General features: G+C 34.5%; 4 protein-coding genes and 1 non-coding gene across 5 annotated transcripts; 1 reads left to right on the plus strand and 4 right to left on the minus strand.

The window, feature by feature from the left end:
- Nucleotides 1-4,690: 4,690 nt before the first annotated feature.
- On the minus strand, nucleotides 4,691-5,632 carry LOC141516914 (olfactory receptor 10AG1-like). Its single transcript, XM_074227871.1, has one exon. It carries the CDS (start codon nucleotides 5,630-5,632, stop codon nucleotides 4,691-4,693), a length of 942 nt encoding a protein of 313 aa, XP_074083972.1.
- A 14,787-nt stretch (nucleotides 5,633-20,419) lies between these two features.
- On the minus strand, nucleotides 20,420-46,543 carry LOC141519614 (olfactory receptor 5L1-like). The gene is made up of 4 exons (XM_074231806.1): nucleotides 45,622-46,543; nucleotides 37,492-37,537; nucleotides 34,360-34,420; nucleotides 20,420-20,617 (listed from the first exon to the last, which is right to left on the minus strand). The coding sequence occupies exons 1-4, from the start codon at nucleotides 46,541-46,543 to the stop codon at nucleotides 20,420-20,422; spliced, it is 1,227 nt and encodes a 408-aa protein (XP_074087907.1).
- Nucleotides 46,544-62,240: 15,697 nt separating this feature from the next.
- Nucleotides 62,241-63,176, minus strand: LOC141516915 (olfactory receptor 5I1-like). The gene has a single exon (XM_074227872.1). The coding sequence runs from the start codon at nucleotides 63,174-63,176 to the stop codon at nucleotides 62,241-62,243; it is 936 nt and encodes a 311-aa protein (XP_074083973.1).
- A 5,288-nt stretch (nucleotides 63,177-68,464) lies between these two features.
- LOC141516917 (olfactory receptor 5L2-like) lies at nucleotides 68,465-69,399 on the minus strand. Its single transcript, XM_074227873.1, is given in 3 exon segments — nucleotides 68,465-68,623; nucleotides 68,625-69,155; nucleotides 69,157-69,399. Coding segments are annotated over 3 exon segments (933 nt in total).
- A 2,533-nt stretch (nucleotides 69,400-71,932) lies between these two features.
- Nucleotides 71,933-72,059, plus strand: LOC141519762 (small nucleolar RNA SNORD22). The gene has a single exon (XR_012477404.1). It is a non-coding gene; the product is annotated as a small nucleolar RNA SNORD22 (small nucleolar RNA).
- Nucleotides 72,060-72,089: the final 30 nt, after the last annotated feature.

Below are 72,089 nucleotides of genomic sequence, written 5' to 3' on the forward strand. Positions count from 1 at the left end.
TATTATTTCTCTGTCTATGAAGTAATTTTATTCAATAGTTTGATAAGTATGGAACTGAATAAGAAACTTAATTTAGGTAGAATTGCAGTTTTATTATATTAGCTAAGACTACCCATGAGTAACTAACATTTTTCCAACTATTTAAATTGGATTTTATTTGTGTGAAAAGTGTTTTCTAATTTTGTTCATATATTTTCTGGGTTTTTCTTGGCAGATGGATTCCCAAGTATTTTATGTTATCTACAGTTACTTCAAATGGAATTTCTCTTTTCTTGTAGAGGGCCAGCCCCAGGGAGTGATATTCACATATCCTTGGTGATCTTCTTCATCAAAGACATGTATGGATTATTGCTCACTGTATGGATCCTGACCTAGGATAATCTGTGGCCCCAGGGGTGGTTGTAAATGGTTTCTTTGATAAGAGAAGTATGCATATTTCTAATAACAAATAATGTAAATTTACCCAGGAAATTGTAAAACTGAGTCTCCTTTAAGGGGTCATTCCTGAGATAAGTTTTTGCAATAAAAAGTCTGCATTTCCAAAAATAAAGTTGGTAGATTTTCACTTCCCAACCTTTTGTGTTTGGGTATGTTTTTCTACCCAACCTGAATCTTGGAAATTCATGTCCAGACCCACACCAGAGCTATGGCGCGCTATATTTTCTATTTCTTGTTGCTTTGCTCTGTTGGCCACACACACACACACACACACACACACACACACACACACACACATACACACACAAACATTCTGATGATTTATATAGGTTTATTTGATATCCTGATACTTTGCTGTAGTTTTTAATTATTTCGATTAATTTTTTAATTGGTTTTCTAGGGTTCTCTAAGTATACCATAATATCATCTGCAAAGAAAAATTTGTTTCCTCATTGCCTATTCGAATTCCTTCAATTTCTTTTTCTTCTCTTACTGCTAAAGCTAACATCTCTAATGCAATATTGAAAAATAGTGGTGATAACAGATACCCTTGTTTCACTCCTGACCTTACTGGGATTGCTTCTAGCTTATCTCCATTATATTTGATGTCTGCAGATGTTTTTAAATAGATACTGTTGAACATTTTAAAGAAAACTGTTTATTTTTATGTGCTCTAGTGTTTTTAAGAGAAATAGATGCTGCATTTTGTAAAAAGTTTTTTCAGCATCTCAAGATAATCATGATTTCTATTAGTTTTGTTATTTTTATGGCCAATAATGCTTATTGTTTTCCTAATATTGAACTAGTCCGCATTCCTCATATAAAATCTTTTCAATCATAATGCATTATCCTCATATTAATTTGTTATAATCTCTTGGCTAATATTTTAAATTCTTGCATCAACATTTATTAGAAAACATGGTCTATAATTTTTCCCCCCTCTGCTTTGGCTATCCTTGGTGTAGGTATCAGCACCATATTGGTATCAGAAAAGGAATTTGGCATAAGTCTCTATTCACATATTGTTTCAAATAATTTATACAGAATTGGAATTAATTGTTCTTTAAATGTTTTGTAGAATTCATTAGTAGTTCCACATGACCCTGGATATTTTTTTCCTAAGGAGTTCATTGAGGATTTATTAATTTTTTTTCTGAAATGGGTTATTTAAGTATTTTATTTCCTCTTCTATTAATCTGGGCAATTTATATTTTTGCAAAAATTTATCCATTTTAATTATATATTCTGATTTATGGCATTCACTTGGGCAAAATAGCTCTAAATTATTATTTTAATTTCTTCTTCATGGGTGATGAATTCACCCTTTTCATTTTTCATACTGGTAATTAGCTTTCTTCTTTCTCTTTATTTTTTTAATCAAATGAAATCAAAGGCTGTTTTAATTGTTTTTCCATAATAACAAATTTTATTTTTTATTAGTTCAGTGGTTTTTTACTTTAAATGTTATTAGTTTCTCCTCTGATTTTCTATACCTGTTATTTTTGATAATAGCTAGATCATTTGATTTAACATAGTATTCATACTTTTCCTTCCTTCCTATATTGAAACCCCCCCAAAATAACCTCTCAAAAGATAGACAATCTATGGTAATCTTTTATATTTGGTGGGTTTAGTTAGATATATTTTGAATATTATTGGATAAAGATTTTTTCATTGTTTACTATGATTGTCTTCATTAACATACCAGTTGCCCATTTGAAGCAATGTCTGAAAGATTTTACCTAAAATCTTAGTTTAAGTGGATAGTTTCCCATTTTTACTAAATATCGTGCAATAAACCTGATGACCTTCTGTGGCCTTAGTTGACTGCTTTAATCATACATACCTTATGAGTATTGTTCTCTTGTATTCTTTGTCTGTATCTACTCTTCTCATTGGCACTGTGTGACATGGACTATACCTCAGATGCTATTGTTCTTTTTTTTTTAGGTTTTTGCAAGGCACATGGGGTTAAGTGGCTTGCCCAAGGCCACACAGCTAGGTAATTATTAAGTGTCTGAGACCAGATTTGAACCCAGGGCTGGTGCTTTATCCACTATGCCACCTAGCCACCCCCCTGCTATTGTTCTTAATATACCATTTCATTATTTTTTTGTTTGTTTTGAACTAACTGCATTGTCTTTTTGACTAATAATGCCAGCCATCCTTTGCATTCTGAGCCATTTCCAGTTTTGTCCTGCCACTGGGCTTCAATGACTCCGGAAGAGATTAAGACTGATGACTGATAACAATGCAACTCTGTCATGTCAATCCTTTTCACCCATGAGTCAAGACATGATCTCATGATTTTAATAATTCTCTTTGAAAATGAAGGAAGAAACATTAAAACCAAATGGACTTGTATATGCATGAGTAAAAAGTATATGAACCTAAAGAATATCTTGAAATTTGCTTTTTTATTATGAAAATATTTTTCACATTATTCTTCAGAGTTCTTTCTTTGTTCAGGACCTTTTGAAACAGGTTTGATCATGTTCAAAAATATTCATAAACTTTTTTTTCTTATAAGAAAATAGGGGTGGCTAGGTGGTGCAGTGGATAGAGCATAGGCCTTGGAGTCAGGAGGAGCTGAGTTCAAATTTGACCTCAGACACTTAATAATTACCTGGCTGTATGGCCTTTGACAAGCCACTTAACCCCATTGCCTTGCAAAAAAAAATATAATAATTAACATTTATATAACTCTTAAAGTCTTGCACAAAATGCTTAATAAATAGTATTTCTTTTTTTCTTCACAATAAATGTTCTAGATAGGAGCCATTACCAATTTCATTTTATTGATGAGTAAACTGAAATTGACAAAGGGTGTAAATTGGTTATATTCTCATGAACATAAAGTATTTGAGGCCAGATCTGAACTTAGTTCTTCCTGATTCCTGATCTAGCATTCTATCCACTATACTCCCTAACTTCCACAATCAAACGAATATAAATTAAGTACCTCCTATATACCAATGCCGATATTAATTGATGGGGATATAGTCAAGAAGAAAAAAGACACTATCTGCCTTCAAGTTGCTTACCATCTAATGGGGAGAGACAACACATCCAAAGAAGTCAGGGGGGCAGCTAGGTGGTGCAGTGGATAGAGCATTGGTCCTGGAATCAGGAGCATCTGAGTTCAAATCTTGCCTCAGATACTTAATAATTACCTAGCTTGTGGCCTTGGACAAGCCACTTAACCCCATTGCCTTGCAAAAACCTAAATATAAAAAAGAAGTCAGGAAAGCAGGGGCAAAGTAAATTAAGGTAGCAACCAATGGATTGTCAATGCTATATTATGAGAACTTGGGGTAAAGAATGAAGAAATAGTATAATGAGGTCTGATTATGCTAGCTAGTGAAGGTTGAGTTCAAAAATAACATGAGAAATATCCCTTGAGGCAAGGAGGTAATTTATTTGTTCATGATTCTGCATCAAGTTCCAACCTGGTGTTAGTTAATGCTATTGACTTCTATGATGCCCAGGAGAAACAAATCTCCTTTAAAATAGCAGCCTGAGGCATAGGTCAGGATAGTCTCAACAGGAAGCAGAAACTGGTCATTTCAGATAGATTTGATCTCAGAAGGCCTCCAAGTAAAGAGAGGCCGAAGTCTAAGGACAATGCCTGGGGACTTGATCAAACTCCCTTGCTTCAGGGGTGAGGAGACCACAGTTTGTCTGGATGACAGAAAATATCATAATGGTGTCATGTGAGGATGAGGAAAAATAAGAGGAATTTTCAGTAAATGGTCTTTTATGTGAGAAAATAAAGAATGAGGAGGTAGTGGCAGAAGATCTACGATGACTTATCTCGTATACTTGCCTAGTATAATTGTATAGAATTACATGAAGGAACCTATTAATTAAGCAGTGAGAACCCTGTTAGCAGGAGCTGACATGACATATCCTTTGTATCTCTAATGTTTAATACAATGTCTAGCATTTACTTAATAAATATTTGCTAAATTGATGGCATTATACATGATCTTATTATAGATTGTTGAAACATTAGCCTTAGTAATTGTATAGGAAAGTATTAAAGTTGGTTGGAATTCACATTTTCATGATATGCAGACAGAGCGATGCCTCTAAAAATGGAAATAGAATATTTCATTATTAGAAATTATTAGCTGGAAATTATAGAAGTTTTCAATGAAATAAGAAAGACCCGAAAGTAGGTTTTTAATAGAAATCATGAGACAAATGAAAAAAATAGAATCGATTAAATTGAATTATTTGTTTCACAAGACTAGGTAGGTAGATGTTTTTTAATTGCTACAATGACATCCTTGTTCCTCAGACTATATATCAGGGGGTTGAACATAGGGGTCACCATATTGTAGAAAAGAGAAAGTACTTTATCTGTTCCTGCAAAATGGCTGGACTTGGGTCGCAAGTACATAATAATACCAGACCCAAAGAATAATGAAACTACTATGAGATGGGAAGAACAAGTGGAGAAGGCTTTCTGCCTTCCCTTGACTGATTGCAATTTCAAGATACTGCTGATGATTTTAATGTAGGACGTAAGAATCAACATAAAGGGAATCACAGCAAAGACAACAACACCAGCATAGACGGCAGATTGATTCATAGAGATGTCCCCACAGGCCACCTCCAATACTGGAGTGATGTCACAGAAAGCGTGATTGAGTTTGTTAGAACCACAGAAGGGAAGAGAGAAAATCTGATATGTCTGCCCTATCTGACCAGGAATTGCACCAATCCAAGAGGCAATTACCAAATAGACACAAACTCTGTGGTTCATAATAAGGGGGTAGTAGAGAGGCCTACAAATTGCCACATATCGGTCATATGCCATAACAGCCAAGAGAAAACACTCAGTGACTCCAAAACTCAGAAATAAACAAAGTTGTACAGCACAGTTCAGAAAGGAAATATTTCTATTCTTGGTACAGAGATCCATCAGCATTTTGGGGAGAGTGACTGATGTGTAACAAATTTCCAAAAATGAAAAGTTCCCAAGGAAAAAATACATTGGTGTTTGAAGAGCTGAATCAATCTTGGTTATGACAATGATCAGACCATTTCCTATAAGAATGCTCATGTAGATGATTAAGAAAATCCAAAAAAGAAACCCTTGTAGGTTGGGATAATCTGAAAATCCAAGGAGAATAAATCCCACTACTTTAGTAAAATTTGCTCCTGTCATTCCTTCTGTATATTTCATCTGTGGAAACAGTGAATAATCATTTAAACACTGACTTCAATTTCTTCTACTTTAAAGGTGTTCAACAAGACATGTTCGAAGCTATGTTTCCATTATAACATTCTATAATTAAAGTTAATAGATGTTTTCCCATTTTAAGATTCTCTATTTAAATGACACTTTAGGGACTAATATACGATTGTCCATTATCATATTTTTAAAAATTCTGAATGCAGTGGCTGAGAGGTTTACATTGGACAATGAAGTCCAGAAGAGCTAAAAGATTGTCCCCGCTTCAAGTGAAATGTCCTGACTAAATTGATCTAAATTTAGCAGTCAGGAAAAATTTATTAAGCACATACTCTGTATCAGACTCTGTGCTGGGACCTGGGGATATAAAGACAAAAAATGATTAAGTTCAGGTTCTCAGTCAGTATATCTTTTATCAGAAAGACAATATTTACATTTATGAATATGCAAAATAAATGAATTTATTGAGAATTGGTGGACACTAGGAAATGAGAAGGGTAGAACGATTGGGAAAGGTTTCCTGCAGAAATGGAGCCTGAATTAAACATTGAAAAAATTAAGGAATCCCAGGTGTTAACATTTTTAATGATAATTTTTACAGTATTAACAGTATGATTTACAATCTGGAAACTAGTACTAGGAAGATGAAAGCTTAATAAAAATTCATTTTGTAAAAGTAAAAATTCTTTCTAAATCTTATATTTCTAATTAAAAACTGGTCTCTAATTGAGAAATAAATTTGAATTTTGTCACTGTGTGTAAAAATTTCAATCTGCCATGGCAAAGACTGCTTTTCTCCATTTGAATATTACCTTGGCCTGGGTCAGTTTAAATGTCTGTTTAAAAAGGGAAAAAAAAAAACCCTAGTTTTTCTATTTGTAATTACTAGTTATAAATCTGAATATTGTATCTGTTGTAAAAAAGGTCAATCTGTCATATCAAAGAATGCTCTTCTCTATAACCTATTGAAGTAGCCTGTGTCAGTGGCTTTTAATAGCCCAAATCACAAGATAAGAGGCATCTTGAATCGGGAGACACAATTTCTAGGTTTGCTGTAAACATTCCCTCTCCTCTCATAACAACAGGAATTTGAAGCAAATATAACTTATGTGTGGATCATAATATATAAATATGTCAACTATATGACATCTCATTGGCTACTTAAATCAGTTTAATGGTCCTTTGTCCTTTCTGCAAAAATATGGCAAAATTTGTATCAAGGTTGACTCCTCTATGATGGCTTTCACCTATAGGCTTTATGATTAAAAAAAAGTTAGATTTCTGACTTAGCAGAGTACCCACCCACTCAAATTCAATTCGTGTGCTTGTTATGGCATCACCTCCCTAATGTCATGTTCTTCTTCGAGAATGAAAGAAAAACATTATGGTAAAACTTAGAGAATAAAACCTCCTGTATAATCTAACATTTTACTATTTCATTTTTAGCCCAAAATAATTAAGGTTGGCAGAAAACTTAATGTCATGCTGTCATGGTGTTTTAATGAGGTAAGGGTGAATCCCTTGATCCAGGAGAGTACGATCCTTTCTTAAGAAAGTTTAATAAGCATTTCTTTCTGGAGTAAGAAATTGAATGTTAATCGCAAACTCAGGAAGACACATGATTAGAAATTTGTCCTTCCCTTGATATATTTCAATTTCAGGAAGAGATAACAATTCATCAGATAGAACTATGTAAGGATGATAAATAATATTTGAGGAGCAATTGTATTACTTAATATTTTGTAACCTCATAGATAGGTCTATGGAGGTTAATGACTTCCCTTATCTTTGTTTATGGATATATTCTCCCTTCTCTCTCATTAGGAATGTTCACCTTGAATAGATGACTTCCACTTTTAGGCCACATGGTAAATCCTAGAGACTAAAATGTTATGTCTAGCCTATATTTTCTGTCATTTTATTTTAATTGTTACATGCTTCAAGAAGAAAATAAATCAATAAAAAAATGAATCAGTGTCTCCTTACTTCTCTTTCTCCTCCCTAGAGACAGATAGTCAGTACAATGCAGAGAAGAATTGGGTCTGGAATAATCAAGACCTCAGTTCAAATTCAGCCTCAGATACTTAGTCATTGTGTGACTCTAGAAAAGACTCAAATCAAGCCTCATATACTTAGGAATTGTGTGACTCTAGGCAAGTCCCTTAATATCTTTTTGCCTCACTTTTCCCAACAATAAAATTGAGATAATATTAATATCTGTCTTGCAGAGTTGCTAGGGAAATAATATAGCAATTGTGACTGGAACATAGTAAGAGATTTGTTATTTTTGTTCAGTTACTTTCTTGGTCAAGATAATGGAATGCAGCTGAAAAAACTAAGGTAGATACGATGTAGTGACTTACCCATTAAGTGTGTTACCCACGGTAACACACCTACTAAGTGTCTGAGACCATATTTGAACTCAAGAAGATGAGTTTTCCTGACTCCAGACCTGGCCTTCTATCTTCTCTCCAAGTACCTGTCCAAATGAAAAACATACATAGACCAGGAAAAAAAACACTAGTATTGATTATGTCCAAAAATGTTTATTTTGTTAGGCATTTTAAGTACATCACCTCAAAGGCAGGAAGTACGTGACATATTTCATCTTCAGTCATCTACATCAGGAATGTCTAAACTTTTTGCTCACCTGGACCAAGTGGGTATAAGGACTACATATAGAATTCACTACTAATTCATGAATGCAACCCTAGCAAGCACAACAAAACACAACATGGTCACATGAATGGGACCCTTGAGGGTCTTTTTGTGGGCCCTCAAGTTTTTCGAGTTATCATTGAGGTTGCTAAAATCTTTCAACATTGCTTTACACAATAGGCATCCGAGCTTGTTTAGACTCAGACTGGCTTGGAGTAAATGTAAATAACAATTATTTCATTGTGGCCAGAAACCCTAAGGACCTTACCCTCCCAGATTGATTTTATCTAGGTTACATGGGTATATATATTTGAGTATATGTATGCATGCATATACACATATATGTGTATGTATATTGATTAGGCAAAAAGAAGCTATGCTTCTTTGCTTCATTTCTTTTTACCTACCTTACCTGTCTACTAGAAACCTGAGGCCTTCTCCGTTTAATTATTTTTAACTAGACAAAAGTGACCATTCTTGCCTCTATGGCTATTCTCTAAGCTAGACTTAATCACTAAATGGACATTGCCATTAAGACCCAGGAAAGACTTAAAAAGGACAAGTTCTCTACTACATGCAAGACTTTCTCCAGTCCTCCTGGGCCATATCTGGTCACTAGATTGAGGTGATTCTAGAGGAGTTCAACCCTCCCTCACCTAAATCCAATTCAATTTCATGGCATGACATCACCTGACTGATGTTAGGATCTTCTTTGAGAGCAACAACTTCTATAAATGTTATCATTTTATATATTGTTCCAATTTTGTTCACTTTATTCTCATGAATTCAAAATTCTTTTTGATATCCTTTGAAATTGTCTAATAAATGTCTATTTTGTTTTCCTTTGATTTCCCTTATTTCAATATTCATAATCTTCAAAGTTTTGTAGTACAGGAATTACAATCACTGTTGAAGAACAAAGATGAAATCAGTCCAAAATAACAGAGATGTGATTTCATTTGTGTAAAATGGGAACAAGGGGAAACTTTTATTCCTATTTTCCTGAAGAGCTCCTCACATCTGATCTGAAGCACCAGACAGATTGCTCAGGTATCTAGGAATGATCTTCATAATTTTTTGTTTATCTGCCTCTATAGTAAGGACATAATAAATGTATGTTAGGTGGTGAAGAATTTTGTCATAATTGGATTATTTGAACTCTAGGAAAATTATCTTTTTTCCAAATATGTCTCCACTAATTTATGTTATTTTATTTTTTACATTTAGAGAGTAATTCAACAAGAAATATATAGATTGATAATGATAATTGGTATTTATATAATTTTTTATTATTTTCTCCTTTATATCCATAACCAGCTTGTGAATTATCCAGATAATTTTCCTAGAGATCAAACAATCCAGGGAACCAAGAACTCACTCTTATAAATTTCCAGTTTTATGAAACATTCTTTCCAATAAATTCCTTCTCAAGCAAATGAGTTTCCTCAATTACTAGAGAATAAACTTTCACATCTTGGTATCTTTTCTCATGTTGTTCTCAGCTCCCCCAATTTCTGTGCTTATTGGGAGCCACAGATGGAAAGACATATTAATCCTACTTTATCATGAACTTGTTACTAAACCAAAGACAGTGAATTCCTTAATATCCTGGTTTCTGCAACGATGAAAAGAAAATCATAATTTCTCTATTTTCTTTCTTAGAAAATTATAATAATAATCACGTGTTAATTTTTTTGAAGAAAGTGATAGATTTAATTAAAGCTAATAAAAATATTTTTTTTCTTTGCAATCATAGCACTAAGTGCAATGTCGCTTCTTAAAATTCTTTTAGGAAGAATTCACAAAGCTTTTTGTATTGCCACTATTGCAGCTTACCTCAATTGTCTCTAAACCATAGAGGATTTAATGAAGTGTGAAGAAGAAAAATCTCCAAATTACTGATAAGATATGGTGAAGACCAGAGGAGGATGGATACACAGGAAAGCGTGGTATTGGATTCTTTGGAAAGTCAGGACTGAATTCCACACTTGGAATCTTGATTGGAAGTATTCAGACAAAGTTTATCATATAACTATGATGGCTACTGAAATAGCAAGTAATGAAGTTAGTGAATTAACCAGTATTAAATGCTAGTTCTTTTAAGGAAATCTGACAAAACTAGGAGAGAATGGCAGATCTTTTAAGAAAAAGAACAGGTGTTTTGTTTACTCTGAGCTTGGGTTTTAGAGAAGGGGTTGAGATAATTTCTACCATATAGCATTCACTGTAGCTAGTAGGATATTTGCATTCCAGTAGGGTCTTTGGGGGAGTGTATTTCTTTACATTTTAGAAGGATGTTTGCTATTGAAAGACTCTGAGGACTATACATTCTAGTGGCAACTTTGTGGCCCACAGTGGGACTATTTATCAAGAAAATCTTGAAAAGGAAATCAGAGACCCACAGGATATGCTTACATAACCACAATAATATTTTTCTCAATATTAAGAATTAAGTCTTTCAGAATGAATAATTAAGACATTCAGCAACCACCTGGAAACCAATGAAGAGTCTGTTCTCTTTTGCCAGGAAGCTATGATATAAAAAAGAGATAAAAGGTAATTTGGATATGGGCATTCACCATAACTTTTTATCACTTTAAATTTCTAATGGTAATGAACAAGAGGTAGGAGAAAACAAATATTTGTTCATCAAAAAGATATAAAAACCCGCTAATTGAAAAATTAATATTAAATGCCATAAAACATTCTAAAAGACTATTACTGGAGTATTTTGGGTGGGACGGGGAAACTGAGGGAGAAAAATGAACCAGCTGTGGTTCATTTGAGTGAAGAAATCACCAACCATCTGATTCAAGAAGACCAGAAAGTCATACTTTATTCACAGCTAGTGAAAAAGGTCACAGGTTACTACAAAAATTTCACAGGTTAAATTCTTTGGTGAAGCAGCTAAAGAGTGTGCTTCAGTGGAAATAATGGAGATAGCAGCCACAAGCTGGGGTGGAAACATCAAGAACAATTAAGAGGGAGGAAAGAATTGAGAGGTGTCACACTCCTCTAAAAATGGACTGCCTTCATAGAAAGACAAGCAAGCAGGTGATAAATTATAGGCAAGATAGGGCAAAAAGGCAGAAGACTTTGGGAAATGACTCACCCCCAGAGTGAGAGGTCCTCTAAAGACTGAAGAGTGAGCAGAGCTTTTAAGGAGGACATAGGTGGGGGGGAGGGAGATATGTTGATGAGGATCTGGGAGCTCACAGAACAGAAATGAGAGGTGGTAGTTCAAACTTAATCCCTTTAGGCTAAGGCAGTGATTCTGTGTTTTACCTATAGGAGCTTTCCTTTTTTCAGGGAGGGACAAGGTACCTTACTAAAGTGCACTAAACTCACTTAGTTGCTTGGACAATGGGATTAGGGTGGGAAGGAGACACCTGATCAGTACAGAGAGTACAGATAAATAATTATAAACTCTACTTCACTGTCCAATATTTCCCCTACTTCATTATCATAGCATGCTATAAAAGATAGAACTCTCTTTGCTGAATATTGCTTTTTGAACCAAGATCATAGACTTTTAATTTGAAAAAGAGCTGAGAGACTTTTTAGCTATAGGCGCTGGATTTATGATTTATAAATAATCCCAGATTAGGAAACTCTCCCTACAAATGCAAATCTGCTCTTTGTTTTTTACAATTTTTTTTACAATTTATAGGGTTTTAGAGAACTGCCTAAATTATGGACAAAAGAAATGGGTAACTTTAGGTCACACATTCAATATGTTCCATGTTCTCCTTATCGACTTTCTATCCCTACATCATACTGCCTCCAGTTACATAAAAAGATAAGCTACTCATGCAAAACATCTCATGTATCAAACTATTAAAGAATATAGCATGGCTCATGCTTACCTGCTTGAGTGGGATTCAACTATTTAATTGCCTCTTTCTTTGATTATATATTTGAAAATAATCTATAGTCATTTCTCTAGACAAGAATGCCAATCATATAAGAATTAAACCTATGCTAACTCTGTTCAAGAGGAATATATCTTCTGAAAAATGGACTTGGACCTAAGAAATTATAAAAGTGTATTGCTTGATAGCTATCTAGTTCTACTCTGGGAATTGTTTCTGTCCCATACCACTTTTTATTTTTTAATGAGATCCCCCAGTCTTCTGATGCCAGACTTTGTACTCTAAACATATGTTAATGAGATGTTTTTGTAACTGAAAGAGAATTGGGATTAGAACACTGAAAGTTTAGTCTCCCTGTTGCCTTCTAGATATGCACAATCAATTTTATGATTGTGGGATATCTCACAGGAACAATGGATATATTTCTGGACCTGGCACTTACTATGTAAATAAGGGCAAGTTTCTTAACCTTGTCTATCTCAGTTTCTTCAACTGTAAGATGGGAGTAATAATAGTACCTACCTCCTAGGGTTATTGTCAGAATCAAATAAGATTATATTTGTAAAGTATTGGACACAGGGTCGGACATATAGTAAGTACTTTGCAAATTGTTTGTTCCTCTCCCTTTGTGTGATAGTTGGCAAGTGTATTTACATCACTGATCATCAATTTCCTCTCATGTTAAATATTAATTATATTTCTTCTATATGTTATTCCAGCCTCCATGCATGTGAGAAAAGTCTTATATAAATGAATTGTTATCAAGGATATTATAACTAATGATTTATTTATCAAATAATCTTATTTTTTATTAAAGTAATACACAAAAAAGGAAACAGTGTCATAGGAAAGTCATTAAAGAATTTTTTAAGTTTTAAAAAACACCATTAAGTAATAGCTTTATTTTTGACTTCCTAAGAATTAACACAGTATTACTGTCATCACAAAAGTTGTCAGATTTGGAAAAAGACAAATACTCTCATGATTTTGTTTTTTTTAGTTTTTAAGATAAATTTCAATAACATTTAATTTTAAGAGTTTCATGAAATATTACTTCTTTCCCCTTATTTATTCATTAAAATATTACTGCCTTATTATTTCTGAATATATTCCTTCTGCCTTCCTACCTATAGAGGCATCTCTTCCAATCAAAATTAGATGGATATAGCTATCTATAGGTATAGATAAGACAGTTATGGGTAGATTTTGTTTATAGTATATATATGTGTGTGTGTGTGTGTGTGTGTGTGTTTGTGTGTGTGTTTACACACAGAAATATTTGTCCATATACTTACACATATGCATGCTATACAGACATATTCATATGCACACATATGTATTTATTTATTTATTTATTTTACTGGGGGTTTTTTTGCAAGGTGCGGGGGTCCAGCCTCTGCGGGGTCCTTGGAACCTGACGGGAGGGATAGAGTCGACGAAATGAATTGAGTCAACAAGTGGGTATAGGCAGGAGCAGGTTGACTGTCAGCTGCTTAGATTTATTTTTAGAGTCTCAAACTCATATGAAACAAGCAAACTAAAATCATTTCCTTGGTTATTAAAGTATACAATTTTCATCATTAATCATATAGTTCATATGGTTACAAGTTTGATCATGTAGTGCTTACAAGTGTGATTATCAATCATGTAGTTAATTTTCTTGTCCCTGCTCAGACTGTGATGACCTCAACCTGCCTGTTGCCTAGTTTGTTGCTGCATAGTAAAGTTATTAATTAAGCAGAACTTCCCTGATAATAATCTTTGATATAATTTGTTTAATGGAATGCTTCTATGTTTTTGTACTGCATATGTAATGTTTTTCAATATGCTCTAGTGAGGGTAGTTATGTTTATCCACCTGTCCATTGACTCTGTCAATAACTAATTTTCCTTTCAGCCCTTGTTGGTAGACGCTACGGTTTCTATGACTTTTTATTCTTTGCCAATAAACTAAGGCTGTTAGAGTTCACATATCAGTTACCTATACTAAATATTCTCTCACCATCTTTATCATATATTCCTGTGTATGATAAGGGGGGGGGCAAAACTGTTAATTTCCCTGGAATTCTATCTGACCCATCTTGTATCTGGTTTCCCTATATATATATTCTGACATCTCCCTGGAACTCCCAGTGCTGTGTCTTCCAAAGATTTCATAATGTTGAAGCCTTTTGTATGTCTCAGGGAGAGGCAGTCCTGTTAAATTGGGACAGAGTTCACAATCTGTTTTATTCAAGGAATTTCTCTGAAATCCTTCCTGGCTATAGTCATTCCACTATTAGGATGAGTAAGTTTTGCAATCAATAATAGATCTATAAATATGGGTGTACATGGAATCCCTAACTATATACATATATATATATTTATATATTGAAGAAGGAAATGTTGTTCCATCAGGCAGTGTGACTACCCTGAGTCTTCTTGCCATGACTGTGTCAAACAGCTTAGAGACCCCGGCTCCCAACACAAGGCAAATGGGGTTAAGTGGCTTGCCCAAAGCCACACAGCTAGGTAATTACTAAGTGTCTGAGACCAGATATGAACGCAGGTACTCCTGACTCCAAGGCTGGTGCTTTATCCATTACGCCACCTAGCTGCCCCATGCACACATATTTATGTGCACACAAGTTTTATATACATAAATGAGTATGTATGCATTTGTAGACTCAGAAATGTCAAAGTTATATATATCTATATATTCTCATTTCTATAAAACAGTTCAACAAAATAAATAAAAGCACAAATGAATAAAAAGAGCACTTGATCTACACCTCAAAGTTTATTTAATAGTCTACATCTACCATCTTCTCTATATGCTGTTTTACAAATCTTTGCCTGTAGTTTTTGAATTTTCATTTTTTTATTATATTACACTTATCCACTATAATCAGTTCACAATCAAATTATTTTCTGGTTTTTCAGGTTTTTTAAATTATTATTATTGTTTTGTTTTTGGACTGCATTTCTTATAGTTACAGTCACCAGAGATTAAATTCCATAACTCATTATCACAGTTACTACTTTACTGTGATTTTGACATGGATAATTTCTCCCTTTTTAAGCAAACTGGGTAGCTAGATTTTGCAGTGGATAGAGCATCAACCCTGGAGTCAGGAGAACATGAGTTCAGATTTGGCTTATATACTAGATACTTGACATTTACCAGCTCTGTGACCTTGGACAAGTCACCTAACCTTGATTGCCATACATCATAGTCTATCTCCAGTTGCCCTGATTCATATCTGGCTACTGAATACATTGGCTTGTTATGGTATTAACTTTTTGATGTCTTGGTCTTCTTTGAAAATGAAGGACAGGAGGCAGAGCCAAATTCTCTTCCAAAATATTCCAAAAAACCTTAAAATTATGACTCAAACCAAATTTTCAAGAGACAGAAACCCACAGAAAGATCCATTGAGGTACTTCTTCACCCCAAGGTAACTTGGAAGAGTGTAGGGGGTAGAAGGGGCAGCATCATAGCCAGGATCAATACGCTGGAGCAAAGGAGCTGCAGCCTTCTGGGAACAGCCTGTAGAATACCTAGGTCCCTGGGGACACCAGTTTGTACCAGCAGAAGCAGTTTCCAGAGCCCCCAATCCAGAGAACATCAATCACAACTTGGAAGATCAGCAGGGAAACCTCTCCTGGAATGAGCATGGAGCCCAGGCCAGCATGGCCCTCAGTTCAGCCTGCGTCCTGGGAAATGGAAGCAGGCCTGTGAAACCACCCTGCACCACTGGGCAGCTGCTCCCCGCCAGCACTCAACCCACAGGAGGTAAGGGGATGGGGGGAGACTGTCGGGGTCTCTCCTCTGTTCCTGGGATAGGACTCTGAGCTTCATCTATATTCAGACCCTGGTTGCAGAGGGGAGTGCTTGTAGTCATCCACAGATCAGAGCACAGGCAAGAAAGCAGTCAGAGCCTTTCATAAGATGCTGAAGGAACTGAGGAAGGTCCTTTGGGAAGAATTTCAAAGCCAGGACATAAGCTAGGGAAATGAACAAAAAGAAAAAAAGGACCCCAATCATAGACTATTACTTTGGTCCCATGGAGGATCAAAACATACACTCAGAAGATGACAAAGTCCAAGTGTATGTCTCCAAAGTCTCCCAGAACAATAGGAATTGGACTCAGGCTATGGCAGAGCTCAAAAAACATTTTGAAAATCAAGTTAGGAAAGTAGAAGAAAAATTGGGAAGAGAAATGAGAGCAATGCAGGAAAAATATGAAAACTCAAGTCTGTAGCTTAGTCAAAGGAGATAAAAAAGTGCTGAAGAAAACATGTTAAAAACCATTTTGGATCAAATGGGGGGGAACAGTCCAAAAAGTTAATAAGGAGAAGAATATCTTTTTTTTTCTTTTACTTTTTTAGTTTTTTGCAAGGCAAATGGGGTTAAGTGACCTGCCCAAGGCCATATAGTTAGGTAATTATTAAGTGTCTGAGGTCAGATTTGAACTCAGGTACTCCTGACTCCAGGGACATTGCTCTATCTACTGCACCACCTAGCTGCCCCAAGAGAAGAATATCTTAAAAAGTAGAAATGAACAGATGGAAAAGGAGATAAGCAAGCTCTCTGAAGGAAACAACTTCTTCAAGTGTAGAATAGACCTAAGGGAAGCTCATGGCTTTGTGAGAAATCAAGAAACAATAAAATAATAAGAAAAGAAAAACTAGAAGAAAATTTGAAATGTTTCTTTGGAAAAACAACTGATCAAAAGAACAGATACAGGAGAGACAATTTAAAAATTATTGGGCACCCAAAGTCATGATCAGGAAAAGGGCCTTGACTTCAATTTTTTTGGAAATATTTTATCTATTTTGAGTTTTATGATTTTCCCCTAGTCTTGCTTTCCTTCCCCCATCCCCAGAGAAGGCAATCTGTTAGTCTTTTCATTACTTCCATGGCATACATTGATTTAAGTTGAATGAAAGAGAAATCATATACTCAAGGAAGAAAAATAAAGTATAAGAGATAGCAAAATTACATAAGAGAACATTTTTTTCAAATTAAAAATAATTGTCTTTGGTATTTATTCAAACTGCACAATTCTTTCTCTAGATATAGATAGCATTCTCCATTGCAGATAGCCCAAAATTGTCCCTGATTGTTGCAAATGCATCAGGGTGTTCATCACCCCCATGTTGCTATTAGGGTGTACAGTGTTTTTCTAGCTCTGTTCATCTCACTCAGCATTAGTTCATGTAAATCTTTCCAGGCTTCCCTGAATTCCCATCCCTCCTGGTTTCTAATAGAAAAATAGTTCCATGACATACATATCCCACAGTTTGTTAAGCCACTCTCCAATTGAAGGACATTCACTTAATTTCCAATTCTTTGCCACCACAAACAGGCTGCTATGAATATTTTTGTACAAGTGATGATACCCTTTTGCATAATCTCTTCAAGGTATAGACTCAATAGCAGTATTGCATCAAAGTGTATGCACGTTTCTGTTGCCCTTTGGGCATAATTCCAAATTGTTCTCCAGAAATGTTGGATGAGTACACAGCTCCACCAACAATGTACTGATGCTTGACTTCATTTTTAAAGAACTTCTATAGGAAAATTGTCCTGATATCCTAGAAGCAGAGGGAAAATAGAAATTGAGAGAACGCACCAATCTTCTCCTGAAAGAGAACCCCCCCCCCAAAAAAAAATAACCCTCAGGAATATTATAATCAAATTAAAGAGGGAACAGAGATACTGATTTTTAGAAAACTTTTTCAAGCTTAACCATGAAAGGAAAATATGTGTTATTTGATAGTTTTATCAATAAAATTACAAGAGACATGGCTTTAAGATATTATTAATCAATTTGTTAATTAGGCTAGCCAATAATCAACAAACTGATGGTCAGTAGTTTCTTGGTGACCAAAGAAAGCAAGGGATACTCTGGAATACCTTAAATCAGGTATGTATCTTCTGACAAGGAAATCCTCTGACAAATGAAATGCATTTCTGTTTGATGAACACTTAATAAAGAGGTGGGCTAAAAGTCTTCAACTCCTCCATGTGAGAATTTGACTTCATTATGAGACTCAGTAGCCTCAAGATATTTGGCCAGGGAAAGGCATTTCCATTAGGTCCACTCTCACTAGTTCCCCTTATAGACTGGATGACTCTAATCAAGGACTAGGCGCTGTGTCCTGGGATAAAGATCTAGCTGAATGCAAATCTATTAATTTGTTTATGGTTTCATCCTTCATGTCTACATTCTATGCCCATTTCAACCTTATTTTGGTATAGATTTAAGATATGGTTTATGCCTAGTTTCTGCTGTATTATTTTCCAACTTTCCCGGGAGTTTTTGTCAGAAAGTGAGGTTTGAGTCCAGAAGCTAGAATCTTTGAATTTATCAAACAGTAGATTATTATAGTCATTTACTATTATATTTTGAGTTCCAAGCTTTTACTGCTGATTCACCACTCTATTTCTTAGCCAGTTCCAAATATACTGCTTTATAATACAGCTTTAGTACTGATCATTTTAGTTGATCATCTATTGCACTTCTTTTTTCATTAATATCCTTGATAGTCTTCATCTTTTCATCTTAGAGGTGAATTTTGTAATTATTTCCTGCATGATGTTTTCAAGGTTCTCTTGTTGGTCCAGGCTTCTAGTAGTTCAATGACTCCCCTACTTTGAAGGATGAACATATACCATAGCAATTCAAAGTTTTGTTTGTTGTTCTATTCATTGCTGAGAGAACATCAGATTTTCAGATGAATACAATTAATCACTACCAAATTGTACTTTTCTACCCAATCTGTGATTTTGCTTATAAATTTTACTTCTAATTATTTATTCTGGTTTCTAGAAAGAGATTGTCTGTTACAGCCAACAGTGAGCCTTCCTAAATGTTCTCCAGTGTGTGTGTCTTCCCACAGGTTGCCATATTTCGTCACCGACTACACATTCTCAATTCAGTATACATATCATTTTTTATATGTTGGAGGCCAATTGCTGATTTGTATTGGCAGAGAGTTTCCTCATCAAAAGTTCCTTGTAGGGAAAGATACAAATGCAATTTAAACAAAAAGATAACTCCTCTATATTCTTCTTAGCTGGTTCCTTTGAGTAATGTAATTGTAGAGGAGAATTATTTGTTTAGTTTTTAATTTTTAGAAAATGTTATTATAAATGTTATTTAATATGAAGAAAATGTTTTCTGAGGGTTCCCTTGGTAGCATGTAATCAAATGCAAATTCCCTCCTATTGTTCAATGCAACTTTATTGTTAAATGTAAATTCATCCTTTTACTCCTCCAATTTCCTATCTCTCAGAATGGGTGCAGGATGTCAAAAGAGGGGATGGAATTCCTCTTTTACCCACTTTGCCCTGAATTTTCCCTACATAGGAATTGGACAAGACTATAAAAGTTTGACTTAAACTCCCCTTGAGGTTGAACTCACTAAACGCAGCCAGTTCTTACAGTGTTTTCCATTTTCTCTTTCCCCACACTCACCTAGACCTTTGTTTGTCAGCTTGTCCTCAAACAATTCTTTGTCTCTCCAGGAAAAAAGTTTAATCTGCAAACTTTACAGATTTGTAAACTAAAAATTCTGAGCTTTCCCACCTCCAGAGTCAGTTACAAGTTTTTCACTTGCTAAAGAACCCTGATCTTTTTGGTAGCATTAGGCATTTCCCCATCATGTTATGCATGTGCCAGGATAGATTGCAATGCTTTCTCTTTATACCCAAGTATTGCAGTGGAGAGAGTCCAGTGAACCTAGAGAGCCCGGAAGATCTAAATTCAGCTCTGGCCTTAGATATTCCTTGGCTTGTTATTGCTTGAGTTTCATTATTGCCTGTGAAGACTCACTCTGACCCAGAAATACAGGAGTAAAAGAAAATAGAGATTTTTTTAAAGAAAATACAATACAAAGAAAGTAATAGGAAAGTTAAGTAGAGATTAAAGAAAAAGCCAGTGGCTGGAAAGCTAAGAGAACAAGCTACTTTCCCAAATCTCCTTAAATTCTCTCTCAGGGTCCATGGGAGGGGTGGTGACCTGGGAGTGACCCTAGTTCCACATTGGAGATTTTGCCTTTTTGGGAAGGGTTCTCTTATGGGTGGTCTTGGTGTTCCCAGCACCTGTGATCCTGGCTGCCCCTAACAGAAAGAGAATGCAATCCAGAACAAATGGAAGGTCAGATCCTCAGGCCATGGCCTAAATCAGATGATAAATGAAGAAGGAAGATTCCCTTAACCATGCAAACAAAAGACTTATGAAATTTATCTCCCTGTGATCTCAACACTCTATATGCCCATGATCCTCTGCATCATATTCCTCCCTCAAATTATTCAGTTCCCAGATTCTTTTGGGCCTTTCAGAGTCCATTTGGAGATGAATACATTGCAGGTAGAACTTCACTGAGTCAGGATCCAGAGTATGAATGACTGGCAAGTTGATTGGCATCCTGCAGAGGCTGGACTTGGAGATACATAGCTAAAGAAATAAAAAAGGGGGGAAAGCAAGCAAAAACCATAGAGATATTTTAACAGAGAAGACTTTTTAACAGAGGTGCAATAATTAAGAAAAAAAACTAGAAGGTCTATAAAGAGTAAGAATTATATTTTTATGATCCTAAGCCAGTATTAGAATACTTTTTTAAAAGAACATGGATTCCAATATAACAAAGATTTATTAATGGATGCCTTAATTAATGGATGCCTTATTAATGGATGCCTTAAATAGTACTGAATTTTAAAACTGCACTGATAATTCTTTTCCTTTAGGTAACTTGCTGTGATAAAGTCACATGTTATGTTAAGACAAAATACTTGCCAATTATTTAAAATTTAGATGATAAGAATTCCAATGGCTCACTCTCATACTTAATTATGAGGCACCTGAAATGATCATGGCAATTTGCTATTATAGAGCAGAGAGAGATATGAGGGCATGTTACCATATGAATTAGATGTCTTTTACAGGAAGAAGTCATACAGACAATCCTTTTCAGTGAACCAGGCTCCAGGTCTGCCAGGTGAGGGATTCCTTTAAGAGAATTCTAACCCAGTTGAAGCTAAGGTGGCTCTCTCAAAGGACATCTGCTATATTCAACATCAAATCCCATAGGGCTAATGGCTTCATTAGAATATTGTCTATCTAATTTAACATGCCTGATGTCAGACAAATCAATTATCAACACATTGTATTATAGCAATTACCTATAACCAGAGCTTCAGGTGGCTTGAGCACTAAGGAGAGTCAAGAGTGTTCCAGGCTTTAATTTGGTATAAGCGATGCTGGGAAAAAAAAAAATTGAATTGTTGTTGCTCATGTACCTAAGTACAGTGCTGTAAATGAAATGCAATAAATAGATTTTGAGATGTAAAAAGATGCAATAACCCTAATACATATGTGAATTTTTTTTATAAAATCAACTTTTTGCAATGAACCCATGTAGTTATTAACTATGTTTAAAATAATTAAACAACATGTCTTTTAGGCTAGGAGGTTGCCCATCATCTTTATACTTCTCACATAAAAATTAGCTAGAGATTGCCACAGAGAAATCTCAAATCACCATCATTATTTTATTTTCCTCATGTTACATAGGTGCTTTGCCCTCAAGACAAATAATCACAGTTTAGTTCCAGTTTACATATATATATATATATATTTATATATATATATTATATATATATATATATATCAAGAAACCTCTATACATAAACTTTCAACTACTAGACATCCTCATAATATAAATTATTACTTTCAGAAATCTTTAAAGCCATTAGAATATCTTCGGTAACCTTAATTTTATAACATGACATTGATTCTAATGGAATAAAACAACAGTAAAAACAACCTAGCTTTCAAGTCAGTTAACTCATGAGTTATTAAATTTTACAAAATAATATTTCCATCATTATATTATGCATGAATCCACAGAGTCATTCCAGAAGGGGTTATAATTTGTGATATTTCCTTTATCACCCCTTCAAAGCAATCACATGTTAATTTCAGGCTTTAACACTGCAGTATTCAAATAGTATATATATATATATATATATATATATGTATATACACATATATATATACATATATATATATATATGTTCACAAGAGATAGCCAAATATTGTAAATATAATTTCTTTGCAATTAAAAAAAGAGTATCACACAACTAATAAATACATCTTATTCATCAATGAGTTATTTTACAGTGGGACCATGATTGCTATTTGTTCAGGCATCTGGCAGAGCCTCCCCCTCCCCACATTAGTTGTCTGCAGTTAAAATCTCTTTCTTAAGTCTCTGCTGCCTCTCCTCCTTCTCTTGCCCCAAGGGATCCTGTTTCTAAAGAGGTTGCCTCATCTCCAGATAAGATCCCAAATCCTGACTCAGTTGAGACCTATTCTTTTAAGGTGATAAAAAGACCATGCACTCAGACCATTCCAATTACAGATGGAGAAGGATGGGTTTACATGTGATATTCAACTTTATGCTGTCCCACTTAATAAATATAAGACATGGGAGAGAACTGAATGATTCCTGTCAAGATCCAGTAGATTTTAGAGTAAAAATCAAAACTGTTATTCAAAGACAAGATGAATCAGTATTTCAATTCTTTGTTTAGTAGAGGCTTTGGATGAGAATTCTGGTTTAAAGCATGATTAGGAAGGAGGAAGACAGACTCAATTTTGCTCTTATTTGTTGTTATTTATTAACAATCTTCAACCTTCTTTGTCATGGAATATTAAAATTACCCTGTCAGAATGGTAAACTAAACATCCCCAGTTCATAGCTGAAATAAGCTGTTCAGCTACCACAGATCTTAGCTGTTGAGTTAGAGGAGAACCCACAATAGATAAGTGAAAAAGAAAAAAGAAAAAAAGACAAGTTCATACTATGCAACAGTTAACAACTCCTATCTAAAATCCACCTGTCACTAGTAGTGAATCTGAGAATCAAAACACATGAGTTTGTCATTATTGAAAGAAACCAGGCCATGGGAGAACAATTAAAAAAAAGGAATTTTAAAAAATCCTTCCCCCAAAGTCTTTCTGATCTTTTAAAAAATCCCCTCCTTTTGTTACTCTTGGACAAGACCCATTTTCAGCTATTGTCCTGCCTATTCTACTGTCACCCAACTCCCACCCCTTATAATCTCTCATTCCTCATTCTTCTACCCTATGTACTGTGGCTAATCTATATAGCACTATTTTTCCATTCTTGTTCATTCCAGTGCTCAATACTTTTTTGCTTAACACGGGAAAGACAGCAATTTATGTGAAGTCTGTTTTTGTTTTGTTTTGGGTTTTTTAGGTTTTTGCAAGGCAATGGGGCTAAGTAACTTGCCCAAGGCCACATAGCTAGGAAATTATTAAGTGTCTGAGGCTGGATTTGAACTCAGGTACTCCTGACTCCAGGGCCGGTGCTCTATCCACTGTGCCACCTATCTGTCCCTATTGCCACCTAGATACCCCTAACAGTCTGGTTTTTAAAACTGTCACATTAAATTCTTAAACTATTCTCAAAAAATGTGGTTGCACAACCACTTTCTCTTTAAGCTATCCCTCCTCAAATCCCTCTCTCACTTTTTTTCATTCACATTGTAGGTTTTCTTTCTGGCTTCTCTTAATTCTGCCTCTCTCTAAACATAAAGAAGATAGCAGAGGTTATCTGTTATTCTACACTGAAAGCTTGTTCAAAAGAATATAAAAAATATTTAGGTTTAATTGCGTATTTTAAAGGTTAAAAATTAAGGATTAATTTATGCAAAATATTTTTAGATTTGAAAATTATACTGTGGACTTTTAGAATTTGGATATAAATCATATAAAATAAATACATTTTTAAATCTGCATTTTACATTTTAAGGAAATGTCTTATTCCTCTCCATAAACTGATAAAATAATTTGAAAAATATTTTGCTGTTCGATTTTGAGTGGTTGTAAAGATTAACAAAAAAGATGTCTGAGTTATAACAAGGAAAAAGTTTTAGTGTGATAGATAAATTTAAATATTAAATTGTAATAGACTAAAATCTTAATATACATATGAAGTAGCTAAAAAATTAAAATTGACCCTAAAATTATTTTCTGACCTGTCTTATTAAGCATGTTTTAAAAAAAATAATAATAATAGTAATTTAAAGTTGATATCACTGCATGTTACTACCCACAGTAGTTCCTCTCTTGTCTTCACCAGCCTGGAGAACAGAGAAGAGGTCACTGAATTTTACTTGGTATTTGGGTAGGGGCTAAGCCAGAGCCTCTAAAATCTTGCAAATTGTCTCTCTGTATATACTCTTGAAAAAAAAAAATGTAATGAAACTTTCTAGGACTATGGAACCCAGATGTGAAATGTGTTGAAATGTTCTCATGTTTGAGTGTGATAGAATTCTAGTATCATGAAACATGCCTGGTTTGTGAGTTCTCATGAAATAATCAAGGGATGGTTTCAGAATAAAGAATGGAAGCTGAAAATCTTGCGATATTAACTGTTTTTTTTTCCATTAGATTGCAGAAATAAAAAAATTATTTGATTTTGTTAAAAAATAATAGTAATAGGGGCAGCTAGGTGGTGCAGTAAATAGAGCTCTGGCCCTGGACTCAGGAGGGCCTGAGTTCAAGTTCAGACTCTTACATTTAATAATTACCTAGCTGTGTGACCTTGGGCAAGTCACTTAACTCCATTGGCTAGCAAAAACAAAAAAAAAAATAGTAACATATGTATCAGGAGTTAAGGACATATAAGGCAAAATTTGACTTGATTTTTATCCAAAATTTAGTTCTGAATGGAAAAGCAACAGGATTACATAAATTAAGAAATATATTAAAGCTATACAATCACCTGTTTAATTCTATAGCCATATTTAGACTGATTTTCTGTGCATTACTAAATAATATATATATACATATATGTATATGAAGAACTTGAAATATTAAGATGAAAAATGCATAATTTAGATTATGACATGTTCATGCATGTTCTATTATTTAAGAAATATTGGTCAATATTTGGGAGTGCTGTAAACAAATGGAATGAATTAATTAAGAAATTCTAAATCTCTACAAAATTTTTATTGACTTTGACTTATGCCTTTCATAAGATTAAGCACAAATAAAATATTATAATCATGAAGAAGATATGTAGAATCACTTGATCATAAATCTTTATCAAGAATTTTCTGTAAGGAAATCTGATGGATATTTTACAGTTTTTGCTACCTGATTTTGGTAGTTTTAATTAACTTAATTGCTATGAATGGGTTAATCATGTGATGTTACTCTTTAAAGAAAAGAATTTGACTTAAGGGTGTTTGTTTACATGAAAAATTGTGACTTTATCAATTTGAATTACCAGAGAATATAGTAGAGGAAAGTTGGACAGAAAAATATGTTTAAATCATTCCCTCTGCATTCCCACTGGCCATGTAACTTACATTATTTAAGGCAATATGCATCCTTACCTCTATCCCATTTTTCAGGTTCTTAGAATGAGTTTAATCAACTTTTAGTTCTTTAATTATCTCATCTACTTCTTGGGGGTCACTTTGAGGGTTATATAGGGGGAATGGAATAGAAAATCTAATCCTGTTGTAGGAGTATCAGTGTTGTAAAATTCCAGCAAAATCTTTCCACAGAATGGGAAATAATTGTGTAATTTAATTGTCAATCTAGTTATATCTAAGAATATAATTATATAAGTTAAAGTGGAAGATAGCAAATTTGTCAGTGCTATTCAAATAAGCCATCTATGTGGCCAAAGAAAAAATTGTATTTGAATAAATTTTAAGGCCTCGGTAAACTTTGCCATTTGGGATAAAAGTAATTAGTAAGGTATATTTTCTCTCTCTTAAACCCTCATTTTATAAAGACCCTTGAGGCTCAAGGAAAGTTATACTTAAAAGTTCTGTAGTAATTACTATTTATTGCATGTGAAAACCTTAATGGGATTAATTTATAATGCCTAAAAAATAATTTTTGTACAATTTTATGTTTGATAAATTGCAATTTAAAAAATGTAATTTTGCCTTATGTCTGAAAAAGTGAAATATCTATCACTTTAAAAGTTCACAATAAATGTATTTTCCTTTTTAGCTTCAGGAATATTTATTGCTCTTTTCAAAAACTCAGGAAAAGACTATTATAATTTTTATATTATTTGCATAAGCTACTAAATTTTCAAATCTATAAGTTATTTTATTGTAATAATGAAATGATATTGATTATAGCAGTCCATTTTTCCCCAAGGTTACTATTTGTCAAATAATTATCTATTAGGTTAATATTAAAAGCATTTAATGTTTATAATAAAAAGGTTTTTGCTGTTTTGATCTAAATTTTTTGCCATTCCATGACATATATATTACATTAGTGCTTTGAAATTATTATGTATTACATTAAGTTCCTGTAGAATTTTATTTTTTTAGGATATGGTACAAGATATGATATAATTTTTGATATAACTTTGTAACAATAGTTTTGTATTTTAAAATATGGTAGAAGTAATTCTTTGATGATTAAACCTTTATAGATGATGTTCTGAATCATATTTAAGTTGAGGCTGTGATACTTAAATTTTTTGTATGTTTTATTATTTATTTTTTCTCCCTATTTTTTCTGACATGATATCTAGATACTACTGTTGTATGCTTTGTTACATCTTAAATTCAGAATATTTGTAGAAATATATGCAAATGTTTAAGAATCAGTTTTTAAAAGGATTCTTCAAGCAATAGTGTATTGACTGTTTATTTAAACAAGGATAATAAGTGAATATAATAATAGAGAAAAACTTTTTATGAAATTTGTTATTATATGTTATTTGTTCCAAATCTTTTGTTGGGCAATCACCTGTGCAACATGGATAAAACTTTGTGATTTTTCTATGATTTTTTTTATTTTTACTGCTTTTAGGTTATAATCACTTTAAGGCATTTTCTGATGATTTAGAGTACAATCTATGATTATTGGAAATTACTATTCAAGATTTCATGGGGGGTGGCTAGGTGGCACAGTGGATAAAGCACCGGCCCTGGAGGGCCCTGGAGTCAGGAGTAACTGGGTTCAAATCCAGTCTCAGACACTTAATAATTACCTAGCTGTGTAGCCTTGGGCAAGCCACTTAACCCCATTTGCCTTCCAAAAAAAAAAGATTTCATGGGACTTAAAACTGGCCTTCTATCTTGATTATGAAATCCACTTATCAAAGAAATGTGAGTGTATCATAGTCTATAGAAGACAAAACCACAATGGAGGTTGGACACTGCAGATGACAGGGTCATTGGGATAAAATTTGAAAGAGTAATTTGCAACAAGTTCTGAGATTGTACTCTTTCTGATTCAGTTTCATAAAATTTGATATTTGGAAAATGTCTCACTCATAGATTTAAAGTCTGGCTTAGGACATTTGACTATTCACATGACCACTGCCTAGAGCAGACATCAATATCCATAAGGGAACATGTCTTTTTTATTTCCTTATCTTAATGGTAAATTGCTATAATCATGTCAGATGATTAATATTACAATTAAGTATAGAAATTTAAGCCATTTGGCCTACATTTATCTAAATTCTAACAAACCAGCCAGTCTAGGGTATGGTTTTGGCATCACTTTTGCAGGGAAATCTTATTGTTATAGCAGTTTATTTTAAGTGGTATAATATCCTCTAAATGGAGGACTATAAAAAATAATGCCAATTAACCTCTATATGTAACTGAATTTTCTGTGAATATAAATAAGGCAATTGGCAAATCAAACTGCAACTCACCATGACCTAAGCAATTCCAGAATTTCATTTTCTAGCATTAAAAATATTCGATTTTGATGGTTTTAAAATATTGTGTTAAGAAATTCTTTCATCAGAAAGGAAAATAACAGCAAGTAACCTGGATTTAAGCAATCTCTGAAGTAGCATTCAAAGCCATAGAATTCTACCAGATAACTCCAGAAGAAATGGACCTGAATTTTTCTCTGTTTTTTTTTGTGCTTCTTAACTGTATGCTCTATATAATCAAAAGAGGACCACCCCCTTTTGATCTCCGTAATTTCCCTTTTGCCATTGCAGTTCTATTACCCACTTTATGTACTATTTTGGACCTTACATTTCCTGCTCATATCTCATGGCAACACTTGGTCCCAAAGATATATCATTCTCCTTCCAATTTGCCCATCCTCTCCCTAAATCTTTATTTGATTGATCTAGAGATGATACTAAAGTCTTTGAGATGAAAATGGGGGAATATCTAAATCTGATTCTCTTTAATTCTATATTTCTGGGCAAAAATTGTTTTTGAGCCTCTAATTGAGATTTGTAAATCTGAACGTTAGCCCCTGCCCTCCTCAAGGACTGTTTCTCCATTTATAAATCTGAAGGCAGGCCCTGTCTGTGTGCAAATGACTAGTCCCCCTCAAATTGCAACTACAAGTTTAGACTCTCACAATTGTGTAAACAATCAAAAACCACTGCAAGAAGGCAGGAAACTGGGCTGGTTATCTCTTTAAGAGAGACTGAATAAATTCTTATAATTATGGGATTTTAGAAAGGGAGAAATTCCAGTGTTTTATATATGTCTATAATATATCTCATAACAAAATAAAATATCAAGTCCGAAGAGGAAACAATAATGCTGTTTCTAACTGAATGTTTGTCAGTTCTGACAGAACTGATCTTATGGATAGGTTAGAGAATCATAAAATAATCAATGATACCTCTTTTAACTAGAAACTTACTTTGCTGGCCTCCAAAATTGTGCAATCTTTTGTGAGATTTCCACAAATGTTGCTTCCTCATGAAACTATTGATTGGTACCATTAATGATCCCTCCTTGGGGGAGGGATGCCCCCTTGGTAAGATCCTAGAAATAAAATTTCATGGGAAAACTAACATTAATATTTTTTAGTCTAAGAAAATCATGGTTAATATTTCATTTTCCTCAATTACGAAATAAAGATAACAATAATTGTCGAAGTGTAATAACAATAATAATATTTACTGTGAGTTTTTTCAACTTTATTACTGGTGAAAGGTTAATTTTCTTACCCGCTGTGAGGAATGGAATGTGTCCCCTTTTAGAGTTTTAAAATAATACTTGTCCTACCCTCCTTAATCCAGGAAAGAAGTGTGTCCTCACCCAAGAGAACGATGTAAATTAATAACAAAATCGTGAGATGATCAACCCTGATCGATGCCATCCTCTCAGCACTTCAGAGAGCTAGAACAACCCTATGATATTGGCAAGGCACAATGGTATCTTCACCCAGGGGAAGAAAGCAAAACAAAACAAAAAATCCTTCAGAATCTGATGACTACAACTTTTTAAAGTATTTTTTATTTTTTTAAAAAAAATCTCATATTTTTCTTTCCCTTAATCCAGATTCTTCACACCAAAAATGTCTACTCTGTTAACATGCTTAACACAAATATGCAGGTACAATATTAACCTGCAGGGAAGGGGAGTGGGAAGAGAGGGTTGAGGGGAATTTTTTAACTTAAAAATACACATAGTCATATGGATGAATATTGAAAAACTTTCAGAACATATATTTGGATAAATAAAACATCAATAAAAAAAAAAAGAACTGAGTCCTCCTTTGGACTTGGAAAGATTTGTCCTGCCCTCCTGATATTTAAACTCATAAAAAAAATGTTACCTCTTTCAGACTAGAGAACATTGTAGGATTTTTCTCTTTGAGACCAGATAAAAGAATGGTCTCCAGGGAAGTTCAAGGGTTTATCTACTCTTGTTATGCATATTATGTCCCCTTCCCTTGATGCTCTATAAATTTTCTGATCATCCTCAGCTCGGAGTGGTCATTACTCGAAGGGCCTCCACCTATAGGATTTTGGTAAATTCCAGAGAATAAATCTTCACATCTAACTTGTATTTTCTGTCATTTTTAACACAATATTTTAAGATTTTTGTTTTTAAGGTTAACAATATCTTCCCAAATGCATTAAAAATTAGATAATATTTGTAAAGTCCTTAGCACATTGTCTGGCAGGTACAATGTCAATGTGTAAAATACCTCTTTCTGGGCAGCTAGGTGGCACAGTGAATAGAGCACTGGCCTTAGATACAGGAGGGCCTGAATTCAATTTTGATCTCAGACACTTAATGAGACCTTGGGCAAATCACTTAATTCCATTTCCTTGCAAAACCAAAACCAAAATAACACAAAATACCTGTTTCCTTCCCTGCTTACAACTTGACTAGAATGTCTTCTTTCTAGTCCTTCCTTGAACAAGATTATAGTAAATGAACAGCAACATAGCAAAGCCCAAGCCACAGACTGTTGAAGAAGAAATATTAAGGGAAATATCTGTGCTTGCCTGGCACATCCTGTGGATTTCTGATTTCTATTCCATTGTTATCTAGATAAATAGTCCCATAGTGGGATATAAAGACCCTCCTAAAATAGCACACACCCCCCAACATACCCATTCAGAACCCACTGAAATATAAATTGTTTTAGCTTCAATGTAAAAAAAAAAAAAAAAGCTTATTCCTCAAACCCACCCCAAGGTCTTTCCTATAGAAACTGGGTATAGGTTGTGGGAAATACCTCATGCCCTTCTGAGATCTAAGTTCACTGACGTAATAGGAGTAATCTCAACCTTTCTCCTCTTATCCTTCTCTTAGCATGAACCACATTCCCTGCTTCTTTTTATAAACTGGGGCTATGCCCCTGACAGGGGCCATTGCTGTTATAAGCCCAGTTGGGTTTGCAAACTATCTCTGATCTCTCTCCCACATACTTCTCCCTTTCCCTATGCTAACTGTGACACTTCTGCTGCCCCTTCCTCCCCTTAATACTCTAATTCCCTCAGTGGATCTACCTTTACTTTCTTTATTTCTTCTGTTTCTAGCTTCTGAGAGAAACTCACTCATTTCCTCAGTGGATGTGCCTTTACTTTCGTTAATTCTTCTGGTTTCTAGCTTCTGCTATCTACAATAATACTTAATGTTTTTAAATCCTTCTGGGTCAGAATTGGTGCTTTCAATAAATTTATCCCATGTGAATGTGAAACCAGACCACTCTGAAAACATTTCCCAAAAAACATTTTTGAACTTCATTTTTAACTTTTTTCAATTGGTTCCCACTTCATCAAGATCACAGGACATTTGTTAGAAGATATTTTAAAGGCAACATCTTCCAAACACCTAATTTTGCAACTGAAGAAATTGAAACCTATAAAACTTAACAGGCTTCTCCAAGATGTTGAGAGTGCTGAATATCAATCAGCATTGGAATTCAGACTCCGTTCTCAAGACTCCAAATTTAACTGCATCATTTTCTCCTTTAAACAATTTGAAGACATAAAATAGAATCAAATTAGTTTCTGTCATTCTTATTCCTTATATTATCATATAACTATTCTCCAAGATTATCCTTCTAATTCTTTGATGTTAGGTTCTCTGACACTAGTTTGATGGCAAAATAGGCAAGAAACAAGTTTATGAAATAAGATTTATTTATCTTTTTTTTGAGCGGTATGTATAATTGTGTGTGTGTGTGTGTGTGTGTGTGTGTGTGTGTGTGAGAGAGAGAGAGAGAGAGAGAGACAGAGAGAGAGAGAGAGAGAAAGAAATGGATGCTTTTGTTAGTTTATAAAACCTTTCTAAGAAACATACTGTATTCTGTAATGTATACGTGTGTGTGTATGTGTGTATGTGTGGTATGATTTAAATGGAAGTCAATTATATTTAAATCTATTTCCTTAATTTGATCTGTTATTGAACTCTCTCACAGGTCGATGTTTCTTGTTCATTGTCACTTTTCTAACCAGGGGACTGTGTAGAAGTGATGATGCTTTTCTGAATGCATTGAATATATATTTATATAGACAGATAGCTATATAATCATTTAATAAACTTTGTACAAGGAAAATACACTTTTAAATTTAAGAATCTATTTGAGTGATTTTTGACTTAAAGTGTACCTTTCAATTATAGACATATTAAAAGAAAGGAAATTAAGACACTAATAGATCCAATTATTTTGACCAAAAACAAATGAAGTACCAAGGCATTAGTCCCTTAGTCCTTTGGGATTGGTCCATGAATAGTTTTGATTTCTCCTATTTTTATAATAAATAACATAAAAAGTTGAAATGATTATTTTTTAAAGGTTTGGCATTGTTTACCCAGGAACATCAATAGGGTAAAATGTAATTGCAGTTAAGGTCATCTGAGAGTTTACAAGACAAGAAGTATAGTTTGTGAAAGTTCAGTGGGATTCATTATTCTGAGCAGAAATGAAAAGGAATTGAAATGTATTTTGGTAACAACTTCATTATTTTGTCTTTGCCTATGAAAACAATTCTTGCCATAATGGTCCCAATAGTCTTGCTTATTCTAAATCCCCATTAAATTTAAATTAATGAGCATAGAGAAAAAACTATTAATAACCCCATGAGGCCTCCATTTTGAAGGGTAGGATTTCATCGAAAATCTAGCATGGCAGTTTCTTATACAGAGTGAATAAAGCAAAGCAGACCAGAATAAAAATATCTTTGAAACTTTAAAAACATAGTATGGAACTTCAAGACATTGATTTAGCAAGATAAAAAAGGGGATCGAGAGTCCAAGTTTAAGTCCCAAAAGATACCATTGAGAAGTCAATGCCTAGTCTGATATGTCTTGATTATCAGAACAGTGGTTCCTTAGAGGGCAACTATTTTAATGATTTCTGCTAATTCACCAAAGTAGAGCCAGCAGAGAGGAATTCTATAGAAGTATGAAAGAGGGCTATTATACAACTTGACATTATTTCCATAATTCTTAGCTACCACAACTAACATGTAACTATGCATTTGGGAAGCAGCGTACTGCAATGAGAAGCATATGCTGGCTCAGTAGTTTTTTTTTTAATTTTAATATGTGTTTTAGATATATATATATATATATATATGTATATGTATATATGCTTTTTAATTCTTGCTACCTACACTTGACTTGCCTAGGGATTTCAGGTTAACAATTTCTTCTCTCATTCATTATTATGGTGATAATGTAGGTTTGGAATGTCTAAAGATATAGAAGGAGAGAAAAGTCACATTAAGAGAATAAAATCTGAATCCTCCAAGGGACAAATGAAAAAAAAAAGTTGTATTGCCCAGTTAGTATAAAAAATTACCTTTTTATCTGAGTTCATTTTTGTAGAAATGAATAAAGAATTTAAAATAGGGGCAGCTAGGTGGCACAGTGGATAAAGCACCGGCCCTGGAGTCAGGAGTATCTGGGTTCAAATCCAGTCTCAGACACTTAATAATTACCTAGCTGTGTGGCCTTGGACAAGCCACTTAACCCCATTGCCTTGCAAAAACCTAAAAAAAAAACAAAAAACAAACAAAAACAAAAAAAATAATCAAATTAGGCTAGCTAATTATAATTATAAAGAAATCTGGATACAAACCAAGATCCAAAATTAGGAAATGTAGTTTCTAATTGATAGTCTCTAATTAGAGGTTTTCCAAGTTGGGAGGGCAAAGAATAAGATACAGGGTTCTCTATTTATTAAATGAAACTATGTTGATTAATTATATCTATTTGTATGCATGAAACAATACATGAATCATGTTTTTTGTTTTTTTACCCTTCATTCTTTTACCATTTATTTACCCTTCATGACATCAGTGAGATGATGCTACAATATACATGCAAATTAAATTTTGAATAAGGAGGTGCTATGTTAAGTCACCAGCCTCATTTTCTCCTCCAGAATCAACTGAAACCAGTGGTCAGATGAGGCAATCAAGGTTAAGTGACTTGCCCAAGGTCACACACTTGGGTCCTCTTGACTCCAGGACCAGTGCTCTTATTCACTGTGTCACCTAGCAGTGGATAAAGCACTGGACTTGGAGTCAGGAGGATGAGAGTTCAAATCCAGTCTCAGTCACTAGACACTAGTTGTGCAACCTTAGGCAAGTCTCTTAAACCTGAATGCCTCTAATCCAGAGCCATCTTCAATTATCCTTATTCATTTTTGAGCACTGAACCCAGATGACTCTGGAGGAGATAATGAGGCTTGTGGTTTATCTTGGATTCAAATCCAATTCATATGCTTGTTAATGGCATCATTTCACCAAATGTCATGATCTTTTGAGAATGAAAACATCAACCACAACCTTAATATAAAGACCCCCACTTAGGGAGGTCTTTATATTAGTCACACTTATTAGCTGTGTAATCCCGGGCATGTCACTTAATTCATTTTATCTCAGTTACCTTCTCTGTAAATTGAGCTGTAGAAGGAAATGGCAAACCACGCTTCCAAGGATCATATAATCTAGGTGAAAAAATAAAAGAGAAGATGGTAAAGAATATATGTGGCAGTTCAAAATGGAGTCATTGCATAGAAGAGAAAATATAAGGCAGTGAGAAGTGTCATACCAATGAATAATTAATCTCTTTCTGTACTGATTATTTCTTTCTATGCTGGTCTTGCAATAAAACTGACCTCCTATCTGAAGAGGTCAATGAACTTTGGCAAAATATCTTGTCCCTCCCTGGAAAAATCATCATAAACCCCTGCTTCCAGGCACAAGATAAACCCTTACTGCCCAGAAGAGAGCACCTCATTCCTGAACCTTGCCCATCCCCCCATCCTATTGTTTAAAATCATTAACAGAAACTTGAAGTTTTTCAAAATACCCCCATCCCATGGTTCAAAGATATTTTACAGAAATTCAGCTAACTTACCAAAAGGAGGCTGGGGGGCTCCTATACAATATATAAGGTTGTTATGACTCCTACCAAACCTCTCCAAGAATATTTATAACACATATTAAGTTACTCCCTAAAAATCTCCTCTTTCACTTTTAGCCTTTGTTTACTTTCCTTAAGAAAAAAAAAAAAAACCTGAAGTATTTGTAGTCCTTCAGTATGTTTGGGTCAAGAATCAGTCTTTCTTGAAATGTATTCACATCTTCTTCAGAAACTAGACCATTCCCCAATATTTTCCCTTCATTAAGTGAGGGAGAATCTGATTGATTCTCCTGATTCTCATATTCAACCTACTCCATTTTGTACATGACCTTCATTTTTTACCTATCAATTCTTTCATTATGATTTTGGTGGAGGACTCAGCTCCCTCCTCTATTAATCACTCATCTATAAACCAAACCAAGAAGATCTACCATATCTTCATCACTAGAATCAGAATTGTGTAAAAGACCATTAGGTAGCTCTCTCACAGAGGTTAGAGCATCAATTAAGCATAGGGCAAAACAAAATCACACTTAATGTTAGAAAAGTCAATGTGTCTATGGTGATGAATAATGCATTAACTTGCAACCAGGGCCAGACAGGTGGTGCAGTGGATATGGCACTAATACTGGTGTCAGGAAGACATGAGTTCAAATTCTACCTCAGATACTTTATACTGATTGTATAACCTTGGGAAAGTCACTTAAACCTGATTGCCTCATATCCAGGGCTGTCTCCAGGCATCTGATCGAACGCACATGATTCAGGAGGAAAAGTATGACTTGTGACTTAGCACAGCACCCCCAAATCAAATATTTTTCACTTTTCTCAAATTGGATTCTTAAAGTGAGGTTCAGAAAAGGGACTTAAAGATTGGATTCAATTTGGGGTGAAGAATTTGCCAACCCTGGGACTCAAAAAGATTAAGAAAATGTTTAGATTTTAATTCAAGGGTTGCATAAACATTTTACAATTAACTTTCACAGGTTAGAGTCTTTAGACAATGAGCTTCAAAAAAGTAAGAAGAAGGTGGGAGAGTTTGGGGAATCATGCTCTCCAGATCAGGCTAGCTTCCCACAGAAAGACAAGTCAGCAGGGGGAAAGTAATAGAGAAGGACAAAGGAGAAGGAGACTTTGAGGGATGACACTCCCCCTCCTGTACTCCAAAGGAAGGCCAGTCACCATATGTAGGGCATTAAGAGTAAGGGATGCCGCTCCCCCAGAGTGGACTACTCTCCAAAGGCAGAGTAGCAACTCACCTGAGGAGTGAGCTGAGCTTTTAAGGAATTATATTGATTAGGGACAGTAACTCAAAGATCAGAGATGAGGTAATGAGGGGATGTAGATGAGGGCTAGTATGGTGAAGACTTAATCTTTTCAGGCTAAGGTAGAGATCCATTGATTTGTTGATGGAGGTTTGTCCTTTGCCTGAGAGGAGCAAAGCAATTTACCAAAAAAGTCATTAAACTCTCCTAGCCTAGACAATGGAATGGGAGGTGGGGTTTACATGATCAGTGCAAAGGGTGCAAATTAACAGTTATAAAAGACATTTCTCTGTCCAATATTCCCCTACTTCAGTTTGTAATAGAACCATCACCCGATGTCATGGTCTTCAAGAATGAAGGATAGACATCATCATTACCCTGTAACCAAATGATTAGAGGAAGAATTCCACCATTGGTCTTTTGAATCAGGGAGTTGTATTTCTGCTGCATAATACTGAACTTAATGAAATTTGGTAACCTGGACCCGGAGGCTTTTTCTTAGGGAGTTTATTGGTGGTTTCTTCAATTTCTTTTTCTGAAATGGGGTTATTTAAGAAATTTATTTCCTCTTCTGTTAATCCTCCCTTGTATTTTTGTAAACATCCATCTATTTTGCTCATATTGTACAGTTTATTGCCATACAGTTCAGCAAAATTGTTTTGAATTATCTCTTTGATTTCTCTGTCATTGATGGTTAGTTCATTTTCATTTTAGATACTAGTAATTTGGCTATTTTCTCTCTTTTTAAAATCATATTAACCAGAGTTTGATCTATTTTATTGGCCTTTTTATAAAACCAACTCTTGGCTTTATTTATGAGATCAATAGTTTCCTTACTTTCCATTTAATTAATCTCCCCTTGATTTCCAGAATTTCTAATTTGTTATTTAATTGGGAATGTTTAATTTATTCTTTTTCTAGATTTTTTAGTTACATGCCCAATTCATCCATCTCTTCTTCCTCCATTTTATTCATATAAGCATTTAGAGATATAAAAATTCCCCTCAAAATTACCTTGGCTGCATTCCATAAATTTTGGAATGTTGTCTCATTATTATCATTGTCTTGGATATAATTATTGATTTTTTCTATTTTTGCTATTTGATCCACCCATTATTTAAGATAAAGTTATTTAATTTACAATTAATTCTTGGATTATCTTTCCCAGACCCTTTATTACATGGAATTTTTATTGTACCATGGTCTGAGAAGGGTGTATTTATTATTTCTGCCTTTCTGCATTTGATTTTAAGTTTTTGTGCTCTATTACATGGTCAATTCTGGTAAAGGTGTCATGTACTGCTGAGAAAAAGTTGTATTCTTTTCTATCCCTATTAAGTTTTCTCCAGAGGTCTATCATATCTAAGTTTTCTAAGATTTTATTCACCTTCTTAACTTCCTTCTTGTTTCTTTTGTTGTAGATATCTCTAGTTCTGAGAGAGGGAGATTGAGATCTCCCATTATTAAAGTTTTGCTGTTTATTTCTCCTAGTAATTCACTCAATTTTTCCTATTGGAATATGGATGCTCTACCACTAGGTGCATACATGTTAAATAATGATATAGCTTCATTTTCAATGCTACCTTTTAAGAAGTTGTAGTTTCCTTCCTTATCCCTTTTAATGAGATTGATTTTTGCTTTGTCTGAGATTAGTATCACTACTCCAATTTTTTTTTTACTTCTGATGAGGCATAATATATTTAGTTCCAACCTTTTACCTTTACCCTGTGTGTATCTCTCTGCTTCATATGTGTTTCTTGTAAACAACATATTGTAGGATTCTGGTTTTTAATCCAGTCTGCTATCCACTTCCTTTTTATGGGACAGTTCAAACCATTGACATTTACAGTTAAGATGACTAATTCTGTATTTACCTCCATCCTATCTTTCTCTTTCTTTTTCTCTTTCTCTTTCATTTTCTCTTATTCCTCCTTACCAAAATTTTACTACCTTTCCCCTTTGACTTTTCTTTTAAAATTTAACTTTCAGTTTATTTTCACTTATACCTTCCCTTCCCTTTTATCTGTCCCTTCTTTGCTTATCTTTTCCTTTCCCAGTACTCCCCCTCCCTGTAGATTAAGTTAGATATTTTTATAATTTCTTCTGGATATAGTCCAAGAATTGGAATTGCTGGGTCAAAGCATATGTTGTATTGCTCTTTATGTTTAAGTCCTATACCCATTTTGATCTTATTTTGATATAGGGTGTGAAATATGGATCTATGACTAGTTTTTGTCATACTATTTTCCAGTTTTCCCAACAATTTTTGTCAAATAGTGAGTTCTTATCCCAGAAGCTAATGTCTTTTGGTTTGTCAAATAGTAGATTGCTGTAGTCATTTATTGCAGTTTCTTTTGAACCTATCCTTATCCGCTGATCCATTACTCTATGATGACTGTTGTTTTATAGTATAGTTTTAGATATGGTAGAGCTAGGGCACCTTCCTTTTGTCATCAGTTCCCTTGCTATTCTTGCCCTTTTGTTGTTTCAGATGAATTTTGTTATTTTTTTTCCTTCCTTGGTAAAGTAGGTATTTGGTAATTTGATTAGTATAGTACTGAATAAGTAATTCAATTTGGGTAAAACTGTCATTTTTTAGTATATTAGCTCTACCTAACCACAAACATCTAACAATTTCCTAATTATTTAGATATGACTTTATTTGAGTGAGGAGTACTTTATAATTGGGCTAATAAAGTTTCTGCATTTGTCTTGGCAGGTAGATTATTTTGGGAGGATTTAGAACACTCATGAATGAAACATTTATTATATACTGCATGTATTCAAAGAAGTTTTGCTAAACATTGTGATTATAAAGAGAAATATAAAAATGTTTCTGCTCTCAAATAGTTTACATCTTAATGGGCAAGAAAATACATAAAGAAGGTATCTGTTGCAAGTCAAATAAAAAGGTCTTATAGTCTTCAGGGTACATTATAAATGTTAATCCCTCTTTTCCTAATATAATTTCCAATGAAAGAATTATATAAGTTTCTGATGTTGAACCATAATAAAGTCAAGGATTTTGGTTTCAAGTTAGAAAACTCAAATGCTAAATACATTATTGTGATTTTTTTTACATTTTACCCACATACTTTTTGTCTTCCAGGCATGAAAATGAAAATAAATTTGATTGTGAAACACTGAGATTGTAACCAATATGTTGAGGTCTTAGTTGAAATTATTGATTTGCATCCTTGAGGTACATTTAAAATTAGAAAAATAAAATTATCAAAATAATCAAAAGTATTTACAAGTCAAAATTGGCCAGAATTTATGGGTATTATATTGAAACTAATAAAAGAAAAAAAGTACATTTTCCCCATGAAAACTTCAAAATCTAATTTATAGGTGTTCCTTTGCATAATTACTCCAGTACCTAATTAAAGTACTCTAGGACCTAATTACTCTTAGTACCTAAAATGAAACCAAGGACTAAATTTCTGCTGACTAATTCAGACTAGGTCAAATATCCTTCTTCAAGAAACTGAGAAAGTACTCTTTTGTGGATGATTTTTTTTTGAGGTTTTTGCAAGGCAGTGAGTTTAAGTGGCTTGCCCAAGGCCACATAGCTAGGTAATTATTAAATGTTTGAGGCCAGACTTGAACTCAGGTGCTCTTGACTCCAGGGCCAGTGCTCTATCAACTGTACCACCTAGCCGCCCCTTATTGTATCTGTAAATTCAGCTCTCTCCTATGCTTCATCTATAAAAGCTCCTTCTACCTGCTCTATTAAAATAGAAGATTCATATGAGAATTATCAGTATCATTTTTCTATGCAGGAATACATGCAATTCATCATCAAGTCCCTCATATTTTACCCTTCTCCTCAGCTCTCTATGCTTCACCTGAGTTATGTATTTGAAGGTCAAACTTGCTGTTCAGTTCTTGTCTTTTCAACAGGAACATTTGAAGTTCCCATGTTTCATTGAAAGTGCATCTTTTCCCCTGGAAGAGGATGTTCATTTTTGCTGGGTAGTTAATTCTTGGTTGCATTCTAAGCTCTTTTGACTTCCAGAATATTATATTCCAAACCTATCATCCCTTAACGTAGTTGCTGCTAAGTCCTGTGAGATCCTTATTGCAGCTTCATGATATCTGAATTGTGCCCTTCTGGCTGCTTGTAATATTTTCTTTTTGACTTGGGAGTTCTGGAACTTGGCTATGATATACCTGGGGGTTGTTGATTTTATCTCTTTCCAGGGGAGATCGATGTATTCTCTCAATTTCTATTTTACCCTCTGCTTCTAGGCTATCAGGGCAATTTTCTTGTAAGAATTCTTTTAAAATGAGGTCAAAGCTCTTTTCCTAATCATGACTTTCAGGCAGCCCAATAATTTTTAAATTATCTTTTCTGAATTTGCTTTCCAGATCAGTTGTTTTTTTCAATGACGTTTCACATTTTCTTCTATTTCATTCTTTTGGTGTTGAAATATTGTGTCTTGATTTCTTGTAAAGTCATCAGCTTCCTTTAGCCCTATTCTACATCTGAAGGATTTGCTTTCCTCAGAGCTTTCTTATCTCCTTTTCTATCTGGCCAATTCTGCTTTTTAAAGCATTTTTCTCCTCAATGATTTTTTTGAACTGTTTTATCCATTTGACCTAAGCTGGTTTTTAACATGTTATTTTTTCAACATTTTTTTGGATCTCCTTGACTAAGCTGCTGATTTTGTTTTCATGTTCTTCCTGCCTCTCTCATTTCTTTTCCCAATTTTTATTCTATCTCCTTTACTTGATTTTCAAAATCTTTTTTGAGCTCTGGCCTACCCTGAGCACAACTTCTATTTTTCTTGGAGTCTTTAGATGCAGAACCTTGTACTTCCTCATCTTCAGAATGAGTATTTTGATCCTCCTGGGGATCATAGACAAAATATTTGTCAATAGTCAAGTTCATTTTTTCCCTTGTTTACTCATTTTCCCAGCCTGTGCCTGGTTTTGGGGTGCTTCCTGAGCTTTTGAGTTTTATTGGCACACCCCCACAAGGAATTCAGTGTGTGAGGCTCTGACTGCTCTCCTGGTCTGTGAATGACCACAAGTGCACCCCTCTGCCACAGGGCTGGCGGGGGCAGGGGTCCCTTATCTATGGGGGGGCCTAGACTGTGATCAGTGTCTGAATGTTGTCAGAGCCCCAGAGTCTTGCTCCAGGGACAGAGGAAAGACCACAGAAGTCTACCTCCACTCCTTTACCCTCAGTGGGCTGAGGACTCAGGGTGTAGTTGCCTAGAGGTTCCTGCTTGCTGGCTCCACAGGCTTTCTTCCTGGATCAGGGCTACCATGGCTAGAGCTGATGGCTCTGAATGTGCCACGACCTCACTCAGGGCCTGGGTTTCATTCTTGTTCTCACAGAGGTCTCCCTGCTGATCTTCCAAGTTATGCTTGGTTCTCCTTGGGGTGCAGGTCAGGAAACTGCTGCTGCTGCTGGTAGCCACAGCTCCGAAGAACCCTGGGGCTGTTTCCAGGAGGCTGAAGTATTTTCACTTTGGCAGGACCACTCCTCTAACCCTGTGGAACAGAGTTTTTCCAATATTTTCCAGGATACCTTGGGCTGGAGAATTGCCTTACTGGATCTTTCTGTGGGTTCTGTCTCTCGAAAATTTAGTTAGAGTCATAATTTTAAGATTTTTGAAATATTTTGGAGACAGCACCTAGGAGAGGCTCTTCACCTGCTGCCATCTTGGCTCTGCCCCCTTTACTGTTGATTATGTTTGATATTGGAAAAAGTTGCAAAAGCCCTGAGAATCTAAATTTCCTATTCATGTAATGAGAGAGAGAAAGTAGCTACTGCGCAATATACATACCAGTGCTAAATGCTATGTTCTGATAAATCATTTTATTCATTACTGAGATGACAATAATTGTTTAAGAGTAAGTTACTAAAAAATTAAAGTTATTTTCTATGAAGAATGAAAATGTATTCAAGGTTGCCAGAATAAATGTTTATTTTTATTTACACTTTGAAGTATCTTCATTATCCAAATTGATTATTTTCTCCCAGTTTCCCTTCATATAGGGGGTTTTTACATAGCTGTTTACATATTGTACCTCCTTCAGAGACTTATGCCTTTTTTTCTTTCAATCACACTTGAAGAGGTACCAGGAACATAATAGCCTCTTTTGTTTGTTTGTTTGCTTTGCAAGGCAATGGGCTTAAGTGATTTGCCCCAGTCTGAAGCTGGGTTTGAATTCAGGTACACCTGATTCCAGGATCAGTACTCTATTCCCTGCACCACCTAGCTGTCCCTACATAATATGCATGGTCAAAAGAGAAGGTTAAATTTTAAAAACCTCATAAATAATAAGAGAAATAAATATTCTCATAACTTAAGAATGACCTTTATGCAGTTATCAAAATACCACAAGGGAGATTATTATTTTCACTCTCCTTCATATTGGAGCTATTCTGTGAAATTCTCAAAGTCATACCATTGACCAAACAAGTAAAAGAGGGAAAAAATACCTTCTGTGTGTATTCTAGGTTGGCACAGTTTCCATTTTATTTATAACCAAATGTTACAGAAATTATTTGCATGCTGTTCCTGTAGGAAACTGAACCATTTCCATTTAAGGGGTCATGAATCTTTTTCTCTTCCTGGCAGTTGGTTTGAATGGAAATAGTTAGAATGATACTTATTTCTAAATGTCTACTCCATACTGTCATTGTCTGGCTTCAAGTAATTAATGTATATAAAACAGTTTTCAAAGTATGTATTATTATTATTAGCATGACATAGGTGATAGAAAGCTATTCTAACTATCTGGAAGACAAATTAAATCACTGTCTCTGATGAATAATTGCTGTTAGTCTTTTGGCAAGGCTCTTAATCTTTCTTTGCTCTTGGAGGCAGCTCCAAAGGTCTAAAGGAAGATACTGAACTCTGTAAATGGTGTCCTTATATGTGATTTCCCAAGAGCAGGAAAATAATATAGATCCAATATCAATCTGTGTCTCATTCTATATGTAAGTAATTGTGCTGGAGATTCAAAGATACAAATGAAAATCTTCCTTCTTTCCACAATGTTTTAGCATATTGTGGAAAACAACATAAAAATATGGGTATGCACAAAATGAATGTGGAGCATTTGGAAAGAGCCTTCAAGGGAGAAGAATTAAGCAACCAGGAAACCACATTTCACAGAAAATAATTTTTGAAATCAATCATGAAGACTCATGAATTTTAGTATGAAATGATGAGAAAGGAAGATATTCAAGTACAGAAAGGTCATGGAGATCCAATTTTATATGCTCTTCTTAAGGTAATAAAGATAAGACTGTATTGATAAATCAGGGAGTATGTGAGATATAAGAATAAGAGAAGTGTAGGAAAGAATCATGTTATGAAGTACCTTATAAATTCCAAACAAAGGACTTTATTTCTGAGCCTTTCTGTGATAGAGAGTTACTAGATTTTTATTGAAGGAAGAAAAGGAGAAAAAAGCTGAGTAGAATATTTATTGAATAGGGAGAGACTAAGTTCTTGGAGACCAATTAGAAAGATATTGCAATGGTCAAGCCAGTATATATTGAATCCCTCAATTAAGATGGTGACTGTGTGAAGAGAGAGAAGGGAACTTAAGTGAAGAAAGTCACAAAAGTAGAAATTACAAGATTTGGCATTGACTAATATTAGATTTAAAAATGAAATTAAACACTTCTTCCAGACTTTTCATTTTGGGGATTTGTAATCAGAAGTTCAATGAGTCAAAGCGATATAAGTGTAGGGTTATGGTTGACACAGATGTCAGTGATTTCTTTGAATTGAAACTTCATTCATATTCTTATTCCTAGACTTTTGCTGCTTAATTTTGCTATTTCAAGTCTCCCCTCAATCCAAACTACCATCCAGTTAGATGTTATAAACGAAGGCATCCCAAACTTGAAAAAAGGATATTCTCCTATCTTGTGTTAGGCATTCTCTCAAAAGCAGAGTACTTACCAAGTGATCACCTTTCTGTTTATCTGCTTTGCTTGTAAATTCTAGCTTGCTTTAGATGGATGAGTTTTCAGTGGGAAAACTTAGTTCTCTTAGGCTATTAAGATCTGAAAACCAAACACATTACATTTACTAATTCTTGAAAAATAAACCACCTCTATACAAGGACACTACTTTCCATGTCTCAAATGCATTCCTTGCTTTCTGAGGAAGACTGAGGTGCTTTTATATTTGTCAAGTCATTTCCTTGATAAGATCTCTCAAAATACTCTCTAATTATGATACTTCTAATTTCCAGGTCCACAAAGACACAGACACCTGGGAAATTGTGGCATGTACTCATAAGGAACGAATAATGCTTAAAATATAATTTGTTTTTCATCATTTTCAGAAACATGAGAGAACCACATTGAAGTATTGAAAATGACAGCTCTTTGAAAGTATAGAAAGAGGTTAGTTACTCTGTTTTTTTTAGGTAATCAGTAAATTGGTAATCAACTTCACCTGTCAGTTTTGGGAGATACACATTCAAGGGATTGTACTTAGTTGCACATTTGATAATGTTAATTAAATACTCAATAAACTACAGTGGTTGCCTAGAATCTCTAGAATAACATATAAACCTGGTTTTTAAAACTCTTAAGGCTCCATTAAGTAGATTTTTTTTATTGTATTTTTATATTCAGGGCCCATAGTAGTTTCTGGTACTTAATAGCAATTTAATGAATACCCTGGCATTGTCAGACAGAGGCCCCAGTCCATTTCTCTAGCTTTGTCTATGCATCAGTGAAATCTTGGATCTATTGAAGTTTTGAAATGCAATGAATTTTATATTGAGCATGCCATTTCCCTGCAATATGAAATTCTTTTATACCAATTGTCATGGTTCCACATTTGGGTTTAAGGAAATGTTCAGACAAACCAAATAGTCTGATCATACTTTATATCTCATTTACTCTGTTCAAAATATCAATTTCTAAATTAACCATTCTATATAAATGTAAATATGTGCATATACACATGCATGTAAACATATATGTGCATATATAGGTAGACAAATAGATGGAGATATCTTTCCATTAAACTGAGAGGTATAGATTGACAAATCCATCAATGTATGATATTTATATCATTATTAGTGATGATAAGGAGGAGGATAAAAAGAATAATGACTATGTTGAGAGTAGATATGGAAGTTTTCAACATTCTTAATGGATACCTGTTATTTAAATTTTGTTGACTGAAAATCAAGTCAACTCTTATTGGTCCCATTAAAGTTCAGGATATTCTAAATGAAAGATATTAATTAGTTTGCTCAGTCATACAGCAAGTAAAGATACAAAGAAGAATTAGAATCCAGACTTTCTGGGCACAAGTCTGACATTTTTATCTAATATTCCATGCTGATTTATTTTATTAATTATTAAAACAAATATAATGCCAGTATACCAAAAAGTACTCTAGAATGAAACCTGACAGGGGAAAGCTCAGGAATATTCTAAAATAGTTCATGGATATTGATTACAAAATATTTTATTCTCCTCTCCTTTTCTCCAATGTAGAACAAGGGAACACTATTTCAGAACCTATCACTTTTCTGAGGGCATCTTTTACATCCTTGTTCCTCAAACTATATATGAGAGGATTTAGCATTGGTATCACCACAGTATAAAACACAGTAGCAACTTTGTCTGAATCTAGGATATTTCCAGAACCTGGTCGGCAATAAATAAAAAGAATTGTGCCATGGAAAACCACAATGGCAGTGAGGTGGGAGGCACAAGTGGAGAAGGCTTTGCGCCGACCCTCAGAAGAGCGGATTCTCAGGATGGTGATGAGGATAAATATGTAAGAGGTGAGGATGATAACGATGGTGGTGATCTCATTGAAACTGGCTACTGTAAAAAGCAGCAATTCATTGATGGAAACATCAGAGCAGGACAGAGATAACAATGGAGGGAGATCACAGAAAAAGTGATTAATGACATTGGATCTGTAAGAAGATATTTTAAGGGCTAAGCATGTGTGAATCAATGAACTCACTGTACCACAAATATACGAACCACACACCAACATGATGCAAAGTTTATGAGACATAGCAATCATGTATAACAGTGGGTTACAAATGGCTACAAAGCGATCATAGGCCATCACTGCTAGTAATATGACTTCAGTGACCACACATGTGCAGAACAAATAAAACTGTATAATGCACCCCAAGAAAGAGATGACCTGATTTTCTGTTACTATATTAACCAACATTTTTGGCACAATGATGGTAGAATAGCAGAGATCAACAAAAGACATGTGACTGAGAAAAAAATACATAGGGGTATGAAGACGCGGGCTGATCTTGATCAGGATAATCATTCCAAGATTCCCCAAAACTGTGATGGCATAGATCATTAGGAATAGCAGGAAGAAAAAAATATAGAGTTCTGGATGATCTGAAAATCCTAAGAGCATAAATTCAGTAACTGCAGTGCAATTTTCTTCCTCTTCCATCATTCAGTACACTGAAAGTTAAAGAATAAATGCAAATACTTATTATATGGTCCAAAAATAAGTTTTATCCATGCTCTAGGAAAATAATATTAGAATCAATTACAATATACATTTAATAGAAGAGAAAAATTACATAACTATATATGTATTCATTATCTTTGTGTCTGTACTTTAAATATCATAGAAATATAATTAATTTTACACTCACTATACAGAGACACATCAAACAACACACATGCTGACTGATAGTAATTGTATCAGCATGTTCTACAGACAAAAACAACTTCACGGACAGCAAACATATATTCTACCTAGATCATATAAACTTCTGTGTGCATCTCTGTGGGTTGTGAACTTGTAATAGAAAACAAATGTGCACACTCTCGGGCTACCTATACCACCACACACTGTGACCAACTTGGTCCAAGCTAAAATCATATTTATAAAAGAGATTGTGTCAAACTTTATCTCTTTGTCTCTCTTTTACACACATGCACTCACACACACACTCCTTCATACACTATTTAAAAACACACTGCTTAACTTACTTATGAGAGATTTCTCATATATTCAGTAAATTCAAAGGTGAATGTTTAAATTTTGAAATCAACATTTTCCATACCCTTGGAATAACTCTGAGATATAAGTTTTGCTTAACTTAGCAGTCACAATGAGTTCAGTTTCCTATATTCAGCAAAAGGCATAATGGCATGTATTTTCCATCAGTTATATGATCCTTCTCTCATCCATCCTATATGCTATGTATATCTATATACACCCCATTTATATATATATATATGTGTGTGTGTGTGTGTGTGTGTGTGTGTGTGTACATGCATGCATATATCTATATATTTGTATATATATATTATGTACATTAGTTTTAGTTATGTACATTAAACTGAGGCTATCCAAGAAAGAAGATAAGTTTAAGTATTATAAAAGCAAAAGTGCAAAGTTTGAGTTAGAATCCTTAAAATTCATCTAGTCTAATCCCTTCAGAGAAGTGCAGAATTTGCCATGAGACTAATCATATGCATGAAATTTAAGCTCACTGAATGCCAGATTCAACTTACACAAAAAGGAAATATTAATCTTAAAACATCTACTTCATAGGTTTACTGTGATACTTAATGATAAGAAACAGATGAATTCTTTAATCCTTGAAGCTCTATGTAAATGTAAATGCTAGCTATTAATATTAGTGGCTAAAGACCCCACCTCATGTACTACCATTGTGGTATCATTGCCTCTAGAAGTCTAGCTTCTTTAAGATTGTAGCTCCATATAGCCTTGTGTAACTGCCAAAATCAAGGAAAGTAATGACTGACAAGGACTTTTCTCTGGGGAGCCAGTTACTTTTGAATTCTGCTTTGGTAAAATGCAAACATATGCCAAGAAGCTTTGATATCAGGACCTCTTTATCTACTAAGTTCCCCTTTCATCTCTTCATTTAGTGAGGAAACATTCATTTAGTCATTAAGCTATGAAGGAAATAAGGATTGATCAGCTTCTGATAGTAATGTGTACAACCAATTTGGAAAGGGGAAGGAATGCTCCTACCATAAAAATGAGTCTTCTCCTGACCTAATATGAATATATTTTGAGAGTAAAACACAGAAGAAAGGCATAATCTCTCTACTTCTTTGATTCAGAAGAACATCGATTGGTATCTTTAGAATGAGAAGGGATTTTAGAAGTTAATTGATCAATTTTTTTCATTTTACACTTGAAAAATGAGGCTAAGAAAACAGAAGTAAAAATTTCCCCTTCTCATATGGTAGTAGTAGTGCTAGAAAAAGTTGCCTGTTTTTACTGTGAAAATTAAAACCAGTCCAACATTCTAACCTGTAGGCAGGAGATAGTTCTCTTGTTGTTTCATTAACAGAGGACAGTTCTTGGAATTTTTCCAAGAGAAGGGCAAACTGAAAATAGATGGTGCTAACTAAAGGGTGAGCAGATGGAGATTTTAGTTATATCTGCCTACTCCCAGTTTTAAGTCACTTCTTTTCACCTAAAGGTCACAAAGAGAAGACTGAGATGAAAATTTGGAAACATTATTGAGCATATCTATATCTATCTATCTATCTATCTATCTATCTATCTATCTATCTATCTATCTATCTATCTATCTATCTATGTATACACACATACACACACACACCACACACACACACACACACACACACACACACACACACACACACACACATTTACTTTGTCTCACATAGTAATGCTTTTATCCAGATTACATTTCAGTTGCTAATGGGACTTTTCTCTGGTAGTTTCTCAAGTTAGATATTTTGACTTTTTACTCTAATCCTGTCTTCATCCCTTTAGACAAAGGAAAAGAAGGGTTATGAGATATCCCATATGAAGCAGTTTGCAAATCTTAAAGCACAATATGTTTATGAATGTGATCTCTTGTTAATAGTATGATTTTATATTATTAATAACAGCATTATTACCTAATGTTCATTTTCCATTCATTAGGAAAAAAAAGAAATCTTTTCAGATGGATTCTATAACAAAGCAGGGTGAAAGCAAACAGAACTCTAGAATGAGAGCAGAATTAAAATATTCCTTTATCTGCAATAGATATTTAAAATTATTTCTAATAAAAAAATCACATGCACTTCATTTTTATTTTACCTAGCAAAACATGCTGAAACTTCAAAACCAATCAATGGGCGGAGAGAGATAACTGATTCTCTCACTCAGAAAAATCTCTCTATATATTTGATGTGAGAGATTTTTAAATTAATTTTCCCCTGGGAACTAAATCCCCAAAGTATGCTTCTGAAATGATGGATCTCTGAGGCTTTAAAAACTATTAATCAAAATAAACGCAAACCCTCACTGGGCACTTGAATCAATGTTTTATATTAAAGTATTATCTACCCTAGAGGGGAAAGAAATGTACAAACTCCATGATATACATATGATTAGGTGAACATTTGATTTTTTTTCACCTTTTAGACATAAGGATAAAGACATGCTATTTAAATTAATATTGTCCTTCTGGCTCAAAATTATTTGGTTCAATTATCTGGAAATCAAGTAAAAACTTTCTCTCTCCTAGCAACCTCAAACTTCATTTTCCTATAGTTATTATACCTGCATTCAAAGATGAATTGATAATTATAGATCACATTTACATACCACTTCTAACTTAAAAATGTTTCTCACCATCACCATTTAACAAGAGAGGACAAGTGTCTTTGTACCCATTTTATAAATGACCCAGAAATCAAAGAGACAAAGCTATTTATAGTTTATAATAGCAGTCAATACAGAGGTATATCAATTATAAGGGATAAACAATACTTTAATTTTAGATTGTTTCTGGGTATACTTTGTATTAAGATGATTGCTAAATTATATGTTACAAGGTTAAGGTAATGTGGTAATTCTTAGTGGATATTATTCATGTTGTGAAACATTTATGGAAGTTTATTGTATTGAAGTATCTGTGTCAACATTACAATGAGTAGGGAAAAATGTAAATTGTAATAAGCTCCAGAATCTTATTGTCTTGGGATGAAAATATGTGTTTTGGCCTAAGTAAAATGTTGTTATTTCTTAACCAGAAGAGAAAGTCTCAACAAGTCACCTGAGATGGAGAGGACCTTTTGGAATAGGTTCAGAAGATACAGAAGGATATCATATGTCTCCAGGGGAGAAGAAAAGAGAATGGGAGAAACATTGGACCACTTCATCTCTACCATCTTGTACCTATGTGCACATTATGTAATCAGGGGATCTGCCCCTTTTGACACCAGAAACTTCCCATTCTTTCTGTAACTGTGACATCCCTACTTATGCCCTTCTCCTTATGGAAAGGAGGAGGAGAGGCAGGGTGAAAATGTATTCCATTGAGAGAAAAGGAGATCAAGATAATATCCTATCTAGGGAAAGTCCTATCTCTGATTTACAGAATGAGGTATTAGTAATGTTGGAGGGAGATTCCAGCTGACAGAAGTCATTGCTCAGTCTTTTGGTGTGGCTAACTGTTGGACTGGCAGTAGTCCCCAGTAGTTTGAGAATTGACCTCGTGTGCCAGTCCCCCTGAGTTCAGCCTAGATTCTCACTTCCTAGTTAGAGGTCCACTGGGACACAGGATTCTGGTCCAGAGGAGAGAAACACCGGTGGCATATGACTGAGACAGTTCAGGATGATTATTGTCTATACCAGCCCAAACAGGATATTTTCCTGGGGATGTCAGTGGACTTTTGTCTGGAAGCAGGAAACACAGATTCTGGAATGAACAATTTCCAGAAATAGGTGGACTGAGACTCAAACTCAAGCTAGCTGTAATGATAATACTATCATTACTTGGATCCCTTGTAAAGATGCAAAAATTGGAGGACTCATTATGAGAAATTGATTATGAATTTGTGAGGACTTGCAAAGAAAGTGTTGAGATGTCTTTTTGCAAGAAAAATCATTTAAGGAATATCATTATAATTGTTAGCTATTCCTGAGGTTGGTCCAATGGCACAAATTCAGGGATATATTCTCTTCAATTTTAGAACCAGACAGATCTAATGGGAATAGGAACAACAGCTTTGGAAGTGTATGATTATGTGACTTATCAAGGAGGGTGCCTTAGAAGTAAAGATGAGTAGCATTCCCAGAAGGTCAGCCTAGCCTGCACTAAAGGAACATTATTACATTTGTGGGACGACTGCTTATATCCATCTGCCAAAGGTTGGTCAGGGATTTGTTATCCAGATTTATAGACCTGCTACCTGAGCTTAGGATAGGAGACAGGGCTATGGAAAACCAATTTATATCCTGAGTATATCTAAGCTGTAGCACAACCCAATACCAATTAGACAGCTAGGGCCCTGAATGAACTTACTGACTAAGTCATGCAAACAAGAGAGAGAGTTATTCAAGATAGAGTTGTATTAGACAATCAGTTGATTAGAGGAGGAGTTTGTGATAAATTGAATCTATTCAAGGTGCTACCTAAAGATAGATGATAATAAGCAAGTAGGGAAAGAAATAAGCAGGGACATCAGAAAGTTGGCATGTGCACACATACAGACCTGGAAAATAGAAATGATCATGCCTGATAACGAGGAAGTAAAATCTCGATAGCAAAAGTAAATAGTCAAGGCAATAACAAGTATTATGATTTAGAATGAAAATACTAATAAGGTATGGAACCCAAACTCTTATTTAAAAAAAAAAAGAAAATGGAGGAAATTGTGAGGAATATTTTGGTGTGTTTATGTTCCAGAAGAATATGAAGGGAGATTGTTAATTTACATTACAAAGACTGGGGTCTGCCTGCATTGGTGCCTATGAGCAAGTTTGTGAGTGTAAAACAAAAGACTTAGCTTCAACCTGATCAAAACCAGAGATTAGATCAGGTCAGCCTCACCTAGTTCTGAGTTGTATGCTCAAATAGATTACTTTTTCCTAGACTGTGCTCCTTAACATAATGAGCAGGGCAGGGAAAACTTATGGGGGCAAATGTATCAATGAGATTGTGATCCCAGCCGATGATTGGCATGAAAGGGGGAGGAAGTAGTCTTTCAAAGTGCATATAAGAGTAGCATTTTCAGGATTCCAGGCCAGTCTCCCCTTGAGACAGGTATTCCTTCTGTGCAAAGATGTATTAATAAAAGACTATTTTAATCACTCTGGACTAAGTATTCACAAGCCATTTGTGACAAATTTCAAAAAAAAGTTGAAGTGATTATTTTTATAGGCTTGCCACTCTCTTCCCAGGAATATTAATAAGATAAAATGTAATTACATTTAAGGTCATCTGAGAGTTTACAAAGAAAGAAAAAAATAGTTTGTGAAAGTTCAATGGGATTCATTATACAGAGGAGAAATGAAGAGAAATTGAAATGTATTTTGGTAAATAACTTCATTATTTTTTCTTTGCTTGTGAAAGCAATTCTTGTCATAATGGTCCCAATAGTCTTGCTTATTCTAATTCCCCATTAAATCTAAATTAATGAGCACAGAAAAAGCTAGTTAACCCTATGGGGCCTCTGTTTTAAAGGGTAGGTCCTCATTTAAAGTCTAACATGACATCTTATACAGAGTGAAAAAAGCAAAGCAGACCAGAATGAAAATATCTTTGAAGCTTTGTAAATATTATACAATGGAACCTCAAGACATTGATTTAATAAGATAAAAAGAGGATCAAAAGTCCAAGTTTAAGACCCAAAATGTATTCAGTTTCCAATCTGATATTTCTTGATTATCAGGACAGTGATTCCTTGGAGGGCAAATATTTAGTGATTCCCTCTAATTCACCAAAGTAGAGTCAGCAGAGAGGAATTCCACAGAAGCCTGAAAAAGGGGTATTATATAGCTTGACTTAGTACTTCCATAATTCTTAACTATCACAGCTAACATGTAATTATGCATTTGGGAAGCAGTGTGCTACAATGAAAAGCATGCTGGTTCAGAATTCAGGGAATTTTTAATCCTGCTTTCTAATTCTTGCCACGTACACTTAATCTCCCTATGGAGATCAGAATAAGAATTTCTTCTCTCATTCATTATGATGCTGATAATGCACGTTTGGAGTGTCTAAAGTTATAGAAGGAGAGTATAATCACAGCAAGAGAATAAAAACTGAATCCCCAAAGGGACAAGTGAAAAAAAAATTGCAGTGCAGTCAATATAAAAAAAATTACCTTTTACTTTGAGACCATTGTTATAGAAATGAATACAAAATTGAAAATGTCAATGGATGACAAACACAAAAGAAAAAGAGTACAATTGTTTCTAATTGAGAATTGATTGCTGTTATCATAATGGTTCCAGAATCCTTTGCACAGCTATAAAACAGATGACAAATTTTAAAAAAGAAAAGAAAAGAAAAGACAGGAAATTTTAAGCTCTGAATGAACTTTGGAACAAATAAGAACTCATCCATCATGGTCATTCCCCTTTTCCTTTTTGGGTTTTTTTTTTCCTGAAACAGAACTGTGGCAGACTAGATAAAATTCTGGACTAGAATTCAGGAACATTCTGAATTCAAATTCTGCCTCACCTTTGAGAAAATCATTTAATCTGTCTCAGATTCAATTTCCCCTTATACAAAATGGGTAGTTAATGAAAATTGATGAATTTTCTGACTAATATGGAAATACATTGGCATGTCTGTACATGCATAACCTATATCAAATTGTCTTCTCAATGAGAAAAAAGAAAGAGGAATGCTGAGTAATTAATAATAACTGAGTAAGCAATCTGAGCAAAAGTAGGCAGTAAGTATACAGGTCAATGGAATTCATTAAAAAAAACAAAGCAGCCTCACTAATTATAATTAAAAACAAACCAGGATATAAGCCAAGATACAAAATTAGGTAATACAATTTCTAACTGTAGGAAAAATTAGAGGCTTTCCAAGCTGGGAGGGGAAAGAATAAGAATCAGGGTTCTTTATTTATAAAATGAAAATACTGATTAATTATATCTATTTGTATGCATGAAATAATACTTGGATCACATTTGCTTTGGTTTTTTTTTTAACCCTTCATTCTGGAAGAAGACCATGGCATCATAAAGATAATATCATGACATGCATGTAAATTGAATGAGGGGGTGCTAAATTAAGTCACCAGCTCAACAGCGCAAGGCCACACACTTGGGTCCTCTTGACTCCAGGACCAATGCTCTATTCTCTGTGCCACTTAGCAGTGAATAAAGCACAGGACCTGGAGTCAGGAGGATGGAAGTTTGAATCCAGTCTCAGGCACTGAACCCAGATGACTCTGGAGGAAAAAGTGAGACTTGTGACTCAGCCTAGCCCCTCCTCATTGAAATCCAATTCATGTGCTTATCATAGCATCATCCCCAAATGTCATGGTCTTAATGAAAGATAACCATCATTCCCAGCTTTTATGTAAAGACCTCCATTTAGGGATGGTTGTAGTGCAGAGTACTAAGTCTGAAGTCAGGAAGACTCATCTTCCTTAGTTAAACTCTGACCTCAGACACATACTATGTAATCCTAGGCATGTCACTTAATCCAATTTGCCTCAGTTGTCTTCTCTGAACAAAGCTGGAGAAGAAAATGACAAATTACTCTTCCAGGGATCATATACTCTAGCTGAATGAATAACAGAAAAGATGGTAAAGAATGCATGTGGCAGTACAAAATGGAGTCATTGCATAGCAGAGGTAATATAAGGCAGTGAGAAATATCATACCAATGAATAATTAATCTATTTTTATTTCTTTACTGATCATATTAATAATCAACCTATTTCTTTCTATGTTGGTCTTATACTTATATTGATTTCCTATTTGAAGAGGCCAATGAACTTTGGCAAAGTATCTTGTCCTTCCCTGGCAAAAGTCCCATAAATCCGTGCTTCTGGGCATAAGATAAGCCCTTTAAAAAAGATTAAACTTCCCCTTTTGATAAATGGTCAAAGGATACAAACAGACAATTTTCAGATGAAGAAATTAAAGCTAAATAAAATCATATGAAAAAATGCTCCAAATCACTATTGATTAGAGACATGCAAGTTAAAACAACAATGAGGCATTATCTTACACCTATTAGATTAGCCAAGATGAGAAAAAGTGAAGATGATCAATGTGGGAAGATTGGGACATTGATGCATGGCTGATGGAGTTGTGAAAAGTTCCAAACCTTTCTGGAGAACAATTTGGAACTATGCCCAAAGAGCAATAAAACTGTTCATATCCTTTGATCAAGCAATTGCAATTCTAGGTTCATATCCAGAAGAAATTGTAAAAAATGGGGAAAGTCCTACATGTTTCAAAATATTCATAGAAACTATTTTTGTGGTAGGAAAGAATTGGAAATTGAGGGGATGCTTATCAATTGGGGAATAGCTAAATAATTTATGATACATGAATACTATGGAATATTATGTTTTATAAGAAAGCAAAAATGGTCAGACTCTAGAGAAGCATTTTATGATTTAATGGGATCTGATACTGAGCGAAGGGAGTAGAACCAAGAGAACAATGTACACATCAACAACATTATGAGATGAACAACCTTCATGGAAGCAGCTCCTCTTGACAGTCCAGAGAGCGAGGACAACAGTATTTGACTGGTTATGAACTATATTATCTGCAAGGAGAGGAAGAAATACAAAACAAAAACACACAGGAAAAAAAAAACAAACCTTTGGAATCTGATGATCACCTTCTAAAAATGATCTCTTCTGCATCTCTTTCCCCCAATCCTAATTCCTCATGCCAAAAATCACCAATTTGTAAATATGTTTAATAAAATATGTATGTATAAAATGCTAACCTGTCTTTTACCTTCTGAGGGGAGGGGGGAAGTGGGAAAGGAGGGTGGAGGGAAATTTTGTAACTTGGAAATTAATTTAAAAAAGATTAAGCCTTTGAGTTACTGCCCAGGAGAGCTCATCATCCTTGAACCCTCCTTATAATCCCATCCCATTGTTCAAAATCATCACACAGAAGATCCAAGTTTTTCAAAATATCTCCATTCCATGGTTCAAAGTTATCTTACAGAAATTCAAAGCTATTTTACTGAAAGGGGGCAGGGGTTCCCATTCATTTTATAAGAACTGTTCTGACCTCTACCAGACCCCTCCCAGAATATATAACACATATGAAATTACTTCCTAAAAATCTCCTCTTTCACTTTTAGTCTTTCCTTTAGTCACTTCCCTTAAGAAAAAAACCTTTAGCAATGCTTAGAATGAACTTTGTGGATCCTAAGTACATCTGGGTCAAGAATCAAACTTTGTTGAAAAGTAATTACACACCTTCTTCAGAAACTAGACCATTCCTCAACATTTTCCCATTAAGTGAGAGAGAATTTAATTGGTTTTCCTGATTCTTACATTAAAACTACTCCATTTTGTACATGATCTTTATTTTTTCCCCCCATCAATTCTTTCATTAAGCTTAAGGTGCAGAGGCAGCTACCTTCCCCATTAATCACTTATCTATAAAACAAATCAACATCTACCATATCATCAGAATCAGAATCAAAAATTGTGTAAAAGACTATTAGCCACCCTCTCACAGAAGTTAAAGCGTAAATTAAACATAGGGCAGAAAAAAATCATACATAATGCAAGAAAAGCCAATTTGCCTATGGTGATGAATAATTTATTAGACTGCAACCAGGGTCAGCTAGGTGTTGCAATAGATAGGGCACTAGTCCTGGTGTCAGGAGGACATGAGTTCAAATTCTGAATTAGACACTTGATACAGACTGCATAACGCTGGGCAAATCACTGAACCCGATTGCCTCATGTCCAGGGTTATCTCCAGTCATCCTGATTGATATCTGGTCACTGAATCTAGATGACTATGAAGGGAAAGAGAGGCTCCCTTAATAAAATCTATTTTACTTTTCATGAAAATGGAGAAAGTAGAGTTCAGGAAAAGAGTATAAAAATTGAGTCCATTTTGGGGTGAAGAATTTACCATCTCTCCGACTCATGGAGGTCAAGAAAACATTTAGATTTTAATTCAAAGGTTACACAAGCATTTTACAATTTTCTACAAAAATATCATGTTAGATTCTTTGGAGAGGCAGCTAGATGGTGAGTCTCAATAGAAGTAAGAAGAGCATGGGAGAGTTTGAGAATCATGCTCTCCAGAACAGGCTAGTTTCCCACAGGAAGACAAGCAAGCAGGCGATAATTAATAGAGGTCTAAGGAGTAGGAGAATTTGAGGGATGACACTCTTCCCCGCCCCCCACCCCAAGTCAGCTATCCTCCAAAGGAAGAAAAGCCACTATATGTAATAAAGAAGGGTAATAGGAGTAATGGATGCCACTGTCCGCAGAGTGGGCTACCCTCCAAAGGCAGAGTAGCAGTTCAACTGTGGAGTGAACTGAGCTTTTAAGGAAGATGTAAATGGGGGAGGGGAGAGATATTGTTGAGGGACAGTAGTTTAAAGATCAGAGATAAGCTAAAGAGAGGTGTATAGATGGGGGTAGTATGGTGAAGCCAATCTTTTCACTCTAAAGCAGAGATCCATTGTTATGTTGATGGTGGCTTGTCTTTTGCCTGGAAGAGGCAAGGTACTTCCATAAAAGTTCATTGACTTCTCATAATTTGGACAATGGAATGAGGGAAAGAGATTCATGGTCATTGCAGAGGGTACATATTAATAACTATAAAAGATATTTTTCTGTTCAATATTTCCCATACTTTAGTTTGTCATGGCATCAACTCTGTGATGTCATGGTCTTCTTCAAGAATGAAGGACAAGCATCATCATCACCCTTTAACCAAATGAATCAAGAGGAGGAATTACACCATTGGTCTTTAGAATCAGAGTTGTATTTCTGCTTTATCCTGTTGAATTTAATGAAAGTTGGTTATAATGTCCCCTGACTCAATATAGGAACAGCAAGATGATTTATCATAGTGCAGGTCTTTCCCTGTGATTCTATACTAACATTATAGAAAGAAAAATATTAGGGAAATATTTGTCTGGTATTCCTGTGATACTAAGGAAATATTATCTGTGCTTGTCTGACATTTTCTATGGGACTTTGAATTCCTCCCTATTATTCAGTGGTATAAATAGCTCGAGAATACCTAGTCCAGAGTGATTAAAATGGCTTTTTATTAAGATATCTTAACAAAATGGCACACCTCTCTCATGGTGGGAGAGAGGGGTGGGGAAATCCCAACATACAAGCTCTTTTATGCACCTTTAAAGACTTTGTTCCTGCCGCATTCATGCCAACCATAGGCTGGGGTCACAAATCTAATTGATACATTGGTTATGTGTTTCCCCACCCTGCTCATTATACTAAAGAGCAAGAACAGATAGATCGCTTTGAGCATGTGCAAAGAAGGTCAAGACTAGGTTACTCTTTCTTGAGCAGTTAAAGATTAGTTTCTTCTAATCTAGTTTGTCATTTTTTGGAATGAGATTAGAACTCCCAGTTTTGTGATTGGGACCATTCCCTTTTTGTAATAGATTTCAACCCCCCCCTGCCCCCCCCCCCACACCCTGTGAAGACCAACAACACCCTTCATTCCTCACATTTAGGCTCTTCTTTTCTGAAAAATTATGAAACCAGGTGAATTGCTCAAGGGAGAGGGTTTACAAGAGTCAGAGGGGGTTCACGAATCAGTGAAGAAATAGCAAAGTTCTCTCTCACTCAAGAAGATAAGAAAAAACAATACATTTTAATTCTCAGGTTGCTGCAAAAATTACAGAGTTGTTTAAAGAGGCAGCAAAATAAAGAAAGTGTGTTTTTGGTCATCGAGACAGCAAAAATAAGCAAAGAAGGAAACAGTTACAAATTGGGTTGATGAGAACATCAAAGATATTTAGGAAAGGGGGAAAGAAGAGAGGGGAGAAGAAGAAAAGATAGGATAGTCACAAAATAATAGCTGGGCTACAATTAGCAGATACAATATCTTGGTGGAGAAGGAGCAGAACTTTTAAAAGGAGCCTAGTCTACCTTATGGGCAAAGAGAAATCAGGGGAAGGAGTGACCCACCTGAATGTGACTGGAGTCAGTCATACACCTTGGCAAGCTATGTGCCAGATGGTTGATGGAATAGGGGAAAGGTCTGAGATTGCTCTCACTGAATTTACATTTAAGAAGAGGCTGAGCTTTGGGGAGGAAGTCAGAGGCTAACAGAAAATACAAGACAAGCACATACATTGTTTGCTTAATATTATAGAAAATGCAAGACATATATTTCCCAAATATTTCTCCTTTAACAAGATCAAGGATCGGGGCATTTTATGAGACCAATTGTGGTAAAGAATCAACTTCACTTTGGAGGGAGGAAATGCGTTCTCTGATTCTCAGGCTCTAGGTAAGCTTCTCAATTTCTAGTGATAAATTTTAAGAGACCTACTAACATTGACATTTCAATGAATGGGAAAATGAACTAAAGAATCTTCTCATCCCTTATCCACTTTCTTTCATGGGATTATTCTCGAATGTTTCTTTTGCACTCACATGTTTTTTGTTTTTTGTTTTTTTAGTTTTTGTGAGGCAATGGGGTTAAGTGGCTTGCCCAAGGCCACACAGCTAGGTAATTATTAAGTGTGTGAGATCAGATTTGAACCCAGGTACTGACTCCAGGGCCAGTGCTTTATCCACTGCGCCACCTAGCCACCCCTATTCTTGACTTTAAAAGGAAGGAATATGGAAGCAATTTTTTTAAATGAATGCAAAATTTATTATTACATGTAACTGGAAAAAAAAGGTTTCTAAAGTATTCCTCTTTGGATAAATTATGTAATATATGTGAAGTGCTCTGGAAACCTTAATTACTGAATAAAATGATTAATGTTATTAAACCTGCTGCTATTGATATTGGTTTCAAATTGCTTTTCAAATCTTTCTGCTACTGTGAAAAAGCAAACATGTCCATGTTGATGATATTTTGCAAGTGTCTCTAAAAGAAATTTGTCTAAACTGGGCATTTTTAAATGTTTATATCTATTCCATCAAAGATGATTTGTCATGTTTGTCTCTTCTTTCCACTTCCATTTGGTAGTTGGTTGAGTCATTTTTCTTTTCAGTCATGTCCTGACCACTGAACCCAGGTGGTTCAGGAGGAGAAAGTGAGCCTGGTGAGTTTGCTCAGCCCCCCCTCACTCAAATCCAATTCATGTGCATGTATTGGCTTCACCTCCCTGATGACTTGGTCCTCTTTGAGAAAAAGGAGAAAACAACAAGGAATTCTGGGGCTTTCTCACCCATTTTGTTCTTGTAAAGACAAGGAAACTAATTCTTAGAGAGGTGAATTAAGTTGCCAATGTCAATAGCTAGGTACTGAATGAAATAATAAAGATATGAATCCAAGATTTATGCCTTCAAATACAATATAATTTTCTACTGCATTATGAAAGAGTGAAAGGAAGAGTGAAAGGAAGAATGAAAAACTTTTCAGCAATGTTTTGATATTTCAGGTTTGTCCAGGCTTTAAATATGCATTAGATAATGAACTAGTTTAGACTACTGAGGCAGACTGAGTAGAATCCTATAATAGGGTTAAGAACACATTAGATCCAGTCCATTCTCAAATATTTACTGTGTGATTTTGGGGGGAAAAAAAACTTTTAACAACTATTTGACTCAGTTTCCTCAGCTGCAAAATGGAGTTATTTTTATTGTAAGTTTCTTGTTTGAAGTAGGTGCTTTCCTACTTGAAAACTCAGCTTTAGGTATTCTAGGATTTTTTAAGTACTTAATGTATTTGAAGCAAAGCATATAAATGTCTGATTAAAAAAAGTAAACCCCTATATTGGCTTTGACAGGAAGGAGAATCCAACTCTGAGTGTCATCTTGACACTTGAATCTTATCTTGGCTGATCATTTTCTTTTGAATGGAGTATGGTTGGTACTCTCTGGGCCATGTTGGATCCAAACAGCCAAGGAAATATGCAAGAGAACCTTCTCCTTCCACATCATAATGCCTGCTCTCTTCCCCACTGAAGAGAAATTGAGGATCATTAAAGAATAAGAATTAGGGCTAGCAAATTCCTTTTAAATCATAATTACATTATTCTCTTATGAAATAGATTATAGCATGATTGGCATAGAAAGATGTATAGAAGTAGAAGTTCTCCCTCCTTTTTACCAATGCTATCATCCATGAAGATCTTGACAAGGACATATAAGCCACCCTTCAATTATATCCCATTTAATTGAATACACAGGTTCTCTACTTACAAGATATTTGGCCAAATTTATTATATAAATAGAATAAAAAGGTCCTGTACTCCTTAAGGAATGATTTTTACTTTAATTGAGGTGGCCTAGCAGGAATTTAATTAGAAATGCACTTGATTTGATGATCAAATAATTTTTTTTTACCATGTAATTGGGAAAGTCAATAACTCTTTCAATCCTTTATCTATCTACAAAAAAAGAGAAAAGTAGATGAAATAATCTTTAAACTTTCTTTCAACAGTGAATGTATGATACTTTAATGCAATTATGCTAATTAAACAGACAATATTAAAAAAGAAATACCTTAAAAATCAGAAAGAAAGAACTAATCACTTTGGGAGGATTCAGAAAACCCTCAAGAATGAAATGTTATTATGTACTACATATAGTCAAACAAGTCTTTCAAAACATTGGAAATATAAAGACAAATATACAAAAGTTTAAGTTCTCAAAGAATTCACATCTTAATGGGCAAGAAAATACATAAAGAAGGTATTTGCTGCAAGTCAGATATGGTCTTATAGTCATCAGGATACATTATAAATAGTAATGTCTCTTTCCCTAATGTACTTTCAATGATAGAATTAGATCAATTTCTGATGTTGACCCATAATCATGCCAAGGATTTTGGTTTCAAGTTTGAAAAATCAAATGCTAAATATGTGAATTTTTTTACATTTTCCCTAAGTATTTTATTTCTTCCAGGAATGAAAATAAAAATAAATTAGATGGTGAAACAGAGATTGTAACCAATATATTGAAGTCTTAGTTGAAACTGTTGATTTGTATCCTTCAGACATATTTAAAATTAGAAAGCTAAAATTATCATAGGAACCAAATACCAAGTCAAATTTGACCAGAATTAATGGGTATTATAAAGAAACTAATAAAAGAAAAGATACATTTTCCCCATGTGAAATTCAAGACCTAAGCCATAGGTGTCCTTTGTGAAATTACTCCAGTAGTAGTTAAAATGAAGCCAGGGACTGAATTTGTGCTGCCTAATGCAGAATGGCAAATGTCCTCCTTCAAGATACTTATTGAGAAAGTACTTTTTGGTGGATTATCTTTCTTAAGGCATTCTTAACATCTTTGTTTCTCAGGCTGTAAATGAGTGGATTCAACATGGGGATGATAAGTGTATAGAAGACTGAAGTCACTTTGTCGATATCTAGAGAATGATCTGTGCTTGGACGTAAATAAATGAAAATCAAAGTCCCATGGTAGATGGTAACTACAGTCAGGTGGGAAGCACAAGTAGAAAATCCTTTCTTTCTCCCTTCAGCAGAACCAGTTTTCAGGATGGTGACTATGATGTAGGCATAAGAGAGGAGGACAGTCAAAAGACAGATAGCTTCAACGAGACTCGCAAAGACTACTAGAACAATATCATGGACATAAGTGTCAGAACAAGACAAGGAGAATAGAGGTGAAATATCACAAAAGAAATGATTAATTTCATTAGAACAAAAGGACAGTTGAAATGTGTTTGTAGTATGAATAATGGAACTCATGGTTCCACCCAAAAAGGCTCCAAAAACTAATTGGCAGCAAACTGTCTTCGACATTACTGCAGTGTACAGCAGTGGGTTACAGATTGCTACATACCGGTCATAAGCCATAGCAGCCAAGAGAAAAGATTCTGTATCCACCAAAGAACAAAAGAAGTATAATTGTGTTGCACATCCATTATAAGAAATAGTTTTCGTCTCTGAAAACAAGTCCACCAGCAATTTTGGAGCTATGACTGAAGAATAACAAGCATCTATCAATGATAAAACACTGAGAAAAAAGTACATCGGGGTGTGGAGCTGTGAACTGCTTGTGATCAATGTAATCATTCCAAGGTTTCCCAATAAGGTCACGGTGTAGATGAAGAAAAATATTAAAAATAGGAAAACCTGAAGTTCTGGGTGATCTCTGAAACCCAAGAGAAAGAAATTGGTCACCATGCTACAATTCTCTTTGTTCATTTCTGTAGTCCGCTCTGATCTCTGGTCTGTGTAAGAATAAGAATGGTTAGGAAAAAGGTACAGAGCAGTGATCTCAAACTTTCAACCCCAGGGCACAAATTTTTCAGGATTATAAGAATCAGACCAAAGTGGAATTGAGAAATATTTAAGAATATAAATAATAATACAGTGCAACAGAGATGTGCAGTTTTCTAAATGAATAGACTGTATTCATGGACATTTATGGATTTTTTTAATGACCCTCCTGCATTTCTATTTAAGTTTGAGACCAATGACCTGGAGCACTTGATGGTGCTAATGTACAGGGGAAGGGTGGCATGGTTTTGTTTCATTAGATTGCCCTTAAATCAACCATTCATATATGCCTAGCATGTTGTGAGGAAATATTTTCCCTTTCCAGTTCACTTTTGCCCCTATCACTTTTTACTTTGTTCCAATTGTTTAATGCTATGTAGAATTTCTTAAATTTTCCTGACTACAGTGACATTGTTTTCTGTTATTTGTCAGATTCTAAATGCCCTCTAGGCAAATGTATGTAGAAGCACAGATTTTTTTCTAAGACCTTCCCATGAAATCTAAATGAAGCATATAAAGGCTGAGCTTTTTTTATCTCCTTTTCCGTGTTGCCCATGTTTTCACAGGTTTTAAATGAAAGTATTAAAAAATATGCCTGGATTTTTTTCCACAATTGACTTCATATTTAGTTGACTTTATTCATCTGGACAGACAGTGATTATATTGCTTCCCAAAGATCATATAAATCCTGCAAAATCATAACTAAAATGAGACTAGACTGATGAATGCAATTATCCTACCTCAATATCCCCTCTCATATTCTACTTTAAACCACAGTTATTGTCATCAATATTACACCCATGGGACGGCTAGGTGGAGTAGTGGATAAAGCATCGGCCTCGGAGTCAGGAGTACCTGGGTTCAAATCCAGTCTCAGACACTTAATAATGACCTAGCTGTGTGGCCTTGGGCAAGCCACTTAACCCCATTTGCCTTGCAAAAACCTAAAAATAAAAGTGACCTAGGAGAAAAGTTATTCCCATAGAGCAAAGAAGACTAAGAGTAATTTTCCTTTTAAAAGACTGCACTCAGGATGCTTTGGCACACTATCACTGTATTCTGACATTCTGAAGCAATCAACATTTTGGAAGGAGGTTGCTATTCTGCTTGAAAGATTTAGAGGATTTTGGTGGGTATTTTAAAGATTGATTGAAAAGGATAGGAAAGACCAATGTTGAACCTGCATTCAAGAAAAGACATTCTGAACTGTCTCTCTAAAACCTTCTGTGTGACTTTGGAAATGTTATTTAGCTTAAGATTGTGTTCTTATATTTGAAATTAAAAACAAAAGAAATCTTTATTATGTACCTTCCAGGTTTATTTTGAGATTCAAATAATATGTCAAGCTTTTATTTCAATAACTTAAATGGAAACATCCATATCAGTTAACAGAATGTTTTATTTTCATCAGTTGTATTTACAAATGAAAATTTGCAAGTGAATATGATTTTATTCTATCATAGTCTGATAAATATGGAATATTTTCTCATTCTAATTACTCATCTCAGCCAAGATGTCTAGGTTTTGCTGATCAGAGTTTTAATCTGTTGGCTGTCTTCATAAACTATGATATTACTTAGGGACCAAGATTGAGAAAAGCATCCAGGTGGTCCTTCAGAACTATAACAAACACCCCCTGCCCTGAACCACAAAAGACCATATGTTTTAATGGTAGAAAGGGATGCATTTGACATTTTTTAACGTATATTTTGTTTGTACTAGAATTTTTTTTAATCCCTGACCTTTCTCCCTCCATTTCTTTGTACTCCAGTTGCTTAGCTAGTTCATTATGTTACTGAATGCTTATTTTTGCTTCCATGATTTTTGAGTCTTTGTCTGTTTCTTTTATAATGTTTCTGTCTTTCCTTTACTCATCAGGGGTTACCAATCACCATTTTCACTTGATATGCCTGTGACTGCCCCTTTCCAAACATTGCAATTTGTTTAGAATGTATTAAGCAGATGATTAAATTTCTCATAGTACTGTTTAAAATGAAAGTGAGCAGACTAAAAATAGAGGATGTAAGGTATTAATGTGCAACATTCATGAGATTTAGTATATTCACTTTGACATTCAAAAACTTTATTTTCTTCATTTCTAGTTATTCACTTTTTATGGTTAGATGAATTTATGAATTATGGAGGTCTGGAAAGGCAAAGTTAGTCTTTATCTATGATTCATAGAATACTTTAGTATTTCAAGTCATCATCATCATCATCATCATGATCAGCACCATTATAGACTGGGTCTTCCTATTTTGCTCAAATTGGAAGTATAGTGACTACACATGGACTTGATTCTAATAATGACCTCTTTGGAAGTTTTGACCCATTCTACTGTCTTGTTTCAGTCTTCTTCCTTAAAGAACTCTATGACTCTCTTCTGGGAAGTTCACATATAAGAATCAGATTCACTGAAGATACCCCATAGATTTAAAACTATCACAAGTACAGAAATCCTGACCTCAAGTAAACTACCTGTTTCATCATTCTCTAGTAACTGGGATTACAACACATGTAGCCATGATCAGTCTCATTATCTAGATTTTCAATGTCCTTTTAAAAATAATAGCTTTCAGAACTCAGTATATTTGCCCAGATATTATCTATCCAGGTTAAAAGAGAGTAAGGATCCCTTTTTCCTTGTCTTGAACTCTATTCCTATTAATGCAGCTTAAAAATTATATTCTGATTTTTAATATAATAACATTCATATATATGTATATATATACATATATATATACATATATATATATATGTTATGGACCACTAAAACCTTCTGACTTTTGTTTGCTTTATTTAATTAGAGAAATGGTTCTCTAGCAACAGATTTATCAATTTACCTCAATGACGTGGCTCCCCCTCCTTTCACAATTTAAGGGTAGCATCACTTTGTTAAACTGACACAATATACATTCCTGTTTGATCATCATTAGCCTTACTGAAGCACAGAAGTAAATATAAGTATTGTCAGCTCCACACATAGTCAGTTATATAGACGTGCATTATGGAGCCTGGCCATATCACTTTTATGTTATTTTTATCATTTGTCCCTTATAGCTACGCTGTACTAGATAAAGAATGTACAACTAACATCACTTTGTGAAATCAGAATTGATGGTCCAAATGACTTAATCAAAGTTTTAAAGTTAAAGCAGTGACAGAGAAAGATAAGAAACTAGATGTCTGAAGAAGACTCAGGCTTCTTTGTTTATGATGAAAATATGACAGAATTTAGAATTGTAAGGAACGGGAGAAGCCATTTCAATTCTCAGATTTTATATATTAGGAAAACTATTCCTAAGGAAGTCACACAATTTATTCATGTATGCAGACATTTTGACTATAAACCAAGGGTTTTTCTCTGCTGGTACACAACATTGTGACATATATATTCTTTGCTTCCCATAAAGTATCTTATTGTTTTTTTGATAGAAGGATTTGGCTTAAAAATGTTTACTATTGTTATAAAATTATATAAATTATATCCCCTAAATAATTTTATCTTTCTCTTCTTAGGCTGTTACATAATCTGTCTGTGTTTGTATGTGTGTGTGTGTGTGTGTGCATGTGTGTGCATGTTCATGTGCATGTACACAAGGGGAAAAATACTTTTAAAACTAAAATTAAGGAACTAATCATTTTCTAATAAATGAAGGAATCCCAGACTTTAAAAAGGATGGTCTCCTGTCTTGTATTAGGCATTCTCTCAAAAGCAGAGTACTCACCGAATAATCAACTTTCTGCTTACTTGCTTTCCTTGTAAATTCTACGTGCTTTAGATGGATGAGGTTTCCGTGGAAAAACTGAGTTCTCTTAGGCTACTTATATCTGAGAATCAAGCACATTATATTTTCTAAAGCATGATATAAACCACCCCTACACCAGGGCACTACATTTTGTGTCTCAAATGTAATCCCTGTTTCCTGAAGAGAAATGAGGAGCTTTTATATTTGACAAGTCACTTCCCTGGTAGGATCACTCAAAGTACTCTCAAACTTTGGTACATCTAATTGCCAGGTCCCCAAAGACACAGACATGTGGGAAATCGTGGCCTGTACTCAAGAGAAACTAATAATGTTTAAGATGTAATTTGTTTTTTCACCATTTTCAGAAACATGAAAGAACCACATCAAGGCACTGAAAATGACAGATCTTTGAAAGTATAGAAAGATGCTAGTTACTCTCTGTTTTAGATAATTAGTAAATTGATAATCAACTTCACCTATCAGCTTTAGGAGATGCAAATTCCAAGGGATTTCCCTAACTTTCACATTTGATAATGTTAATTAAATATTCAATAAACTACAATGATTGCCTAGAATCTCTAGAATAACATATAAATGTGGTTTTTAAAATTCATCAAGCTCCATTAAGTAGATTTTTTTAATTGTATTTTTATATTCAGGGCCTGTAGGGATTTAATGAATACCCTGGCATTGTCAGGGGGCCCAACCAATTTCTTAAGCTTTGTCTATATATGTTAGTGAAATCTTGGATTCATTAAAGTTTTGAAATTCAGTGAATTATATATAGAGAGCATGCCTTTTTCCCTGCAGTATAAGCTTCCTTTATGCCAATTGTCATGGTCCAAATTAGGGTATATGGAAATATGCAGATAAAAAAGTCTGATTATGCTTGATATCCCATGTACCTAGCAGGACTCCTGTTCAAAATATCAATTTCTACATTAATTATTCTATATAAATACATATACATATATATGCATGTCTATATCTTTCCATTAAATTGAGTGGGACTAATTAACAAATCTATCAATATATGATATTTATATCATTATTAGTGATGATGAGGAGGAGGAGGATAAAAAATGAATATGTTCAGAGTAAATATTGAAGTTTTCCAAATTCTGAATAAATACATGTTAATAAATGCATGTTATTTAATCCTTGTTAATCCTTGTTGTTATTAGCCCCATTAAAGTGGAAGATATTCTAGATCAAAGATGGTAATTAGCATTCTCAGCCACACAGCACATGATGATATAAAGAAGAATTAGAATCCAGACTTTCTGGGTAAATGTATGACATTTTATTATTCTTTAAAACAAATATAATGCCAGTACCACACCAAAAAGTGCCTTCGTATAAAATTACACAGGAGAAAGCTCAGGAGTAGGCTAAAATGCTTCATGGATATTGATATAAATTTTTATTCTCCTCCTCCTTTCCCCATTTTAGGACACAGAAACACTATTTCAGAACTATCACTTTTCTGAGGGCATCTTTTACATCCTTGTTCCTCAAACTATATATGAGAGGATTTAGCATTGGTATCACCACAGTGTAAAACACAGTAGCAACTTTGTCTGAATCTAGGATATTTCCAGAACCTGGTCGGCAATAAATAAAAAAGAATTGTGCCATGGAAAACCACAATGGCAGTGAGGTGGGAGGCACAAGTGGAGAAGGCTTTGCGCCGACCCTCAGAAGAGCGGATTCTCAGGATGGTGATGAGGATAAATATGTAAGAGGTGAGGATGATAATGATGGTGGTGATCTCATTGAAACTGGCTACTATAAAAAGCAGCAGTTCATTGATTGAAACATCAGAGCAGGACAGAGATAACAATGGAGGGAGATCACAGAAAAAGTGATTAATGACATTGGATCTGTAAGAAGATATTTTAAGGGCTAAACATGTGTGAATCAATGAACACACTGTACCACAAATATATGAGCCACACACCAACTGGATGCAAAGTTTCTGAGACATAGCAATCATGTATAACAGTGGATTACAAATGGCTACAAAGCGATCATAGGCCATTACTGCCAGTAATATGATTTCAGTGATCACACATGTGCAGAACAAATAGAACTGTACAGTGCAACCCAGGAAAGAGATGACCTGATCTTCTGTTAATATATTAACCAGCATTTTTTGGCACAATGATGGTAGAATAGCAGAGATCAACGAAGGACATGTGACTAAGAAAAAAATACATAGGGGTATGAAGACGTGGGCTGATCTTGATCAGGATAATCATTCCAAGATTCCCCAAAACTGTGATAGCATAGATCACTAGGAATATGAGGAAAAGGAAAATATAGAGTTCAGGATGATCTGAAAATCCTAAGAGTAAAAATTCGGTAACCACAGTGCAATTTTCTTCCTCTTCCATCATTTCAGTATGCTGAAGGTTGAATAAAGTATAAATGAAAAAGACTTATTAAAGGGTCCAAAACATTTGATTTAAAATTATTACATATATCACATGACTATATATGTATTCATTATCTTTGTTTCTGTATTTTAAATATCATAGAAATATAATCAAGTTTAAGTGCACTTTGCAGAGACACTACCCACATCAAACAACATCCATGATGACAGATAGTATTTAGATCAACACCTCATATAGACAAAAATAACCTCAAGGACAGAGGCAATATAATGAACATACATACTACCTATATGATGTAAATCTCTGTGCTATCTCTGTAGGTTCCAAATGTAATAAAAAATAAATGTACACGCTCTCAGGCTGCCTGTATCAGCACATATGGTGTACAACTTGGTCCAAGTTCAATAATAATTGCAATCTAGACTGTATAATTGTGCCAATCCAAAGAAACAGAGAAAAATCTCTCTCTCTCTCTCTCTCTCTCTCTCTCTCTCTCTCTCTCTCTCTCTCTCTCTCTCTCACACACACACACACACACACACACACACACACACACACTCCTTCATACAAATATTATCATTTAAAAAATGGAATATGAGGCATACTTATGAGGGACTTCTCAAGTATTCAATAAAGCCAAAGATGAATGTTTGAATTTTGAAATCAACATTTTTCCATACCCTAGGAACAACTCTTTGATATGATAGATGAAACTTTTGCCTAGTTTAGCATTCACAATTAACTCAATTTCTTTATTCAGCAAAAGTCATACTACCAGGGCAGCTAAGTGGCACAGGGAAGACAAGAATTTACCATTAGATTAATCACCTACATGTCATTTAAGTTCTCCAAACCCCAAATACCTCTTGTACAAAAATGAGAGATTAATGTTTATCATATCTACCTCATAGGTTTACTGGGACAGTTAGTGATAAAAAAATAGAGGAACCCTTTAATCTTTGAAGCTCTATGTAAATACTGCTATTGCATCATTCCTTCTAGAAGTTAAGCTTCTTCAAGATTTTGGCTCCATATATTCTTTTGTGTAACTTCAAAAATCCAGCAGAGTTATGACTAACAAAGACTTTTCTTTGGGGAGCCAGTTACCTTTAAATTCTGATTTGGTAAAATGTAAACACATGGCATGACAATTTGCTACATGGACCCTTTTTATCCTCTAGGTTCCCTTTTCAGCTCTTCATTTAATAAGCAAAGATTAATTTAGTAATTAAACTGAGAAGGAGATAAGGAGTGATTAACTTATGATAGTAATGTGACCAGTCAGTTTGGAAAGTGAAAGAAATTGCTCATACCAGAAAGAGAGTCTTCCCTTGACCAAAATATGAATACATTTGGAGAGGAGAACGAGAGAGGTAGATATCATCAAACTAAGTCTCTCTATTTCTTTGATTCAATGAGAATCAAGGATTGTTATCTTTATAAAGGGAAGGGATTTTAGAAGTTAATTATCCATTTTTTTTCATTTTACCTTTGAAAAATGAGGCTGAGAGAATGACGTAAAAATTTCTACTTCTCATAAGCAGTAGCAGTGCTAGAAAATGTTCCCTGTTTATACCATGAAAAGAAAAACCAATCCAAAATGCTCAACTTTAGGAAGAAGGTAGTTCTCTTGTTTAATTAACAGAGGACAGTTCTTGGAACGTTTCCAAGAGAAGGGCTAACTGAAAACAGATGGTATTAATTGAAGGGTGAACAGAAGGAGACTTTGATTGTGTGTCTGTCACAAAGAGAGAACTGAGATGAACATTTGGAAACATTATTGAGCCCATATATATATCCGGGAATACATTTCATTTGTGAATGGGGCTTTTTTCTGGTAGTTTTTCAAGTACATATTTTGACTATTGACTCTAGTCATCTCTTTCTCTCTTAAGGCAGATAAAAAAAAAGGGTTATGAGACATCACATATGAAACAATTTCCAAATCTTGAAGCACTATATGCTTCTGAGTGTTATTCATTGTTAATAGTATTATTTTCTGTTATTAATAATAGCATTATTATCTAATGTTCATTTTTCCATTCATTGGAGTATAAAAGCAATCTTCACAAATGGATTCTGTAACAAAGCAGGGTGAAAGTAAACAGAACTCTAAATTAAGAGCAGAGTTAAAACATTCCTTTATCTGCAATAGATTTTTTAAATTATTTCTAATAAAAAAAATCATATACACTGCATTTTTATTTTACCTAGTAAAACATGCTGAAACTTCAAAAACAATCCATGGGCAGAGAGAGATGACTGATTCTCTCAGAAAATGTCTATATATTCAATGCAAGGGATATAAAATTAATTTTCCCCCTGAGAATTAAGTCCCCAAAGAATGCTCTTGAAATGAGGGATCTCTGTGGCTTGTAAACTATTAATCAAAACAAATGCATACCCTCTCTGGGCACTTAGATCAAAATTTTATCTCCCCTAACAGGGGAGGAAATGAACAAACTCCATGATATACATATGATTTCAGTGAACATTTGAATTTTTTCATCTTTTAGACATGATGACAAAGACTTGCTATTAAATTAATATTGTTCCTGTCTTACTCCTTGACCTTGCCCCAGAACCTGCAAAGGTTGAACCCACTGGGGCTGGCTAGGAGGTGTGAGGAAGGTCTGTTCAGAGAGAACTGTCTGAGGGACCTTTACCCATTTGGGGCTACCCTAAAGGCT

This window comes from Macrotis lagotis, chromosome 3 (genome assembly GCF_037893015.1).
Source record: "Macrotis lagotis isolate mMagLag1 chromosome 3, bilby.v1.9.chrom.fasta, whole genome shotgun sequence".
Taxonomy (NCBI): Eukaryota; Metazoa; Chordata; class Mammalia; order Peramelemorphia; family Peramelidae; genus Macrotis; species Macrotis lagotis.

What these genes read in the sequence shown, in the direction of transcription:
- LOC141516914 (XM_074227871.1), bottom strand. Translation starts at nt 5,632, where the DNA reads ATGAAATATACAGAAGGAATGACAGGAGCAAATTTTACTAAAGTAGTG.
- LOC141519614 (XM_074231806.1), bottom strand. Translation starts at nt 46,543, where the DNA reads ATGATGGAAGAGGAAGAAAATTGCACTGCAGTTACTGAATTTATGCTC. An exon ending in TGCCCTCAGAAAAGTGATAG is followed by an intron (nt 37,538 to 45,621) that starts GTTCTGAAATAG and finishes TCCCTCTCTCAG; the next exon opens with AACTAGAGATATCTACAACA. An exon ending in ACAAGAAGGAAGTTAAGAAG is followed by an intron (nt 34,421 to 37,491) that starts GTGAATAAAATC and finishes TTTTTCACCTAG; the next exon opens with ATTATATGATCCTTGGAAGC.
- LOC141516915 (XM_074227872.1), bottom strand. Translation starts at nt 63,176, where the DNA reads ATGAACAAAGAGAATTGTAGCATGGTGACCAATTTCTTTCTCTTGGGT.